A 72089-nucleotide genomic window follows, 5' to 3' on the forward strand; every position below is an offset into this window, starting at 1 on the left:
GGACTAGGTGGGTTCGGGAACCTAGGGAAAGCCTAGGATATGCTTCAGTGAGCCTAGCGGAGCGGTGTAGTGAGCTTTGGTGCTTTTACTGAGAAAGTGACTTAGAGGATTCAGAATGATTACTGAGGAAAGTATGGATAGGTGTGGAAGGTAGTATTGGGCCCATACTACTGAAAGCACAATATCCATACTCGAATCGGTGAAAAGTGTTGGAGAATCTAAGAAGCTTATGAGGAAAGGACCCTTGGTTATGTTTGATAATTAGAATGTTGTATTTCAGATTGGAGATGAGCTTTCAAGGAGATGGTACAGGTTCGGGTTCTGGATCAGGTGCAGACGCTGAGCCGATTAGCGAGCAGTTGCGAGAGTTCATTTTATCAGAGATTTCTCACTGTGTTTCAGAGATAGTGGATGAGCGCTTGGACGCATTTCGTACGGAGGTTATGGCTATCATTGGAGCTCACACACTGACTTTCCGCGAGTTCCGTGCTTGTGGAGCTCCTGCGTTTCATGGGGAGAGGGATCCCATTATCAGTAGGAGGTGGTTAACAGATATGGCTAACGCATTCAGGACGCGTTTTTGCCACGAGGAGGCAAAGGTCATATATGATTCCTACTTGTTGAAGGATCGAGCACGTGATTGTTGGGAAAAGGTCGGTAGTGAGTTGGGTGATGATGTGGTCGATGTTATGTCGTGGGATGACTTTTCGACCAGATTTCGAGCTGATTTTATACCAGCGATCGAGGTACAGCAGTTGGCGTGAGAGTTTCTGGATCTCCGCCAAACTACAGAGACTGTGGCAGAGATCACTGCCAAGTTTCGGGAGAGGGCGTTATTGGTACCACAGTATGTAGCAGACGAGGAAATGAAGAAAGTGAGGTATCATGACATGCTGCGGGATGACATCAGGAAATTCGTGAGTATTTCAGGGTGCGAGACCCTGAATGACATGATCTCTAGAGTCCGAGAACGGGAGATTGATTTGGAGCACATTGAGAAGAGGAGGGGCAGATCAGGTGCATACTTTGGAGGGTCCCGGGAAGAGACCCAAGACTTTTGACCAACATGCGATATGATAGCAGGACCAGAGTCAGTGTAGCACGTACGGGAAACTGCACAAGGGAGTTTGTCGTTCCAGGGGTGTAGGCTGCTACAAGTGTGATAGTGTTGGTCACGTCAGCAGGGATTACCCCCAGGGGGCGAACTGACTGTGTTTTCACTGTGATCAGGTGGGCCACAAGAAGGCCGATTGCCCGACGATGAGGGGAGGAGCAGGGAGTGCGTCTGTTCCAATTACTTTGAGGATTACTGATGGGCGAGAGGATAGGGCTTTGCAGTGACAGACGAGGGAGATCAGGATTCTAGCAGGCCATGTGGCAGGTATGTATCTTTTACTCAGTTCGGTCCTATCTGTACTTAGAGATTTTATTTTCCCGCATTGTTTGAGAGTAATGTAGCTATGGGTTATCCTTATGCTTGTATTTGGATTATATTTTCAAGAAACATCATATGCCAATTGCATACCGGGAATTATTAGTAGTTAGAGTAAGGTCATTTCCTTTCGCTGGTTCGGAAGCATTCACTATTATTTTGGTTACGGTCGAGATCAGTTTCGGGGCATTACATGACAGTCTGCGGTCAGGATTCAGCAGGGTGGTTATCCACCATCGTCAGGATTCGGTGAAGTACAGTCTTTGTGCTAGGGATAGTTTGTGGAAGCATCAAGAGAAGTAGTCTATCGCTAAAGAAGTTGCTCTGAGCATCGGCTAATTGGACTTTAAGGTTGATAGGGACATTAGGTTAAGCTTATGGGGTCATTGGTATTGGGATTTTAGAAGGCGTTCATCTAGTCTTCAGTAATTGTGCGATCTTTAGAGCGGGCTAGTAAATGATCACTAGCAAGACTGAGCGTTGGTAGTCAGTGTGTCTATCGGATAAAGAAGGAAGGAATGGGAATCCTCCAACGCTCGCGTGCCGTGAAGACTTAGTCGCATCTAAGTGGGGGAGAAACAGTCACGTTACAGGAGCAGGAGCGGTTTTGAAACTGGGATAAGTTTCGCATTCACATTAGGAAGAAAGGTGTCCCAAGCGGCTGTGTGGCGTGAGGATAGTGTAAGTTGGGAGTTCGGAAAACTTGCCAACATTGAGGTCGTGTTCTCATGATGATTGATAGCAGGTCTTAACAAATCAGGATGGGGATTTCAGTCAGGACATGAGTTCATCTCGGGATATTAGATCGTGCATGTATGCTCGATTATGGGTGTGTTCGGATTAGTAGCCAGTCAGCGAGGAAAGTGTTGTAAGACTGCGAGATAGCCATAGCATTCACTAGTAGCCAGTCAGCGTAGAAAGTGTTGTAAGACTGCGGGATAGTCGTATCATTCACTAGTAGCCAGTCAGCGTGGAAAGTGTTGTAAGACTGCGGGATAGCCGTAGCATTCACTAGTACCCAGTCAGCGTGGAAAGTGTTGTAAGACTGCGGGATAGCCGTAGCATTCACTAGTAGCGAGTCGGCGGGGGAAGTTTTGTAAGACTGTGGGATAGCCGCATCGTTCACCAGTGGCTAGATAGTATGAGAAGTGTGATAAGACTGCGGGGTGGCCCGTAGCATTAGTTAGCAGATAGTCTGTAAGACCCAGGGGGTGGCCCCCGGCTTGGAAAGAAAGACCATGTGGCGGCCCGTGGCATAACAACAAGACTATGTGCGGTACATATCACCTTATTTGATATATGATTGATATGTATGGCTCACAGTATGCATGGCAAGTATGGCGTAGTTGATATGTATGGTATGTGGTATTTGGGGAACTCACTAAGCTTCGTGCTTACGGTTTATAGTTTTTGTTTCAGGTACCTTCAGTTTACAGATAAGGAGCTCGGGACGATCGGAACGCATTCACCCATATTATTCCGCATTATGTGATCTTTGGGATTAGACTCTGATATTTGTTTTAAATGAAATGTTTTCAATGTTTGGGACAAAGTTATTAAGTGTTTTCTTATATTAAAAATGATATTTTTGGTCTTAAATTTTTGGATGTTACAGAGACACTGAGGAGGGAGAGACTTTTTGCGAAGTTCTCCAAGTGTGAGTTCTAGTTGCGCGAGGTGTAGTTCGTTGGGCATCTCGTCAACCAGAAGGATATTCTGGTCGATCCGGCCAAGATAGAGGTCGTGATGCAGTGGGAGATTCCGAGGTCTCCAACTGAGATTCAGAGTTTCCTGGGTCTAGCGGGTTATTACCGGAGATTTATTCAGGACTTCTCCAAGATTGCAGTTCCTTTGACCCAACTGACCAAGAAGTCGGTGGTTTTCCGCTGGGGGCCTGATCGTTAGGCGGCCTTCGAGACCCTCAGGCAGCGGTTATGCGAGGCACCAATTCTGACCTTACCAGAGGAAGTTGATGATTTCGTAGTTTACTGTGATGCTTCGATCATGTCCATGGTATCAGTTTTGATGCAACGGGGTCATGTGATAGCCTATGCATCGAGGCAGCTGAAGCCTCATGAGGCCAACTATCCGACGCACGATTTAGATGTGGGGGCTGTGGTTTTCGCCCTCAATATTTGGCGGCATTACCTCTATGGGTTCCGTTGTACCATTTACACGGACCACAAGAGTTTGAGGTACCTCATGGATCAGCCGAATCTGAACATGAGGCAGCGTAGGTGGTTGGATGTGGTGAAGGATTATGACTGTGAGATCCTGTACCACTCGGGAAAGGCCAATGTGGTGACCGATTCCCTGAGTCGCAAGGCGGTAGCGGCCCCGATTCGAGACATTTGTCTGAGGATGACAATGATTACTCCATTGTTGGAGCAGATTAGAGAGGCGCAGGTGGAGGGCCTGAAGGAAGAGCGCCAGCAGTGCGAGAGGATTGTGGGCCGTGTGGCCTCTTTTGATTATGATAGCCGAGGATTTTTGAACCTGCATGGGAGGGTCTGGGTTCTGTACTGGGGTGGAGTACGGCAGGTTCTGATGGATGAGGCCCATATGTCGAGGTTCTCCATCTATCATGGGGCGACGAAGATATACAGAGATCTTCGACCCGATTACTGGTGGCCCTGCATGAATCGGGATGTAGCGTGGTATGTGGAGAGGTGCTTGACCTGCAGGAAGGTGAAGGCTGAGCACCAGAGGCCTCACGGCAAGATGCAGCCGTTAGCCATCCCCGTGTGGAAGTGGGAGGACATTACTATGGATTTTATTACCAAGCTTCCCAGGACCACACGTGGAGTAGATTCGGTATGGGTCATCGTGGATCGGTTGACCAAGAGCGCTCATTTCATCCCGATCCAGGAGAGCATATCAGCCGAGAAGTTGGCTGAGATTTATGTGCGAGAGATAGTGGTGCGTCAAGGAGTGCCTGTCTCGGTGGTGTCGGATCGAGATGTCCATTTTACTTCCAGATTTTGGAAGCGGTTTCACGACGAGATGGGTACTTGTCTCCACTTCAGCACCGCTTTCCACCCCCAGACAAACGGTCAGAGCGAGAGAACGATTCAGACTCTCTACGACATGCTTCGTGCATGTGTTTTGGACTTCAGTGGCAGTTGGGATACGTATCTTCCGTTAGCGGAATTTCCATATAACAACAGTTACCATGCCAGTATAGACCGACCTCCCTTCAAGATGCTATACGGGAGGAAGTGTAGGACCCCAATCTATTGGGGCGAGGTCGGTCAGAGAGTCATGGGGATTACGGAGGTAGTACTTAAGACCACAGAGCGGATCCAGCAGGTCCGGAGCAGGCTTCAGTGTGCTCAGAGTCGGCAGAAGAGTTACGCCGACAAGCGGCGTTCAGACTTGGAGTTTTAGGTGGGCGATATGGTCCTCCTGAAGGTGTCACCTTGGAAAGGTGTAATCCGGTTCCGAAAGCGGGGCAAGCTGGGCCCGAGGTATATCGGCCCTTTTAGAGTCATTGCCCGGGTGGGCAAGGTAGCGTATCAATTGGATCTTCCCGCAGAGCTCAGCAAGATCCACAACACTTTCCATGTTTCCCAGCTACGGAAGTGCTTGGTGGATGACACGACAGTTGTGCCCTTAGAGGATATTCAGGTTGATGACAGCATGAATTACATTGAGAGACCGGTGGCGATTCTGGATCGCAAGACGAAGGAGCTGAGGAACAAGAGGGTTGAGCTAGTGAAGGTACAGTGGCAACACCGGAAGGGTTCGGAGTGGACATGGGGGCCCGAGGAGGACATGAGGGAGCACTATCCAGAGTTATTCGAGACAGCAGACTTCAAGGACGAAGTCTAAGACAAGTGGGAGAGAATTGTAACACACGGTTCATGGTATGCATTTAAGTTATTTATTTATTCATTTTAAGAGAGGGACTCGGCGAGTTGGTGGCCCTAACTCGCCGAGTAGAAGGTAGATTAGGAGCGGGGTTTAAGTTATCTACTCGATGAGTCAAGCCCTCGAATCGGTGAGTAGATCGGCCAGGATGAAACCCTAATTTCGGGGTTTTGCACCCTATTTAAGCATCATAATCCCCACCCATTAGCGTCATTTACAGCCTCCTTGTCCCAAACCCTAATCCACGAAACCCTAGAGCTTTCTTTGAGTCTGTGAGCCATTTTAAGTAATCTTTGTGCATTTTGAAGCTTGTGGAATAAGAAGAAGATAGAAGGCTCAAGAGGGAAGAAGTAGATCCAGGAACTACACTCCATTTGCTACATTTTTGGTAATAAAGTCTCTAACTTGATCATTCTTCTCTTAGATATATTTACTTCCATTTTATGAAGGTTTTGGTTCAAGAACCTTGGTCCTTGGGATTTGGATGTCCCATGTGACTTATATCTCAAATCTGGAATCTAGGAAGGATTCCATGGCATAAAGGTGCAAACTTGATGACCATGGAAGCCCCATGCAAGCTTGTAAGCATTTATATGGTCTTTTTAGCCCTAAAAGACCATGCATGGAAGGAAAGCCGTGGACTTTATGTGTCCTACAGATGTTCAAAGCCTAGATCTAGTATATTATTCCTTGGCTTAGGGTGTTATGGATTGTGGACCAAGATTTATGTTTTAGAGAAGTTAGGGTTTGGGTTAAACCCATTAAGAAGGACTAAGGGCGGGTAAAGTTGGAAACTTTACCCTTAAGAGTGTATTCCCAGTATGTAGATGAAGTTTGGAACATAGATCTGAAAGGTGGGATCTTAATCCATTAGGGTGGCTCAATCGGACAGGGGAACTCAGCGAGTCCAGGGAAAGACTCAACGAGTTGAAGGGGGTTGTCCCGATCTTTATGACAGGAAGAACTCGACGAGTCTGAGAAGGGACTCGACGAGTTGACTCGATTGACCACGAGTCTAAGCAGTACAGGGACTCGCCGAGTTGGGAGATAACTCGACGAGTTGGGTTGACTGGGAGTTGACCTTGACTTTGACCTTGACCAGGACGTTGACTTTGACCAGGGGTAAAATGGTCATTTTACCATAAGAAGGATTATCGGGTTTTGATTAAGGGTTATTATGAAATTGATAGTCAGGGAGTCGCCAGAGTAGCAGTCAGGGATTCCTCACTCGAGTTTTCAGCAGTCAGCCTTGCGAGGTGAGTTTCCTTCAGTAGAAAGGGGTCTACGGCACCAAGGTCGGCCCATAGTATGATATGTTAGTAGCTGAGTGTGAGCGAGGCTCGTATCTCATAGTAGTTGAGTGTGGGCGGGACCCGTATCTCATAGCTTAGTTTGATTATGGATATATGCATGATTGATAGATTTAGTTATACTTGTTGTCTGTGTGATACTTGTATGTATGTTTAGTAGCTGAGTGTGGGTGGGGCCCATATCTCATAGAAGCTGAGTGTGGGCGGGGCTCGTATCTTATAGTAGCCGAGTGTGGGCGGGGCCCGTATCTCGTAGTAGCTGAGTGTGGGAGGGGCCCGTATCTCAGAGTCAGCGGAGTGTGGGCGGGGCACATATCTCCCAGTTAGTGGAGTGTGGGCGGGGCATGTATCTCCAAGAGTGTGGGCGGGGCCCGTATCTTGTAGTAGCTGAGTGTCGGCGGGGCCTGTATCTCAGAGTCAGCGGAGTGTGGGCGGGTCCCATATCTCTTAGTTTCATGTTATATGTGTATGGTATGTGGTAGTTTGGGGAGACTCACTAAGCTTCGTGCTTACGGTTTTTAGTTTTGGTTTTAGGTACTTCTACTAGCAAGGGGAAGGGCTCGGGATGATCGCATGGCACACACCACAATTTTAGCCTGGGATTGTTTTAGAATCTGATATTTTTCTCATATGATTTTGATACAGTATTTGACATGATGTTTTGAGATACATGGTTCTTGATTTTCGAACGTCGATAGTCCACCCCAAACGGTCTGGTATCGACTGAAGCTGTACATCCTACATCAAAGAATTAAAAGCATCCCACTGAGTCTGCTCAATACCTCCCCTAGGACTCTGTCTGAGATAATCAGAATCCCATCCAAGTAACACTCTATCTTGAACCGACAGAGATCTATGAATGTCCAGAGCAAAAATCCGAAAAAAAGACACAGCCAGGGGAGCATCCCCCTTCCACACATCATGCCAAAAAGAAGTCACTATCCCATCACCAATCCTAATGGGGCAAAAAGACTGAATATCTAAACCACGATCTTTGAGCTGGACCAACATTCGAATAATTCCATTCCAAGGACCCATCATTCCTCTCCTAGGGGAAAGAGAGCTACAACCACCATCGGAACCGTAAAGAGCTTTGACGACCCTAACTCAGATCAAATCCGGATTATGAAAGAATCTCCAGCGCCATCTAAAAAGTAAATCTCGGTTGAAGGAGATCAAACTACCGATACCAAGACCCCCTCTTTTCTGTCAGCAAAAGCTCTATCCCAGCTAAACCAATGCATGCATCTCTCATCCAAATCCACATCCCAAAAAAACCTGGCTCGAAGAGACTCCAAGGTGTTGGCAACAGCGATTGGAACCATAAAGATAGACATCAGATAACTACCCAGACTTCCAAGAACATACTTGATCAAAGTAAGGCAACCTCCAAATGAAAGGCATTTCGCCTTCCAACCCGAAAGTTTAGAACGAAACCGATCTACAATAGGGGACCAAGCAGAAACCCGAGAGATATTCTGACCAACTGCAACTCCAAGATGAACAAAATGATAAGAATCCGGAGCACACCCAACCTTACGAGCCACCACCTCCACCTGAGGAAAAGGAACTCCAACTCCTATCAATTTGCTTTTTTTCAAATTGATTTTAAGACCGAAAGCTAAATAAAAACACCGCAAGATACGAATGATACATGTAGCATTTTCTAGATCCCATGAAGACATCAAGACAACTTCATCAACATAAAACAGGTGTGAGATATCAATCCCACTGATGGAAATGCCTTGAAACACATTAGCGATATGAGCTTTAAGAAAAGCTACATGAAGTCCCTCCATCACCAAAATGAACAAAAAAGGAGACATAATTACATCTCATAATTATTTAGAAAACAAACTAATGTATTATTAATAGAGATTCATAATTACATCTCATACATTGAATAATCATTTATAAATACTCTAAAATGACAAAAGTATTTTATTTCTTTTTTTTGGAATGGAAGCAAAATGTTATTAATGAATGGATAGCTAGAAACTAAGTAACAAATATATATATATATATATATATATATATATATATATATATATATATATATATATATATATATATATATATATATATACACACAAAGACACACAAAACAATCCTTCTTAAAAGCTAAAGAAAGGCTTGTAAGCTGAATCAACATGTGCAGGTGACATTTTACAAGTCTGCTAGAAATCTCTGATAAGAATACATGAAATACATAAAGAAACCTAACATGTTTTCTTGGAGTACAAGAAGCAAAACGAATATTTTGGTTTCTCTTTTAAAACCTGGAAAAAAAACTTACTGGAAAAATTGATCAACTTCCTTTTATCTTTGCATGTGATTTGTGAAGGATCGATAATCGACTAAAATCAAGCAATATAGAACAAGAATAATTAAAAATCAATTTTGATTAATAAACGCTCATAAATAGAGAATGCATCAAGCGTTATTTTACAATGAACCCTAACATAACTTATATAATAGGGTGAAACTATCTAGAATGTGAAATCCCTAAAAATCAGGGATATAAACAAAACTTTACAAATGCAATATAAGCTATACAAATAAAAGATCATATCACAAATATAACAGATCTGGAAAATGTAGAGCAAAACTTTTCTTCATGTTGTCGAGAAAAGCGTTGGTCAGCAACTGAGACGTCGACATTGATGTATCAGTGTGAAGTAGGTTTGACTCATTAGATTATAAAAATTCGACCTTACATTCTCCCCCAATATGATGATATTAAAACCTAATTCAGTAAGAAATCATGGTGAAAGACTTTCTCCACTTGTAATTATCACATGCAAGTACATCTTTTCTTTTGTTTAGCTCAAAGGAGACTAACCAGTGATAGCTATCTACTTCAGGTTTGCCTAAACACTCTAGTCTCAAATGAAACAAGTGGTCAGTGGGAGCCTTTGAAAGCTCATTAGATCTTTGGAAACACATATGGTCATCTCCATAAACATAAAACATCCCATGAAATGGTTCTTTGATGAAAAGAAGTTGAAGATGAACTACTCCCACTGGTAAGGAATTATTGATGTAGACGGATCCGAAAGGAAGAAGGAATTGAGCATGATTAGATATTCTTCTTCAAGTACCTAAGGCAACTGGAGCTGTTGATGAAGAAGTTTCACCTTGAAGGGGAACTAAATTAAGATTCTTGACTTTGTTGATTATCAAGGACAGGGCATGCTTCAGCTCTTGGGCATGAACACCCTTGTGGTTCTTGATGATATTTTGAATTTCCATCCAATCGATGAATCCATACTTGACCAAATCAAATGCAAGTATTTTCTCAAGGTATTAACCCTTGGAGTCTCTTCTAGTCTGATGTACTATTAGAAATTTCTACCCCTTAGGCTTAGTGAACCTGGCTTCTACAATTAGATCAAGAGAGAATCTCCCTGAAATCACATCAGCGTATTTAGAGTGATCAATATTGGTGAGAATATCTTCCAATTTCTCATTCTTTGCAACTTCCTCATAAAAGCGTTTGAACCTTTTTTATGTTGATTCATACTTCCTTTAGCAGTAACCAGATCATTAATGAAATTAAAATCATTCTCAAGAATAGTTCTGTTCTGCCGTGCATGATCATCTTCAGTAGCCAAGGCTTTTACTTCTTCTACTGTAAGACACCACTCCTTAACCTTTTCAGAAAGAAGGATAGTCTTTGGTCCTTTGACATGAGAAATTAAAGAAGATGCCTTAGACTTCCTTTTTCATCTGGTCAGAGTTTGATCATCTGTAGATTCGATGTCACTGTTTATGTGTTTCTCCACCTAACACCGAAATTCCCCATTAACGTTTGATCCATTTGAAGCGTTTCAGCATGGAGAACTCCAAGAAAGGTGACTTACCTATCTAGAGCAATACCAAACTGAGTAAGACTCATAGTCTGAGTACAAAGGCTGAGATAGCAGAGATGAGTCGAGTATCATATGCTTCCGCAGTTGGCTCGATCATGTATGATATGACTTGTACTCGTCCTGATGTGGCTTTTGCTTTGAGCATGGTCAGCAGATATCAAGGAAATACTGGTAAAGCTCACTGGACTGCAGTAAAGAACATTCTTAAGTACCTGCGAAGGACTAAGGACTGGGTCCTTACCCTTGGTGGGAGTGATGACTTAAGAGTGACAGGGTATTGTGACGCCGGTTTTCAGACCGACATAGATAATTTGCACTCTCAGTCGGGCTGGGTGTTTACCCTAAATGGAGGAGTAGTAACATGGAAGAATTCCAAGCAGGAGACTGTAGCTGATTCAATTTGTGAATCAGAGTACATAGCAGCGATCGAAGCATCTAAAGAGGCGATATGGTTGAAGAACTTCATCGGATACCTTGGAGTTGTACCATCCATAAAGGAGCCTATGGAGATTTTCTGCGATAATGAAGGGGTGTTTTCCTTAACCAAGGAACCGAGAGATCATGGTAGATCCATGCATATCAACAGAAAGTACATTTCATAAGACATCGAGTAGAAGAAGGACTCCTTGTAGTTAAGAGGGTATTGTCAGAGGATAACCCAACAGATCCCCTTATGAAGGGAGTGAGTAGGGTTAAGCATTTGCAGCATGCTAAGAGTATCGGGCTGAAGGACGATATTAGTTTTAGTGATTAGATAAATGTTTAGAAACTTGCAATAGCTAAAATGTAATTGACATTTGATGATTGAATAAAAGGAGTTTTATTTATAAGTAAAGTTACTATCTTGTGTCAATTGTTTACTATTGTTTCACCTTGCATGTTTTGACTTCCGGAATAATAAGATTATTCAAACTATCCGCGGTCGATCATACTTTGGAAGTAGGTTATGAGGTTAGACTGTCATGAGTTGGCTTGTAGATTGTCTAAGGTGTTAGACATAGAAAAAGTATGCTACAACGTTCATGAGTGCTCTTGAAATAAGATTTGAGTATTGGATTAAACCCACGCTCACATGAATCACTTCATGGAATTTATCATGAGTGATTGTGAGACGATAATATCATATAGTCTTCAAACCAAGATACATGAGTTGTTGACTACGAGTTGGTTGTGCATTGATGATATGAAAATGCATCAGTAATTTGATGTTATAAAACGTATCGGTGTGCATGATTTAACGAGTAGTTAGTACAAGCATATAAGTCAAAGTTTATCTGTTCCTTTTATCCTAAGAGGATTAAAAGCGATATCTTGGGCCCCTCAATGATTTTGTTTTGACTTATGTGTCGGGCCCGGAAAGGACTAAATTGATGTGTTCAATTATGTTCTATGTTAGACAAATCGGAAATCGGGAAACAAACTGCAGGACAATAAGTATGACTATGTTCCATGTATTTGTCCACATGATATCTTAAAGAACAGAGGAATATATGATCCCTTATCTAAAGGACGCGTCACTGACTAGGTCAGACTTCGACATCGGCTTTTCAGAGCTACGATTGCTAATCAGATTTTGAAGTTGCATTGGCAGTTATAGTTATTAGACTTATCCAAGTGGGAGACTGTTGGATTAGGTGTTTAAGCCCATAACTATAACCGGTATGTACTTGACCCGATAGTACCATGGTCCTTTTGGGTTGCCTTCACCAGTGCAATTTGACAAGATGGACTTTTTAGAAAGAGGTTATTTGTTATTTATTAATATATTATAAGTATAATATATTAATTGAGAAATCATATTATTTAATTAGTATTGGTCAAGAATTAATTTGGGATTAATTTAGTGATCAAAAGATACTGATTAAATATACGGGGACAGATTAAGTAAATCAATGATTCTTATAATGTGGGCTAATGATGCATGGTTGATTAGGATGGGCTAAAAGGTTTAACCCATGGAGCCTAAGAAATATGAAGGGTCATGGTGCATTAGGGTTTGCGTGGATGAAACCCTAGTCTTTGCCACACTATAAATACAATCCCTTAACCCCTAAATCGGTTGCCCATTCATTCTAAGAGAGTGATAATCGATTTTGGAGCTAACTAGCCTATTCTCTCAATCCTCCTCTTGAATTTGGTGTTTGAGACATATTAGAGGCATCACACTTGAGGTGCTAAAGCTTTCTAAGGCCAAGAACTACAATCTACATCAAGAGGTATTCATCTAATTTTGGTTTTAAGTTGTATATCCTAACCACTTGGGTTGTGGTGACTTGGTAAGGCATGTGGAAGATATGGTGGATAACCTATTGACCCATGTTCAAATCCTGGCACCACTCAGCGCTTGTGGCCATGGAGGTTCGCCTACAGTGACTCCAGGGCATGAGGCAAAGTCTCATGTTTGCAGCGGGGGATTAGTCTGTGCGCGAAAGCTGGCCCGGAAACCCTCGTTAGGGAAGTTCGCTTTCCAAAAAAAAAGTTGTATATCCTCTATTGTATGCTAGTTAGGATGTATGCTTTGGAAAAATGAAATTGCATGTATAATTATATAAAACTTAGATCCAAAGCATCTAGGGTTGCATGTGCACCATAGGAGTGTTATAGTGCTTAAAACCCAACACAAATATCATACAAACTAACCATGCAAATATACTAGGGTGCCATGGAAACCCTCCAAGGTCTTACACCAAATGTCATGGGAACCCCCACATGGTCTCAGTCTACTGCCACGGGAATCGCCTACGGTCTTCCATGAAAATGTCATACTAACATAACGCATAATCAATCGAAAATCCACATATCATAAAGTGGGCCGGCCTTGGTGCCTTAGACCCATTGGTATGGTGAGAAGACTCACCTCTCGAATGCTGAACTGACAAGATAAAATCCGATAAGTCCAATGCACACTCCTACTCAACTGCCTATAAGCATCATTGTGATTTACTTGTCACAATCCTGAAATACCATAAATACCCTCAAAGTCAACCCTGGTCAAAGTCAAGGTCAACGGTCCATGTTGACCTTAACTCGTCGAGTGCATCCATCAACTCGTCGAGTTACCTGAGTAACTCGTCAACTCGCCAAGTTACCTATGTAACTTATCGAGTTCCTTAATGTCCAGAAGACCGAAAACTCATGCAGACCAAAAACTCTAATCCTTCACTGCACCCATTTCGAATCTCGAAAACGGGTAAACCCTACCCGACTTGTCGAGTTGGCTAAGGGAATCGACGAGTTCCTTCAGTCCTTTTTGTGTTCAGTCCTTTCCAGTGGGATCCAAGGTCCCAAACTTCAGATCCAACTTTTCCTAGTGTAGTTACCATGTAAAGTTGCAAACTTTATGTGCATGCAAGACCTCACAAGGCTAAAACACCAAAACTAAGGTTCCTTCAAGGTTTTTGTGCATGGAAAGGGCCTAAGCTGGATAAAGTGAGCAACTTTATGCCATGGAGGACCTACAGATGTCCAGATCTGGAACCATATCCTTGTGACAAGTCCAAATCCGAGTATGACACATTTTTGGCACCAAAAGTGACCATTTGCTTCCAAGAAAAGAGATCTAAGCAACTAAAGGTCAAGTTAGTGACTTTATACCTCAATATGGTCGCCAATATAGAGTAGATCTCGGATCTACTGCTTCTCTCTTTGCTCTTTCTTCTTCAAGCTCCAAAATCTTCACAATCACACCAAAAATCACTCTCAAAAGCTCTCTTTCTCACTCAAGAAGGTGCAAGGCTCAAACTAGGGTTTCTCTGGGTTGAAAGAACGATGGAAGTGGCTGCAAATGAACCATAAGTTCTTTAAATAGGGTACAAACCCCTGAAAATTAGGGTTTCCCTTTACAGTGCCTACTCGTTGAGTCGGGGCCTTTTGACTCGTCGAGTAGATCCGAAGTCCCGCGTCCTCATAATGACCTCTATTCGACGAGTTGGAGCTCCCAAAATCGTTGAGTCCCAGCATAAAACCCTAAAACTTATAAAATTAAATAATACTTGGAACAGGTGTTACAAATCTCCCCCACTTGAACTATACTTCGTCCTCGAAGTCTGCTGACCCAAATAAGTTCGGGTAGTGATCCCGCATCTCTTCCTCTGGCTCCCATGTCCATTCGGAGCCCCGTCGGTGCTGTCATTGCACATTTACTAACTTTACCTCCTTGTTTCGAAGAACCTTGGTCTTCCTATCTAGAATCACAACTGGCCTCTCAATGTAGTTCAGACTCTCGTTCACCTGAATATCATCCAGAGAAACGACCGCGGCCTCGTCAGTGACACACTTCGAAGCTGTGACACATGGAAGGTGTTGTGAATCTAGCTAAGCTCATTCGGAAGATCCAAGCGATAGGCCACCTTGCCCACCCGGGCCGTAATCCTGAACGGTCCAATATATCGGGGCCCCATGCCTCTCTTCCGAAATCTGATGACTCCCTTCCATGGCGACACTTTTAGTAACACAAAGTACCCCACCTGTAACTCAAGATCTGATCGCCACCGGTCAGCGTAGCTTTTCTGACGGCTCTGTGCGACTCGTAGCCTGTCACGCACCTGCTGAATCAACTTTGTCGTCTTGAGCACCACCTCAGTGCTCCCCATGACCCGATGCCCTACCTCTCCTCAATAAACAGTGGTCCTACACCTCCAACCATACAACATCTCAAACGGTGGTCGGTCAATACTAGCATGATAACTATTATTGTATGAAAACTATACTAGCGGGAGGTATGTATCCCAACTCCCTCCAAATCCAACACACATGCCCAAAGCATATCCTCAAGTGTTTGGACCGTCCTCTCACTCTGGCCATCTGTCTGGGGGTGGTACGCCGTGCTAAAATGCAACCGAGTGCCCAGTTCGTAGTGGAACGTCTTCCAGAATCTAGATGTAAATCGAACATCTCTGTCAGAGATTAACGACACTGGCACCCCGTGTCTAGCCACCACCTCTCGCACATAAATATTCACCAATTTCCCAGCGGATATACTCTCAGATATCGGAATAAAGTGGGCACTCTTCGTCAACCTATCCACAATCACCCATATGGCGTCCACGCCCCTCGCTGTCCTTGGTAACTTCGTGATGAAGTCCATAGTGATCTCCTCCCACTTCCACATGGGAATGGGTAGCGGATGAACCTTGCCATGAGGCCGCTGATGCTCGACCTTGACCTTCCCGCAGGTCAAGCACCGCTCCATGAACGAAGCGATCTCCCACTTCATGCAGGGCCACCAATAGCTCAGTCTCAGATCTCTATACATTTTCATAGCCCCCGGATGTCTAGAGAACTTGGACTTGTGTGCCTCCTCCAATATCTTCTGTCTTGCTCCTCCAGCCACCGGTACCCACACCCGGGCACACTGTGTCAGAAGACCTCGGCTATCCCGAACAAACAAGGGATACTGACCCCGAATCTGCTCTATCTTCCAATTCTCTTTCTTCACACCCTCGACCTGAGCCTCCTTGATCATATCCAATAAAGGAGAGATCACCGTCATCCTCAACCAAACGTTCCCAATCGGGGAACCTGCCGCCTTTCGGCTCAAAGCATCGCCCACCATGTTGGCCTTCACTGGATGGTATAAGATCTCACAATCATAATCTTTCAGCACGTCCAACCACCTCCTCTGCCGCATGTTGAGGTTCTGCTGATCCATCAAATACTTCAAACTCTTATGATCAGTATAAATAGTGCACCGTACTCCATACATGTAGTGCCTCCAAATCTTGAGGGCAAACACTACTGCCCCTAACTCCAGGTCGTGAGTGGAATAATTCGCCTCTTGAGTCTTCAACTGCCTCGAAGCGTAAGCTATCACATGCCCCCTCTGCATCAGTACCGCGCCTAACCCTGAGATCGATGCATCAAAGTACACTACCAAGTCATCCAACCCCTCAGGTAGTACTAGAATCGGAGCCTCACATAACCTCTGTCTCAGGGTCTCCAAAGCCAACTGCTGATCCGTGCCCCATCGAAATGTCACATTCTTCTTGGTCAAGCGGGTCAAAGGCATAGCAATCTTGGAGAAATCCTGGATGAATCTCCGATAATAGCCCGCTAAACCCAAGAAGCTACGGATCTCAGATGCGTTCTTCGGTACTTCCCACCGCATCACTGCCTCAACCTTGGCTAGATCAACCGAAATTCCCTCCTGGTTGATGATGTGCCCCAAAAACTGCACCTCACGCAGCCAGAAATCACATTTTGAGAACTTGGCATACAACCTTTCCGTTCTCAATGTCTCCAATACCTCCTTCAGATGCTGATCATGCTGCTTCTTGGTCTTAGAATAGACCAGGATATCATCAATAAAAACTATCACCGACCGATCCAGCATCGGTCTACACACTCTGTTCATGAGATCCATGAATGCTGTTGGGGCATTGGTGAGCCCAAATGGCATCGACACAAACTCATAGTGCCCGTACTGAGTCCTGAAAGCTGTCTTCAGTATATCCTCATCCCGAATCCTCATCTGATGGTACCCCGACCGAATATCCATATTGGAAAACCAAGACACACCCTGCAGCTGATCGGACAAATCATCGATCCTCGGTAACGGATAACGGTTTTTCACCGTTAGTTCGTTCAGCTCTCGATAATCAATGCACATCCTGTGGGACCCGTCCTTCTTTTTCACAAACAAGATCGGAGCTCCTCATGGGGAACTGCTCGGATGGATAAACCCTCGGTCTAGCATCTCCTGAAGCTGCGTAGATAGCTCCTGCATCTCGGGTTGAGCTAGCCGGTACGGTGCCTTTGCTATCGGAGCGACAACCGACACTAAATCGATGCGAAACTCCACCTGCCTCTCCGGAGGCACTCCAGTTAACTCCTCGAGAAAGACATCCCGAAACTCCTGTACCACCGGTACATTGCGCAAATCTGTTGTGGTCTCAACCCTCGTATCTGAGATATATGCCAAAAATAACGTACAACCCTGATGCAGAAATCTCCTAGTCCTCGTAGCTGAACAGAGGGTTGGCCCCTACGAGGACCTCTCTCCATGAATAACCAGTTCTTCCCCACTTGGGGTTCGAACCCTCACCAACTGGCGCTCGCAATCGATCATGGCCCCATTGGCCCCCAACCATTCCATCCCGACAATCACCTTCAACCCTCGCAAAGGTATTGGGACTAGATCAACACGAAACCTCTCCCCAAGCACATTCAGGACACAGTCCCAATACACCCTCGCAACACTCACAGTGCGGTCGTCCGCAATCTCAACCTCAAGCGGGGAATCCAAAGTCCCCGGCGCATCCTGAAACTTCTTGCTAAGAGCAAGAGATACAAATGATCGGGTAGCTCCCGAATCGAACAAAACATGAGCAGACATACCATTGACCAAAAAGGTCCCTATACATAAGCACAATATATACATACGCAATGCAATAAATTTAGAACAGGTAGATAAAATACGTACCAGTCACACAGTCTGGCGTTGCCTGAGCCTCCTTGGTGGTCAATTCAAATGTGCGGCTCTTCACCGCTGGAGCATCCGCCTTAGCAGTGCGGCCATCAGTAATCCTCATTGTGGCGGGTGTAGATGCGGCCACTGCTCCTCCCCCTCCCTGCAACCTCGGAGAATCGGCCTTTTTATGGTCAGTCTCGTTGCAGTGGAAACAAATCAAGCCCTTCTTGGGGCAATCCTTGCTCACGTGCCCCTACTGACCACACATATAACATACCGGGCCCGTCCCCCGACAAACTCCACCATAAGATCTGCAACATTTGGCTCACCGGCCACGACCCTGCTTGCCCCTACTGGATGAATCTGAGTTCTTAGGCTTTTTAGCATGACCTACTGCTGTCTGTTCCTGCTCAGTCTTCCGCTTGGTGCGGAAGTCCAACTCCATTTCCCACTCACGGGCCTTCTCCACCATCTTATTCAGGGTTTTGCACCCTGTAAAGCTCACAAACTCCCGGATATCATCCCTCAACATGCAATGATACCTCTTCCTCCTCATATCCTCGTCTGTAGCATACTATGGGATCAACAATGCTTGTTCTCGAAACTTGGCGGTAATCTCCGCCATAGTCTCGGTGGTCTGCTGGAGCTCCTGAAACTCCCTCACCAACCGTTGCACCTCCTGAAACTCCCTCACCAACCGCTGCACCTCCTGAAACTCCCTCACCAACCACTGCACCTCCTAAAACTCCCTCACCAACCGCTGCACCTCAATAGCTGGTGAAAATCCAGATCAAATCGCCTGACAAACTCGGCCTAGGTCATCTCAGCCACACCGGCTGCTCCCACCTGGCTAGTCACCTTTCCCACCAGTCTCGGGCTCTATCTCTCAGCATACATGAAGCAAAACCCACCTTTGCCGCATCAGGGCAAGAACTCATGCGTTGGGCGTTCTCTATGTCCGCCACCCAGCATCGTCTAACAATGGGGTCCTTGACCCCGAAAAACATCGGCACCCCACACACCTTGAACTCCCAGAACGAGGGAGTTCGGGCCCCGAACTGGCCCACAACAATCTCGGCTCTGAATGCCCTGAGCCTCTCCTACATGATATCCATCATACCCTCCTTGACCGTCCCAAAAATTATTGGGGTAGCGTCAAGGATGTCCCTCGTCACCCTAGTTGCAATGAGCTCGCACAGCCTCTCATCAATGGGCTCGATACCGTCGCCCGACCCAGACCTGGTTCCTGATCCTGATCCCCCAGCTCCATGTCGTGTCACCACCATACTGAACTGCAATGTCATAAGTCATAATGATTAGGATATCCCATTAGGGGATCTTCCCACACCGGTCCTCCTTAGAGCTTCTAGATCTAACATTGGTTCGGGTACACGTCCTGTGCTTTCAGTAGTACGGGCCCAATACTAGCTTCCACACCTACCTGTACCTTCCCCAAGGCTCTACCTGATAACCACAATTCGTCCCATAACAACATATCCTACAAGCTACAAGATCACTGGAATCCTAGGTCATCCTAAGATTTTCTCTACCCATATCAATCTGACCAATCATAACAGGTTGCCTTTATGCATGAAAATTATACACAGAAAAGGATCAAATAGAGTTTCGAATAATAGATTCTACCCTAGGACCAGACAAGGAACATGAAATAAGGCCAAATCAATCATTCTAAGGCTATAAGCTCCTAACCGTATATAATTTTAAAAGCATACACATAGCAAGATCCATATGATTATCATAACTCAAATATCAATATAACATGGCTATCATATTGGGGAACTACTTACTTGGCTCGACCGATCACGCGCATTGCACTCTCCCCTTTTCCATTCGTAAAAGTTTTTAACTTTTATTTTTGAAAACAATTTTACCATTTCCTTAGTTTGAGTCCTGACGTACCCGAGAGTGTGCCCGAATCCCTCAAACCAAGGCTCTGATACCAACTTGTAACGACCGAATTTTCAAAACAAAATTTTTCATTTTTAAATAGCCAAAACATTTTCCATAAACCATAAAAGCGCAAATACAATTGTTTTCAAATTCATATCAATAACAATATTATTTCAAATCATTAGAGTGTCCCATAAAAACGCCTGAGAGAGAGTGTATGTCGCGCCATCAGACCATTCCCTTGCCCTTAGGCTTAGATTAACCTGGAACAAATCCACAAACTATAAGCTAATGCTTAGTGAGTCCCCCAAAGCATACCCCACACAATCCACATAATCACATAACCATATTAGCTAAAAAGCTACATAAACCACATAAGCCATGCATACAAACATATAAGGAATCCATAGAAACCCTCCAGGATCTTACACCTAGTGCCACTGGAACCCCCACGTGGTCTTAACTACCTGCTATGGGAACCCCCACATGGTCTTCCTGCCATGGGAACCCCCACATGGTCTTCACTACCAAGCAAATATCATACAAACTAAACAAGCAAATATACTAGGGTGCCATGGAAACCCTCCAAGGTCTTACACCAAATGCCATGGGAACCCCCACATATTCAATCGACAATCCACATATCATAAAATGGGCTGGCCTTGGTGCCTTAGACCCATTGGTATGGTGAAAAGACTCACCTCTCGAATGCTGAACTGACAAGGTAAAATCCGATAAGTCCAACGCACAGCTCCTACTCAGCTGCCTATAAGAATCATTGTGATTTACTTTGTCACAATCCTGAAATACCAAAAATACCCTCAAAGTCAACCCTGGTCAACCCTGGTCAAAGTCAAGGTCAACAGTCAAGGTCAACAGTCCATGTTGACCTCAACTCGTCGAGTGCATCCAACAACTCGTCGAGTTACCTGAGTAACTCGTCAACTCGCCGAGTTACCTATGTAACTCGTCGAGTTTCTTAATGTCCAGAAGACCGAAAACTCATGCAGACCAAAAACTCTAATCCTTCACTGCACTCATTCCGAATCTCGAAAACGGGTAAACCCTACTCGACTTGTCGAGTTGGCTAAGGGAATCGACGAGTTCCTTCAGTCCTTTCCAGTAGGATCCAAGGTCCCAAACATCAGATCCAACTTCTCCTAGTGTAGTTACCACGTAAAGTTGCAAACTTTACGTGCATACAAGACTTCACAAGGCTAAAACACCAAAACTAAGGTTCCTTCAAGGTTTTTGTGCATGGAAAGGGCCTAAGCTGGATAAAGTGAGCAACTTTATGCTATGGAGGACCTACAGATGTCCAGATCTGGAACCATATCCTTGTGACAAGTCCAAATCCGAGTATGACACCCTTTTGGCACCAAAAGTGACCATTTGCTTCCAAGAAAAGAGACTTAAGCAACTAAAGGTCAAGTTAGTGACTTTATACCTCAATATGGTCGCCAATACAGAGTAGATGTCGGATCTACTGCTTCTCTCTTTGCTCCTTCTTCTTCAAGCTCCAAAATCTTCACAATCACACCAAAAATCACTCTCAAAAGCTCTCTTTCTCACTCAAGAAGGTTCAAGGCTCAAACTAGGGTTTCTCTAGGCTGAAAGAACGATGGAAGTAGCTGCAAATGAGCCATAAGTTCTTTAAATAGGGTACAAACCCCTGAAAATTAGGGTTTCCCTTTACAGTGCCTACTTGTCACACCCCCAAACCAGAACGGCGGAAACGTTCAGGGGCGGAGGACGTCATGTACAATATCATAACAATGCAAAATAGTAAAACAAGCAACAACATCTATTGCATTAATAGAATAGTTAATACGTGTGTGTTCTTTATATAGTTGTAAGACACCAAAAAATATAACATCACAATAAAAGACGAGTCTTGAACATGCTCCGTCTTCTCAAAATCCGATCCAGTGTACCTATCTATTGGTTCCCTGAGAATACAAGTTATTTTGAAAGAGAGTATCAACATTTAAGTTGGTAAGTTCATAAGTGTTTTAGTGTCAAATGTTTGTTTCATGAAAATGTTTGTATTTGTTTAGTGAAATGTTTGAATACTTCCCAGAAAATCCTATATTTTCTTCTGAAATGAAAAGTAGTTTTCTACCCAAGACCAGACTGTTTTGTATGTTTGTTCTCTTGTACTAGTATAAAATATATGTTTGTACTCGAAATACTATAAAATGTATGTTTGTACTTGAAATAGTATAAAATGTATGTTTGTACTTGGAATAGTATAAAATGTATGTTTTCCATATTTGTAAACTATCTTTACTAGAAAAATAGTATGCATTTCTCATGTGAGAATATCATTGTATGAATGTAATGGAAAATGAAGGTTTATAGTAGAATTATGTAAAAATAAACTACTGATGCATTAACTACCTTGTAACCAAACTGGTTAATTAAGGTTAAAATTTGATAAAGTTATAACCATGCTTGATTGACTAGTATAAAACACGACGTTCTTCAGGCGTCGAAACTGATAATGACATTTGTCACCCGTGGACCTGCAGGTCCCACTGTAGCTAGCAACAAGGTGTGGTATGGTCAGTCCCATATAGATCTATACACAAACTCATGCTCTCCCTCCAGGAGACTCTGGTTACAAAATGTGACAAAGCAAGAATATTTCTATGCCATGAAATAGTATCTCACATTTTAGTTATCTTGTTCACGTATAGTATGTAAGTTCCTTTTTGTTCTTGCAAATGAATAGTATACTTTGTAATGAATAATAATAGTATGTATGTATTGTTTCATGTATTGTTCCTTTGTTTGCGGGTATTTAATGAAAGGACTCGACGAGTCCAAGTATGGACTCGCCGAGTAGGTGATGGGCAGAGAAAACCCTAAGTTCCGGGGTTGGAGCCTATTTAAATGAACTTATAACCTTGGATGCGCCTCATATCTCCTGTGAGAAACCCTAAATCACCATTGGAGCCTTGGGAGAGTTCTTATGATGAAATCAAGTAATTTGGTGGGTTTTGTGGAAGGAAAAGAGCATGACTCAAGCAAGGAACGAGATGGGGGCAGTGGATCTAGCATCTCTTCGCATGGGATTGTTGTAGGAGGTATGAATCTATACGCATTCTCGTGTATTTGGTAGTTTTCTCGAATCTAGGGTTTTCTTATTCCTTCTTTAGCTTGGATTCGAAGCTTATGAGGTCCCAAGGTGGAATAAGTCTTAGATCTGGACCTTAAGAGGTCCAGAGAGTCCCAACCATTCTGCTTTATGCTGTTCCATTGGAGATATGGATCTAGGTTGCCATTTTAAGAGCTATTTCTTCATAAAAGGGCATAAGAGTGTTGCATGAGCTTAAAGTTTGAACCTTTATGTGATATTTGGGTGTAAGAAGGTCAGATCTATAAGTTAGAGAAACAGATCTGACCTCAGAAGGTCATTTGAGTGATGCCATGGAGGGAACTCGCCGAGTCCATATGGGGACTCGACGAGTCGAGTCGGGTTGCCCCGCGATTCGTGACCAGTGGTAACCCGTCGAGTGAAAGGTTAACTCGACGAGTCGAGTGAGACCTTAGGAGGATTCAGAGGACAAGCATGGACTCGCCGAGTCACCTGAGTGCACTCGACGAGTTTGGTCAAAGTTGACCGTTGACTAGAGTTGACTTAAGTTGACCATGGGGTCTTGGTCAAGCTGATTCAAGAGAGGTCAGGGAGGGGTAGAATGGTCTTCTACCCATTATTAGAGATGAGAAAAAGAGAAAGTATTAATTAGAGATGTTTTCCTTATGTGTTAGGCGGAGGCTCGATCGAGGTTACCAAGCCAGAAGGTTTACTAGACATCATGGGAGGTGAGTCTTCTCACTATACTGTACCTGGAAGGGTACCTATGTGTGACTGGAAGGTCTTGTATGCTATGAGATGTATGTGCTATATGCGGTTATGTGATATGTATGTGCTATGTATGTTATGTATGGTAATGACCGGAAGGTCAAGATGATATGGACCGGAAGGTCAAGATGACATGGACCGGAAGGTCAGGAGGTTACGGACCGGAAGGTCGATACGGGTAGGAACGGAAGGTCTACCGGGATTCGGGACGGAAGTCCCGTGAGACACTTGGATCGGAAGATCCCACATAGTTATGGCCTGGAAAGGCGTATGTGTTGTATGTGGTATTTGGGGAACTCACTAAGCATTTATGCTTACAGTTGTTGTGTTATGTGTTTCAGGTACTAGCTAGGATCACGGGAAGGCGCCGGCATGGTCTGTACACACTGATGAAGATTTATGTACTTGAGATTCTGGGGTTGTTCATTGAGATATTATGTGATACAATGGGTTTTGTTATGAATGAATTATGTTTTAAAAATGAAAAATTGTTTAAAAAATTACGTTGTTACAAGTTGGTATCAGAGCCTTGGTTTGAGGGATTCGGATGCACCTTCGGGCGTATCTGAACTCAAACTGGGGATTTGAGTAAAAATTTTCAGAAAAGAAACAATTTTTCTAAAAGAGTAAAAGATTTTGAGAAAGGCAGAACGGAGCAGTGTGTATGATCAGCCAGCGCCCGAACGGTGATTTCCCAAAATACCCTTACATTATGTGTTATGAGATATGATATGATATGTTATGCATGCTAGAGTAGGCTAGGTATTCATATTAGGACTAGAGTGGCCTGATTTGTGATGCCTTAGCCTAGGAGATTACTGCTGCTATGAGATGCTTCGAGAGTGAGTAGGTAGCAGTGAGGAGCTTATGAGAAGTCTACCGAAGGGTAGCCTATGCTTAGCGAGATGTAGAGTACTTGTGGTCTGGGATCCTAGGAGGAGGACTTGGAATGAATGCTGATGCGGTGTGGAAGATAGTATTGGGCCCGTACTACTGAAAACACCGGATCAGTGCGCAGTCCAAGTAAGAATCCTTAGGGTACTAAGGAACAAGTAGGGCTGAGTTATCGAGTGTGAGTACACTCGAGTAAGTCTCTGATTTTTTTATGTTGTATTTCGGAGACATCATGGTTGGGACGTGCCACAGACCAGAGACCAGTGGCGTGAGTGACGAGGAGCTTCGTCAGATGATCCACGACGAAGGGGCTGCGGCTATCCGCACAGAGATACCGGGGATGTTTGGGTCTATCGAGACCACTTTGATTGAGACGTTCAATGAGAGATACGCAGCGGTTACTGAGGCTGCGACTGCTACAGCTACTGCAACTGTGGCTGCTGCTAGACCTCAGGGGGGGTGACTCGATGCTGTTCCGGGAGTTCAGCAACACGAAGCCACCGGAGTTTGATGGGACGCAGGATCCGATTGCTACGATGAGATGGATTTCTGATATCGAGGGATGCTTCTACACCTGTTCGTGTCCGGAGCATCTGAGGGTTCGGTTTGCACTGAACTAGTTTCGCTTGGGGGCGAAGGACTGGTGGAAGTTCGTGGCGGCGAACTTCACTCTTGTAAGAGACTTCGGAGGTGACCTGGGAGAGGTTCACCACCATGTTCAGAGACGAGTATGTTCCCCCTTTGGAGCGGGAACGGTTGGCACAGGAGTTCTTGTCCCTCAAGCAGGGGACGAAGTCCGTGACTGTGATTACACGGATGTTTTACGAGAGGACGTTGTTTTGCCCCGAGCACGTGTCGTCTGAGCAGGCACGCATGAGCCGGTATTTGAGCATTGAGAAGTGATGTCATGGTTCGAGTACCATGATAAGTAGCAGATTGAGAAGTGATGCCATGGGTCGAGTCCCATGAGTTGTAGCAGGACGAGAGTTGATGTCAGGGTTAGAGTGCCATGATTTGAGATGGATTGAGAAAAGAGAACGTGGTTCGAATACCATGATTCGTATAAGATTAAGAGGAGATAACATGGTACAGGTACCATGATGCATAGCAGATCGAGATGTGACCACACGGTTTGAGTATCATGACATGTGGCGGTTAGTGTTTCTGGTTTTTACCAGTTATTCCGTGGGGATTGTCTAGACTGAGATCGAGGTGAATGAGTGTGGGGCCAGAAGGCCATGATGAACAAGTTTTAGTGGAGTATCCCTTGAAAAGGGAAATCGAATGAGCTCTGAGGGATTGTGGGTGATATGCCAGTTGGAGTCACAAGACTCAGGGATGAGTAGGGATGATGCGTTATGGGAGAATACGGTCTGGGCTGGGCGACCGACCGATAGTGGAGAGGTCACTTTCTGTGACCCGAGTGGTGCTATATCTGTTTCATGTGGGAGACATAAGAGGTGTTGAGATTTTGGTTTTTGAGTTGGGGGTGAGCCCTGTGGGATTGCACGGATGGTGATCTTCAAACAGAGTATGTGGCAGTAGGTCTGACGCGAGGTAAAGATATAGCTTGAACAGGTCGTCAGTGGGGACTGAGATGGTCAAGGACCAGGAAACACCCTAACTGAGTATAGTAGGGCATGTGTTAGCTGCAACGTCGGACGATCAAGAGGAGTATATCAGGGCGGTAGCCCTTATTGTCTTTGATAGGTATTAAGAGTGGAAATATGGTTTCTGCTCTTATGATAAGTGACGTGATGGAACGTTGGTCGAGGAGTCGATGATAAGGAGTACGGTAGATCATTACTTCCAGACTAAGAGTCAGGGTTAATACCGGACGGTTGGGAGGTCCGGTGATGGAATGGTGTGAGATTCTGAATGACTAAAGGCAGTCATGGTAGGAAGTTCTGAGGATTTCATCTGAGTTTCGGGGCATTGGAGTTGCTCGATCTCTGTCAGGAGATCATCGAGCGTTGTGTAGCACCTTCCAGGAGTCGGTGCGATGTTAATGGTGGAAACAGTCTGTGGGATAGATTGCTGGTGCGCCGATTAGGGTTGGTTCGAACCCTAAGTGGGGGAGAACCGGGTATTTTATTGAGGGGATTAGATATTCGATCGAGAACGGTTAGAGATCTGGATACGGAGAGATCGGCAGTGCGAAATCATGAGCCCAGGGTTATTGGTGATTGAGACGAGGTGCAGAGCGAGATAATGAATTTGTTATGTTTGAAAAGGATGAGTGTCTCCACGGCAATTGGCCGTTGGTCGGAGACCTTGGGGTGAACGGAAATTCTTCGAGGTCAAAATGGTGAATTCGAGATGGTTGGCTCGTAGGGTGAGTTCGACGGTTGAGAAATTCTGGTTCAATAATGGGGCTGTTATTTAGCTTGGGAAGGGCAGAAGATTAGACAACCAATTTCAGGTTATGGATCAGGAAGATCAGTGGATGAGACGAGATGTTGTAAGGTTCTATGGTGGTGTATCGAGGTATCCGAATTTAATGCATTGGATTTCGGATAATTTTGAGTCATGAGTGGAGACGACAAGTGGTAGGTCAAACATCTACGATTCCAGTGGGAGTCCTTTCGGTTAATGACAGAAAGTGAGATTGTCCAAGAATATGGATTACAGCAGAGAAGGGTGTTTTATTGTGGCGATTGCCGCCATATATAGTGATGCATAATTTGGGTAAGTGCATGCACCTATATATGATTGGTCCGCGGAGGGTGTAAGTCAGTCAGAGGTTATGGTGATGCTACGGGAAGCCGTAGTACTCACTGGTCAGAGGTTGTGGTGATGCTACGGGAAGCCGTAGTACTCACTAGTCAGAGGTTGTTGTGATGCTACGGGAAGCCGTAGTACTCACTAGTCAGAGGTTGTTGTGATTCTACGGGAAGCCGTAGTACTCACTAGTCAGAGGTTGTGGTGATGCTACGGGAAGCCGTAGTACTCACTCGTCAGAGGTTGTTGTGATGCTACGGGAAGCCGTAGTACTCACTAGTCAGAGGTTGTGGTGATGCTATGGGAAGCCGTAGTACTCACTCGTCAGAGGTTGTTGTGATGCTACGGGAAGCCGTAGTACTCACTAGTCAGAGGTTGTTGTGATGCTACGGGAAGCCGTAGTACTCACTAATCAGAGGTTGTTGTGATGCTACGGGAAGCCGTAGTACTCACTAGTCAGAGGTTGTGGTGATGCTACGGGAAGCCGTAGTACTCACTAGTCAGAGGTTGTTGTGATGCTACAGGAAGCCGTAGTACTCACTAGTGAGAGGTTGTGGTGATACTGCGGGAAGCCGTAGTACTCACCAGTCAGTTAGAGGTTGTGGTGATATTGCGGGAAGCCGTAGTACTCACCAGTCAGTGAGAGGTTGATGTGGTGCTACGGGAAGATGTAGTACACACTAGCTAGCGAGAAGTTGTTATGAGAAAGTACTCTTTGATCAGAGCATGGCGCAGAAGAGTTTTAGGCATGGGGTGTCCCTAATTTATGAGTTTTTGGGAACCTGGTGGTCGGACCAGGGGCGAGATCGGGGTCTCCTCAATGTTAGGGGATCATTATGTTCTGAGTAAGGTGTGGTCATTGCAATCCGAAAGAATGGGATAAGTGAGGTATGCATGAGTTGCGGGAAATGAGTTCTGAGTTGAGTGCTTCGTTGGGACGAGTGGTTCCAACTCTGGGTCGGACCAAACTCCCGAGTTTGAGTTTGGCTCTGGTGGTGCATTGGATAGGCGAGATGAGGTTCTGGATTCTGAGGTGGGTTCCATGTTGAGGAGTAGTATTTGTCATCTGATGTCTTAGACCTGTGTGGGTCAGTACTCGGGTACAGGAGGCACCGCAAGTTGCTTAGAACTATGAGTAACAAATGACAGAGGTCGGGGTCGAGTCAATCTTCAGTTGGGAAGGTAGCATTCGCTTAGGGTTAAGCGGACTTCATTACTTGAGGGTCACATTGGGCCGATGTGGTTAGTAAAAAGGAAACCATGAAGACGGTTGGGATAATGCAACGGATGACCCTGGAGGTTCAACTATTAGGTCGAGATCAGACCTGGTACTCGGTGTTAAAAAGGGATACGAGGAATGGAGCTGAGGCTTTTGATTTTTTTGATGTCTGAGGACACTTCAGCGAGCACGATTATTCCTTAGGGTTTGAGGGTAGAGAGTTGATAATTCTTTGTTCGGTTGGGTTCCGATAGCAGTTCAGTGGATGATCCCTGTTGGGACGTGAACCCTCCCGTTTCTTCGGTCGTGATTCGGATGGTTGCTATGTTTGGTATGAGGGATCGGTAGCCGGTTGTTGGATTATGTCGGGAGAGAACCTGAAGGGTTGGGTTTCCTCCGGGATTGGGAATCCCTGTTGGGATCCAGGTGTCCAGAGAAGATGGAAGCTGTGTGGCATGAGATCCTATCGATGGTGCCATTTGGTTATTGGATTCGATCTGTATGTGGAGGAGCGATTTCGAGGGCGAAATCTAATTTAAGTGGAGGAGAATTGTAACATCCGGGATTTCGGGGATATCAGTTTTTGTTTCAATTTGGAGGATTTAAGAGGGACTCGACGAGTCGAGAGTCTGACTCACTGAGTCACGTCGAGTTGATTGCGGGTATTTGATGAAAGGACTCGACGAGTCCAAGTATGGACTCACCGAGTAGGTGATGGGCAGATAAAACCCTAAGTTCCGGGGTTGGAGCCTATTTAAAGGAACTTATGACCTTGGATGCGCCTCATATCTCCTGTGAGAAACCCTAAATCGCCATTGGAGCCTTGGGAGAGTTCTTATGATGAAATCAAGTAATTTGGTGGGTTTTGTGGAAGGAAAAGAGCATGACTCAAGCAAGGAACGTGATGGGGGCAGTGGATCTAGCATCTCTTCGCATGGGACTGCTGTAGGAGGTATGGATCTATACTCATTCTCGTGTATTTGGTGGTTTTCTTGAATCTAGGGTTTTCTTATTCCTTCTTTAGCTTGGATTCGAAGCTTATGAGGTCCCAAGGTGGAATAAGTCTTAGATCTGGACCTTAAGAGGTCCAGAGAGTCCCAACCATTCTACTTTATGCTGTTTCATTGGAGATATGGATCTAAGTTGCCATTTTATGAGCTATTTCTTCATATAAGGGCATAAGAGTGTTGCATGAGCTTAAAGTTTGAACCTTTATGCGATATTTGGGTGTAAGAAGGTCAGATCTATAAGTTAGAGAAACAGATCTGACCTCAGAAGGTCATTTGAGTGATGCCATGGAGGGAACTCGCTGAGTCCATATGGGGACTCGACGAGTCGAGTCGGGTTGCCCCGCGATTCGTGACCAGTGGTAACCCGTCGAGTGAAAGGTTAACTCGACGAGTCGAGTGAGACCTTAGGAGGATTCAGAGGACAAGCATGGACTCGCCGAGTCACCTGAGTGCACTCGACGAGTTTGGTCAAAGTTGACTGTTGACTAAAGTTGACTTCAGTTGACCATGGGGTCTTGTTCAAGCTGATTCAAGAGAGGTTAGGGAGGGGTAGAATGGTCTTCTACCCATTATTAAAGATGAGAACAAGAGAAAGTATTAATTAGAGATGTTTGCCTTATGTGTTAGGCGGAGGCTCGATCGAGATTATCAAGCCAGAAGGTTTACTAGACATCATGGGAGGTGAGTCTTCTCACTATACTGTACCTGGAAGGGTACCTATGTGTGACCGGAAGGTCTTGTATGCTATGAGATGTATGTGCTATATGCGGTTATTTGATATGTATGTGCTATGTATGTTATGTATGGTAAGGACCGGAAGGTCAAGATGATATGGACCGGAAGGTCAAGATGACATGGACCGGAAGGTCAGGAGGTTACGGACCGGAAGGTCGATACGGGTAGGACCGGAAGGTCTACCGGGATTCGGGACGGAAGTCCCCTGAGACACTTGGATCGGAAGATCCCACAGAGTTATGGTCTGGAAAGGCGTATGTGTTGTATGTTGTATTTGGGGAACTCACTAAGCATTTATGCTTACAATTGTTGTGTTATGTGTTTCAGGTACTAACGAGGATCGCGGGAAGGCGCCGGCATAGTCTGTACACACTGATGAAGATTTATGTACTTGAGATTCTGGGATTGTTCATTGAGATATTATGTGATACAATGGGTTTTGTTATGAATGAATTATGTTTTAAAAATGAAAAATTGTTTGAAAATTTACATTGTTACAAGTAATTTATAATGTTTTCTGTATGTAAACCTTTATATGAAAACCCTAGCTATCACCAGTAATGTATAATGTATTCTGTATGAAAACTCTGGCTGCCACCAGTATGTATAGTAGTTTTATTACTTAAAATAAAACTATGTATTCGTATTCCCTGGAATCCTCTAGTTGTAGTGTATGATAGTTCTATTATTGAAAATAAAACTATTTGAAGAATTGAAATCCCATAAACAAATGGTTAGTTTATACTGTTGCGAGTTTGGTATAACCATGCTTGATATGACCTAGTGACCTCTACGACGTTCTTCAGGCGTCAGATGTTATGACATTTGTCACCCCAGGCATGCCTACCTAACTGTAGCTAGCAGTTTAGGTGTGGGATTGTCAGTCCTGAATAGATCTATTCACAAATATCACGCTCTACCTCCAAGAGACTCTGGTTATACTGTAGTAGGATTTAGTTCCGCACCCCGAAGGGTACAACTGAAGTAGTGCCTCACAACCATGTATTAACTAGTTTACGTGTAGTGTTGCAGTGTTCTCTTGTACTCAAAATTGTATGTATACTTGTAGAGTAAGAATAATTATACTTAAATAATTATTTAGTATTGTACTCATGTTTCAGAAAGTAGTATTGTATGCCATAAACTATGTCTATTATAGTTTATATGTTTGTTAATGTATGGAATTGATAAACCGGGTGTTGTATCCCAAACTATACCTATTATAGTTTTCATGTATGTTATGTATTCGATTCTTGTATTGTACTGAAAACTTTGAAATTATGGTTGTATGTTGAAAACTTCCCTAATGCTCAGCATGTTACAAAAGGGAAAAAATATCTAAATATTTTATAAAATGTAGTGATATCTTGGTTGTATCAATTGCATAAGTTTTAATCCTGTTGAAATCCTTTATGTAAGAACACAAAATTTCTTTGTCTTTTGCTTGTATTCCCCCTGAAAATGTAAAAAAAGGTAAAAGTGTAGGGGTATGAACTCACTGTTGATTATGTGCACGTGCTCGACAGCAAAACCGGAAAGATGACCCTCGAGTTGGAGTACGCGGGAATTAACGGTTTCCTAATGATAATTAAACACATAATTGTATTTAAATTAGCGAATCCATTAATTAAAGTGTTAGAAAACACTTGCTTTTGGGATAGGAATGTTACCGAGACTTGTTTGAAGTGGAAGAAAGAGGGTTTTCAACTAAGGTTCCCGGCCCAAGGCTGTTTGCGGCCGTGAACTGGGTTTGCGGCCGTGAACTACGTTTGTGGCTGCAAACGGGTTTGCGGCTGTGAAATGGTTTGCAGCCTTTGAAGATATGAAGGTTGTTCTTGGTGAAAATATGAAGATTTGAAGGTTTGTTCTTGAGGATATGAATGTTCTTGGGAGGTTCTTAGGAGCAACTTGAGAGTGTTTTCGGGTGAAAAAGATGAGAAATGAAGAATCTCTCCGGGAAAATCCTTTATACCGGTTGGGTTTACGGCCGGAAATAGGTTCACGGCTGTAAACGGGTTTATAGCCCAGGGGTTTACGGCCCAGGGGTTTACCGCCCATGGGTTTACCGCCCATGTGTTTACAGCCGTAAACGTCCGACTGAACGAGTTTTGCTGATTTTTCGAGCATTTTTGGTTCCAAAAATTTATATAACCTCTAATTATATACTTTAGATTATTTTCTAACCCACAAGGACTTAACGGAATAAATAAAATTCAAAACTTTATTTAACGAAAATTGACTTTTGTCGACTAGAAAGTATCGGGTTGTCACATCATCCCCCCGTTAGAGGGAATTTCGTCCCAAAATTCTTTCTAAAATGAATACAATAATGGACTAGGGAAAGAGATGCCGATACTTCTGTTGCATCTGGTCTTCTAGCTCCCAAGTGAATTGGGGTCCCCGCTTGGCATTCCAACGAACCTTCACTATCGGGGTGCAACTTTATTTTGTTCGTTTGACTTCCCTATCCATGATTTCGACTGGCTCTTCAATGAAGTTATGACTCTCATTCATCTCGATTTCATCGAATGGAATTACAAGAGTCTCGTCGGATAGACACTTTTTAAGATTTGACATGTGGAAGACGTGATGAATGTTGCTAAGTTCTTGGGGTAACCGGAGTTTGTAAGCTACGGGACCGATCCTTGCGAGGATCTCGAATGGCCCAATGTACCTAGGATTTAGCTTTCCACACTTTCCGAAGCGTATCATGCCCTTCCAGAGTGAGACCTTCAACAAAACGCAGTCACCAACCTGGAATTCCAAGGGTTTTCGTCTTTTGTCGGCGTAGCTCTTTTGTCTATCTCTGGAAGCTTTTAGTCGTTCTCGGATTTGTACAATCTTTTCGGTGGTTTCTCGAATGATTTCAGGGCTAGTGAGAGTGCTATCAGGGAATTGACCTCTAGCTAGCTGCGTGTCACCCACCTCAGCCCAGCACAGAGGGGATCTGCACTTACGACCATAGAGGGTTTCGAATGGAGCAGCCTTGATACTAGTGTGATAGTTGTTATTGTAGGAAAACTCGACCAAGGGAAAATGGGTATCCCATTACTTGCCAAAGTCGATAACGCACACTCTCAACGTGTCTTCGAGGGTTTGAATGGTTCTCTCACTCTGCCCGTCCGTTGGAGGATGATAAGCTGTACTCATGTCCAACTTAGTTCCAAGAGCCTTCTGCAGTGACTGCCAAAATCTCGAGGTGAATCTGCTATGTCTATCCGAGATAATAGATATGGGCATACCGTGCAGTCGTACTATCTCTTGGATGTAGGTTCTAGTCAGTCTCTCCATTTTGTATGTTTCCTTGATTGGCAGGAAGTGGGCAGATTTGGTTAATCTATCGACGATTACCCAAATGGTGTCATGACCACCCGATGTCTTGGGCAACTTGGTTATAAAGTCCATTGTAATCCGCTCCCACATCCACTCAGGTATTTCGGGCTGTTGAAGTAAACCTGAGGGCTTTTGGTATTCTACCTTGACCTTGGCACAAGTTAGGCACTTGCCCACGTAGGTAGCAATCTCTGCTTTCATGTTTGGCCACCAATAGAGTTTCTTGAGATCCAGATACATCTTATCTGAACCGGGTGAACAGAGTATCGATTTTTGTGAGCTTCGTTCATGACAATCTCCCTGTAACCACCAAATTTTGGGGTCCAGATCCGGTTCATGAAATAACGAACTCCGTCTCCCTTGATCTCAAAGTTCTTCTCCACTCCCCTCAAGGCTTCATCTGTCCTGTTCTCTGGTATCAAGGCTTCCAGCTGAGCCTCTCTGATTTGGGCGGATAGATGGGAATGGATTGTCATTGTTAGTGCCTTCACCTTACGACATGAGTACTCTTTCGCGCTGAGGGCATCCGCTACCACATTGGCCTTGCCGGGATGATAGCGTATTTCGCACTCATAATCATTGAGTAGCTCTACCCATCGTCGTTGCCTCATGTTGAGCTCCTTCTGATCAAAGATATGTTGTAGGCTTTTGTGGTCGGTGAAGATAGTGCACTTGGTACCATACAGGTAATGTCTCCAGATTTTTAGGGCAAAGGCCACTACACCCAGTTCAAGATCGTGAGTAGTGTAGTTGACTTCGTGTGTCTTAAGTTGTCTCGAGGCATAGGCAATAACCTTTCCTCGCTGCATAAGTACATAGCCTAGCCCCTGATTGGATGCATCGCAGTAAACTACGAAGTCTTCTGTCCCTTCAGGAAGAGACAAGATAGGCGCGCTGCACAAGGCTTGCTTCAGAGTCTGGAACGCAGTGTCTTGTTTCTCCCCCCAACTAAAAGTCACACCCTTTGAGTCAGGGTAGTAAGCGGTTTAGAGATTCTGGAGAAGTTTTGAATGAATCTGCGATAGTAGCCCGAAAGTCCCAGAAATTGACGGATCTCTGTGGGCATTCTCGGTGCTGACCAATTCTCGATTGCCTTAAATTTGGAAGGGTCCACGTATATGCCTTCTTCGCTAACTGCGTGACCCAAGAAAGTTACCTTCCTAATCCAAAACTCACACCTAGAGAATTTCGCGTAAAGCTTTTCTGTTCTCAGTGTTTCTAGAACTTGTCTTAAGTGCTGGCTGTGTTCATCCTCGCTTCGTGAATAGATAAGTATATCGTCTATGAATACGATCACGAACTTGTCTAGGAAGGGGCGGCACACCCTATTCATCAGGTCCATGAATACGGCAGGTGCTTTGGTTAGACCAAAGGGCATCACTACAAACTCGTAGTGACCATATCGAGTTCGGAAAGTTGTCTTAGGAACATCACTCTCCTAGACTCGTAGCTGATGGTACCCCGATCGCAGGTGTATCTTTGAAAAGTAGCTAGCTCCTTGAAGTTGATCGAAGAGGTCGTCGATTCTGGGTAAAGGGTAGCGGTTCTTGATAGTGAGTTTGTTGAGCACACGATAGACTATGAACATCCGGAAAGATCCATCCTTTTTCTTAACGAACAAGACCGGTGCTCCCCAGGGTGAGAAGCTTGGTCTAATGAATCCCTTATTGAGCAGTTCATTAAGTTGGCTGGATAATTCCTGCATTTCCGCTGGAGCTAGACGATACGGAGATTTAGCTACAGAGGTAGCTCCGGGAATCAGGTCGATTCGGAACTCGACTTGGCGTTCGGGAGGAACTCCTGGAAGATCCTCGGGGAAGATATCGGGATAGTTACAGACTTCGGGGATGCTCTCGAGGTCTTTAACTTCTTGTTTTTCGTTGAAGACATGGGCTAAGAATGTGTGACACTCTTTTCGCAGGTATTTTTGGGCTTTAATGCACGAAATGATACGAAGGTTTGTACTGAGTTTGTCGCCATAGATAACGAGGGCTTCGCGAGATGGCAGATTGAGGCGAATGGCTTTTTCGTAACAAAGAATATCATCACGATTGGGGCTCAACCAATCCATGCCGATGATGACATCGAAGCTTTTTATGGAGATCAGCATAAGGTCGATTGGGAAGGAATAATTGTTTAGAGTGAGGGTGCATCCTACGAATACGTCGTTAGTACTCTCTTTCTTTCCGTTAGCCATCTCGACAGTGAATGTTTCGGTTAAAGGTTGGGATTTGTGGTTGAGTAAGTGTTTAAATGCATGACTAACAAAACTTCTCTCCGCACCACTATCAAAGAGAATACATGCATAAGAGTTGTCGAGGATGAACGTACCCGTAACTACGGTGGGATCAGTGACTGCCTCCTCCTGGCCCATTGCTATCACTTTCCCTGTTTTGCCAGCAGTCGTTGCTTTGGGGCAATTCCTCTTGAAGTGCCCGGTTTCACCACAACCGTAGGAGGCTTGGCCTACTCCAGCTCCAGGGGCCTGATTGGTTGGTTGGACTTGTGTTTTGCAAAAACAGGCTGTGTGCCCCTTTTTGCCACAATTGTTGCATTGCATGTCACGGCAGGGCCCGTGATGATGAAAGTTGCATTTATCGCACCTTGGGAGGGTTCCAGCATATCTACTGGCAGGTGCTTGAGCAGTACGAATAGTAGCAGCGTGGACTGCCACTACCTGTTGCTTCTTGGAGGGCTCTTGTGAAGGTTGGCCCTTGCGCTTGTTCCACAACTTTTTCCTTCCACCACTCTCTTTAGGTGGTTCGGGAGTGGCTGTTACGGGTTCATGACTATCCCCGTGATCTATCAAGGTCTGCGCCAGACACTTGGTGTTGTCGAATGTGAGAGGTTTAGCAGCCAAGACGTTCCCATGTGTTGGGGTGTCAATCCCCATATGTATCTCTCAACTTTCTTGCTTTCCAGGGTGACCATCCCGGGACACAGAAGAGCCAGGTCGCTGAACCTAGCAGTATACGCAGCGACGTCGGAACCTTTCATCTTTAGATGCCACAACTCATGTTCCAGCTTTTGCATCTCGCCTCGCGGGCAGTATTCAGCAAGCATCAGTTCCTTCAAACTCTCCCAACTCATGGCATTGGCTACCAGAAGAGTTAGGGATTTGACTCGGTTGTTCCACCAAGTTAGGGCTCTATTGGTGAAGGTGCATGCGGCAAATTTCACCTTGCTTTCCTTGGGGCACGCACAGATCTCGAAGATTGATTCGATTTTCTCGAACCAACGAGTTAGAGCAAGGACACCTCCATTGTTGTCGAAGGATTTAGGCTTCGCGTTCATGAAGTCCTTGTAGGAACACTCCCTCGGGTGTCCCTGTTTACCATCGAGGTTGAGGGGATGGGTACCACTACCCGATCCGCTAGTGCCACTAGAATTGATCTGTGACATAGCGGCAGCCACATCGGCTGTAATTGCTGCTTGAAACACAGCAGGGTCGAAGTGAGGAGGTGGCGGCGGTGGAGGATTGTTGTTCTTTCGGTTGGACTTCTTCTTCGGAGGCATCTTTTTCTAAAATAATTTATGAGAAAATGAATATAAGTCCTCTACAGTGGTTAGAAGTCAGGTGATATTGAACAGTGTATATCTTATCGTGACAGTTATAATGTTCTATCAAGAGATTTACAGAGGAAGTCTACTTAATACAAGTAAACAATCACCATGAAATTATAGCAACACTTGGAATGAATTATGTACGATGTGTTAGGCTCTAGTATCGTAATGCTACCAAATACTCCTATAGTATTTTAGTTTGTACGTTTTGTTCTGTTGATCTCTTTTGTATGAAGTTTGGTAAGTTTTAGACTTGTCGCAAATCACTCCCAAACACATGTTGGTCGTATCTCAAATAAATATAGTTGATCAGGCTATATTTATCGCAGATATGATTACATAACTGCCCAGGTTTGACCGCAACTTTTGTTTTGTTCTTCTTGTGATACTGTTTCTGGTATGTATGTATACTTATATACTTCTTATAAAATACTTAGATTTTAAATGTATACTTTTAGTTCAGAGTGCTTCGGCCTCATTGTGTTTATAGTTGTATATCTTGTAAGGTTTGATATACTTAGTTCACTATAAACAATGCTCTGATACCAATCTGTCACACCCCCAAACCGAGACGACGGAAACGTTCGAGGGTGGAGGACGTCATGTACAATATCACAACAATTGCATCATAGTAATAAAAGCAAACACAACCATTACATTGAATATATATAAGGTATTTACATTTTTTCGATACATAGTTTGTATACAACAAAAGTATAACAAAAGTGTAAAAGACGCGACTCTAAAAGCTCCGTCTTCTCAAAAACCTGCAAAGGTACCTATCTACCGGTTCCCTGAGAATACAAGCGGTTTTGAAAGAGTATCAGCATTTAAGCTGGTGAGTTCATAAGTATGTGTTTGTAATAAAAACCTGTCTGTGAATCTGTAAAATGTTCGCATGTTCTCAAGAAAATCCAATATTTTCTTTAGTAATAAAAAGTAATCTTAAACCCTAAGACCAAAATGTTTGTTCGTTATTGTATTCTGTAGTAGTATATGAAAATTTTAGTCTGTATGCCTGGTTACCACCAGTTGTATTGTTGTTGGTGCATGGAAATGCTCCACAAATAATGAGTGTTTATTAGGTTGTATTTTCCCTTTATTGTATTTATGATGTAAATACTCTCCCTCCTATATAAAGGGAGAGTTGGTCACTTATTACTTTAGCTAGCTCACTTTTTCTAAGTTAGTGATTACTTTTCTTACAATGTAATCCTAGAGAGAGAAGTAGTGGGTTCTCCCACCCAGGGAGCGTTTCTCTCCCACCATGTTCTTCATGCAATATTATGATTATTCTCTCTTGTTCTTAGTCTTTTCTTATGAACTCATAATATGTTCTTCGTGTTCATACTTCCAAAAACACAATTAATCTCGAGATATATTTCTTCCGCACTCACCGTTCGTTATAAAAATTGGGTCTCTACAATTGGTATCAGAGCCGTACCTTGAAGATATCACGATTATTTCAAGGGAACGACTCCCGTTCGGTGATTATCTTGTGATTTTTCCGTGTTTCTGCAAAAAAAAATTCGGGTTTCTTACCGGAATTTTTTTATGAAGTTCATTCTTAGTTCTATTTTCTGGGTGATTCTATCTTAGTAAAATAAATTGTTGCTGTTGCTGCTCGTTCTATTTATTGCTGGAAGAAGATGTTCTTAAAAGTTTATTATTTTTGTTGTTGAAGAAATGAAGAAATGGGAGAAGAAATTAATTTTGTGGTCTCCAAATTGTTGAAGAATTTGCTCCAGAAGTTCTTTTATTCTTGGATGAGAAGACACAATTAATGGGCTTATTTTCTTTGAAGTGATGCTCTTTTTTTTACCCAGCAGCTTGAAAATCTTCTTGAGGTATGAAGCTTTTATTCCTCTTTATTCTTGCTGTGAATCTTAATTTGAAGAAATATGGACGTAAGTTGTTGTTTGCATAAAGCACTTTGTCATTTTTACTCTTTTGGGTAAAGAGTATTCCACTATTTGCTCCCTCAAAAAGACAAAAACCATGTGACATTGTCCAATCCCATCGCCTTTTGTCCCTAAAAACCCCCTGCACACTCTTCTTTTTGCCTTCCCAAGACCCACTTTTGACTTAGAATGCTTTATAAAAAGATTCCCTCATTAAAATATGAATAAATGGCCTTTGCGGTACTATTTTTCATGGAAAAATAGCATTTTTTGTCACCTGTTCAGCCCTTTCCGGACCCCCGAACCGCAGCCAAAAACTGCCTACCGGAGTCCCCTGAGAAGCCTCTCAGCACCCCTTCTCAGCCCATATCCGAAGTCCTCTCAGGTTCCTATCCGCAGCCGAGAGACTGCAGTCATTTGCTTATTCCGGACCGAAGCCATCAGCAGCCTCGGACCGCAGCGGCCATCCGCAGTCTCGGACCGCAACGGTCTGACCGAAGTCGTTCGCCTGCTCACGCCTACCGCAGTCACGCCTTCCATGCGTCCGCACCCAAGTCAGTCCATCCGCAACCTAGCTCCATCCGAAGTCAGCTCCATGACCCGCAACACCCAGCAGACCTCAGATCCTCCTTCACCATCAGCAGTCATCTGCACCCAACCCTTCCCACCGCAACCACCTCCCACCCAAGCCACCCTTTCTCATCCGCAACCACCCTAGACCCGCAACCAGACCTCCGGTCCTCCCTCCTCCCAGACTTCGCCCCCTCTCCTCCTTCAGCCTCCTCCCTTCTCCACCCTCCTTCAACCCTTCTCCCCTCCCTCCTTCTTCCTTCTCCTTCATTCCCTCCTCCTCCCCCCTCCTTTCCACCTTTTTTTTCCTCCCCTCCCCTCCTTTTTCCTTCCCTTTTTTTTAAACCCCTTTTTTTTAACTTCATTATTTTTTTTATTCAGCCATTTTATTATTATTATTATTATTTTTTTAAATTATTTTTTTTAACGATAATTATTTTTTTTATTCAGTCGATTTTTTTTAACACAATTTTTTTAGCCATTTTTTTTATTAAAACCAATTTTTTTTTCACCAATTTTTTTTATTTAGCCAATTTTTTTATTAAAACCAATTTTTTTTTATAACACCAATTATTTTTTTTAACACCAATTTTTGCCACAACCGAACCTTGGATTGTCACATTGGTTCATTTCATGCCGGTTATTATTGGAAGAATACTCCTACCGCAGTCGGACTTCATATTATTTTTGTGATGCTTGCACCGCAATGGCGATTGATCAACAAAGTTGTTTCGCATTCTTCACATTATGGAATTTTAGGACTTGTCGCTCTTGATTTTTGGTTGACGAATCATGTATCTTGAGCATGTGGACTTTATTCTCTATTGAAGACCACTTCAAGTGTTCCGGCACCGCAGTTTGGATATTTGGATATATTTTTGGCACAACAGATTATTCTCAGCACAGCTTCAGCAACTATGTCACCCGCCTCCTCATGACCGCAAGAGTATCTCTTTTACTCTGTCTCGTTTCTTATCGAGACCCTTCATACATCTAGGGAGAGCTTCTCTATTAGCTCTTGGTATCCGACACTCTCCATCCGATGATTTGTTGATTTTTGATATCCGGTCATTGGTTATCAAAAATAGGGAGAGAATATCATCCGGATTTGGTTATTATGATTGTTTGAGTTTGGATTTTGAAGACTTCTGAAGACGATTATTTATTTAGTGATGCGATGTGGCACTTCTTTTTGGTCCTTACGGATCAAATTTTTGGCATTACTCGATGTGTTCTGATTCCGATTATTTATTATTCGGACTCTACCATAGGATGATTTTGTGTTCGCATCCGGTTCAGATCTTATGGTTTCACGAGTTTGGATTTGTGATATGTTGAAAACGAAGATTATTTTCGCAATGTGACGTGGCACTTATTTTTGGTCCTTGGATCAAATTTTCGGCATTGCTGGACCATGTTTTTGGACTCACATTATTTTTATCCGGACTTCATTTTATGGATGCTTTACATTTTTAGCAAGTTATTCTTTGAAGAATTTTGGTGTATTATGATTCGAGAACTCGAGATGTTTTTCAGACATTTGAAGCCGAAGTGTTTCTTTTATAGGATCTTCTACTTGCTCATGGTGACCTCCTTCTTCGGGTGATTATGACTGGTTTGAAGATTTGGATCTTATTTTTTCTGCTTCATTGGTTGTGCTTTGAAGCCGAAGACCTTCATTGTTAGAGATTCATGGCCAGTTTCAGACTTCACAGACACTTCAGAGTTTCAGAGACATTTCAGCACTTGATTTCATTTTATTACCACACTTGCTAGTCGGATTACTGTATTATAGCCTTATATCACTTATTGGGTCTCTCATCATTTGTAAGCATTTAGGGAGAGAATGTTGGTGCATGGCATGGAAATACTCCACAAATAATGAGTGTTTATTAGGTTGGATTTTCCCTTTATTGTATTTATGGTGTAAATACTCTCCCTCCTATATAAAGGGAGAGTTGGTCACTTATTACTTTAGCTAGCTCACTTTTTCTAAGTTAGTGATTACTTTTCTTACAATGTAATCCTAGAGAGAGAAGTGGTGGGTTCTCCCACCCAGGGAGAGTTTCTCTCCCACCATGTTCTTCATGCAATATTATGATTATTCTCTCTTGTTCTTAGTCTTTTCTTATGAACTCATAATATGTTCTTCGTGTTCATACTTCCAAAAACACGATTAATCTCGAGATATATTTCTTCCGCACTCACCGTTCGTTATAAAAATGGGTCTCTACAATTGTATACAGTATTCTGTACAAAAACCTTTGTATGAAAACCCTGGCTATCACCAGTAATGTATAATGTATTTTGTATGTAAACCTTTTTATGAGAACCCTGGTTATCACCAGTAATGTATAATGTATTATGTATGTAAACCTTTGTATGAAAACCCTGGCTATCACCAGTAATGTATAATGTATTCTGTATGAAAACCTTGGCTATCACCAGTAATGTATATGTATTTTGTATGAAAACCGTGGCTATCACCAGTAATGTATAATGTATTCTGTATGTAAACCTTTGTATGAAAACCCTGGCTATCACCAGTAATGTATAATGTATTCTGTATGAAAACTTTGGATGCCACCAGTATGTATAGTAGTTTTATTACTTAAAATAAAACTATGTATTTGTATTCCCTGGAATCCTCCAGTTGTAGTGTATGATAGTTCTATTATTGAAAATAAAACTATTTGAAGAATTGAAATCCCGTAAACAAATGGTTAGTTCATATTGTTGCGAGTTTGGTATAACCATGCTTGATATGACCTAGTGACCTCTACAACGTTCTTCATGCGTCGGATGTTATGACATTTGTCACCCCAGGCATGCCTGTCTAACTGTAGCTAGCAGTTTAGGTGTGGGATTGTCAGTCCCCGAATAGATCTATTCACAAATCTCATGCTCTCCCTCCAAGAGAATCTGGTAATAATGTTGTAGGATTTAGTGCTGGATAAGGTGTCTAAGTCCATAACTTTATTTGGTATATACTTGACCCGACCCGGCATGGTCCATTTGGGTTGCACTTCACCCGAACAATTTATATGGATAATCTTTTGAGAATAGTATAAGTTATGATTTATTAATATATTATAAGTTCTAATATATTATTTAATTAGTATTGATCTAGAATTAATTTAGAATTAATTTGGTGATCAAAAGTGTGACTAATTAAATATGGACTCTTGTATTTATATAATGTGGGCTAATGCTTATTTAGAATGGGCTAGGCCTGCATGGTAAGTCCATGGATAGTCCATGGAGCTTTAACCCATGGATCTCATGGAAATGAAAGGTCATGGGTATTAGGTTTTACATGGATGTAACCCTAATCCACCACACTACATAAAGGAGTCCTTGGCACTTGAAATGACACTAGTGTGTGTGTGAGCAAAGGTGGCTGATTTCTACAAGTGTTCATACTCTCTCTAAAGGTTTCAAAAGTTTGTGGTGATTTGTGACTTCCATTTGAGGCATCCACATTATTGGTGCTAGACTCTTAAACTCCAAGCAGTCAATCACTACTAAAAGGTATGTAATTCTACTGGTGTTTTATGATTCAAGTACCCCATAACATGCTAGTTAGGAAGTAAACCTTGGAAAAATTATTATTTGCATGTATCTTAGATCAAACATAGATCCAAGGTTTCTAGGGTTGCATGTACACCATATGAGTGTTAGAATGCTCAAAACCCTTCATTTAGTTCCGCACCCCGAAGGGTACAATTGAAGTAGTGCCTCACAACCCAGTATTAACTAGTTTACATGTAGTGTTGTAGTGTTCTGTTGTACTCGAAATTGTATGTATACTTGTAGAGTAAAAATAATTATACTTAAATAATTATTTAGTATTGTACTCTTGTTTCAGAAAGTAGTATTGTATGCCATAAACTATGTCTATTATAGTTTATATGTTTGTTAATGTATAAGCTATGGAATTGATAAACCATGTGTTGTATCCCAAACTATACCTATTATAGTTTGCGTGTATGTTATGTATTTGATTCTTGTATTGTACTAAAAACTTTGCAATTATGGTTGTATGTTGAAAACTTCCCTTATGCTCAACATGTTACAAAAGGGATAAAATATCTAAATATTTTATAAAATGTAGTGATCTCTTGGTTGTATCAATTGCATAAGTTTTAATCATGTTGAAATCCTTTATGTAAGAACACAAAATTTCTTTGTGTTTTGCTTGTATTCCCCCCCCCCCCCTGAAAATGTAAAAAAGCAGTAAAAGTGTAGGGGTATGAACTCACTGTTGATTAAGTGCACATGCTCGATGGCAAAACCGGAAAGATGACCCTCGAGTTGGAGTACGCGGGAATTAACGGTTTCCTAAGGATAATTAAACATATAATTGTATTTAAATTAGCGAATCCATTAATTAAAGTGTTAGAAAACACTTGCTTTTGGGATAGGAATGTTACCGAGACTTGTTTGAAGTGGAAAAAAGAGGGTTTTCAGCAAAGGTTCCCGGCCCAAGGCTGTTTGCGGTCGTGAACTGGGTTTGCGGCCGTGAACTACGTTTGCGAATGCAAACAGGTTTGCAGCTGCAAACGGGTTTGCGGCTGTGAACTGGTTTGCAGCCTTTGAAAAAGATGAGAAATGAAGAATCTCTCCGGGAAAAACCTTTATACGGTTGGGTTTACGGCTGGAAATGGGTTCATGGCTGTAAACGGGTTTACAACCCAGGGGTTTACGGCCCAGGGGTTTACCGCCCATAGGTTTACGGTCGTAAACGTCCGATTGAACGAGTTTTGCTGATTTTTCGAGCGTTTTTGGTTCCGAAAATTTATATAACCTCTAATTATATATTTTAGATTATTTTCTAACCCACAAGGACTTAACAGAATAAAAATAATTCGAAACTTTATTTAACAGAAATTGACTTTTGTCGACTAGAAAGTATCGGGTTGTCACAGATGACATGTCCAATTGGGAGACTATTGGAAAGTTTGTCCAAGGTCATTAACTATTGGTGATATTTCTAATAATAGCAGGGTCCTCTTGGGTTGCCCTCAAGACTCAAATTAAGTAGAATAAATAAAGGAGGAATTAGTTTATTAATTATTATGGTTTAATAATTAATTAGAAACTAATTGGAAAAACAATTTGGGAGTTATTTAACAGTTTAATTAATAGAAGGGTTTAATATCAATTAATCAATATTTGATTAATCAGAAATATTCCAGAACCCTATGAAGAAGGGTGGTGGTCGAAAATTCCCTTTGGATAAGGGAAATTTCGTTCATAGGGCTATCCCATCCCACATGGGCTTGAGGATAAAACCCTACGAGGTATCCATGGCTATAAATAGGGCCTTAGGGATTCATTCCTCCTTGCCCATTCTTGGCTTGATTTTTCGTCACTTCTTTCCCCCTCCTTGTGGAAGAACTCTCATTATAGTTCATCCCCTCCTAGTTATTTTTTATTCTACTCTTTTGATTTCATTGGGTGTGAACCAAGAGAGGGATTCTGGTTTGGGTCCTTATCATCCAAACAAGGTGGCACGCACGAGGAGTCAAGCGCGAAGAACTTTGGCTGCAAAAGAGGTATGTGATTCTTCTTTGTATTTTCGGTTTTCTTACGGTAGATGTAATAGTATGAAACCATAGATCCATAGGTTGCATGTACACTTAGCTATATCGTTGTTGCTTCGATTTTTCTATTACCTAGTTTATAGTGTATTTGATGCTTAGAAAACCTAACAAAATCTGTTATGTATAACTAGAGAAGAGAAAGTACAAGTATTGCAATGAAAGAAGATCAGGGTGCTACCCAAAAGGTTGAGTTTGACTCTCAAACTAAAGAAAGATTTGTTATCAATGAAGAACAACTCAGTGATGAACACTCTAGAGAAGATGAATCTCAAGAACAACTAGGGAAAGAAGATTCTAGAGATGATAAGGCTGAGAGGGAATATGATGAGTCAGAAACTATAGCAAGAAGAAGGAATAAAAGGAACATTCAAAAGCTTATTGGGTATGTTGGATGTGTCAATACTTGTGACTTAATTTCTATAGCATACGGACTAGATATTGGAGAAGATATTGATATAGACAAGTCTTGTTCATATAAAGAGACAGTAGCGATTAAAAAAAGGAACATACTAGTTATGGTTTTAGCTCGACATGGGAAATGTTTTATTGGGATTCTTGCATGGATTATGGTTTTAGCTCGACATGTATTATGTAATGTCCCAAAAATAATAAGTAAAAAAATCTTTTTTAAATCAACCAAAACCATCAACCATTCATTTCAAACCCTCAAAGTATGCCAATGTAGAAAATAGTTATCAGAATAGAATCCAATATCATAAAATGTAAAGCACCAGTGGATGTTGTGCGATCATGTCGGGCCCTTCCCCTTCGAAGCAGAAGTACCTAAAAACATTTTAAACATACATCGTAAGCACAAAGCTTAGTGAGTTCCCTAAAATAACACATACCATACATACATATCAACCTAAAATTGTAACAGGTCTATTTCATCCCTGAGTCCCTTCCGACTCTCTGAGTCTCTTCCGACTCCCTAAGTCCCTTCCGACTCCCTCAATATATTTCAACCGGTAAAAGTCTATTTCACCCCTACATCTAAGCAATGATCAACTATCATCCTACAACATAATCCAGTGGGCCGACATTGGTGCCTTCAAGCCACAAGTAAAGTGAAGAGACCCACCTGTCAGATAATGATCAACTCCTATCGTTCCTACTATCGAGAGTTTATATTATATACACCACATGTACAGGCATACAAGGTACACCCTTAGCTCACCTTCCAAAACTAGGGGTTTGACCAATATGTCAAAAGTCAATGGTCAAAGTTGATTCGCCACATCGTAGCCATCCTTGGCCATGTTGTGGCCTTCAAACGATAAAACAGACGCGATTTCCCCCAGTCGCCACGCCGTGGCAACCTAGGGTCACGCCGTCGGAACTGGGTTCAAAACATCTTAATGGGTTAAGCCAAATCCTCTGCTTCTAGAGGTGCCAAAGCTCAGATTTGGTCATTATTATATTCTAGATGGATAATTTTTCCAACTTTATCCCTTAATACACTCCAAGAGTTCTAGATCTCGAGTCTTAGGTCCAAAAAGGCAAAAACATGGCATGGGCTCAACCAAGAATCATTTAATCCCTTAAGTCTTTAACCCATTCACTCCAGAAGAGCTTATAACACTATAACCAACTTAAAGGTTGGTGCTTTTTAGACATGCTTGTCCAATGCATGTCTTGGACTCGTATTAGGTCAAAATGGGGATTATAACCAAAATCGTATACGTGGTTCAATCAATCAACAATACTTCAGATCCAAACGATGAATTATTCCAAATGATCCAGAGATTCATAAAGTTGCAACCTTTATGAAATATCACCATCCCAACTGACAAGATCTAGGAGAACATGGGACAAAACTCAAGATCTAGCAACCTATTATAAAAAAGGTGGAGCATTAAACACTTACAAGGGTCCATAATCGAGCTATGAAGATGGGGACTTGCTTGCTGATCCTTGGCTTACTCTTTCTTGCTTCTTCCTTCAAAATTTCCTAAAAGCACTCAGGAAAGCTTCAAAATTGGAGGAAAAGGAATTAGGGTTTCTTCAGAGCTTAAGAGGGCGGTGGAGGCTGAGGGTGAGTAAACCATAGCCTCCTCATTCCTTTAAATATGCTTGAAAACCCAGAAAAATAGGGTTTAAGGCCTCAGTGGCGGCCACATCGTGGCTTATACCTGCCACGTCGTGGCGAGTCAACAGAGACCCGCGACCAAAAATGCTTAGCCACGCCGTGACACCCCCCCTAAATCCAACTTTAATTTAAATAAAATGTACCTCTAAATTGGATGTTACATATTATACCAAAATTAATTAGTTGGGGTTGTGGGGCTCGTCAATACCTTTATGTGCATATAAGGATTATCAAAAACGGAGTTGAAACGAAGAAGTTATGGTTGCTTGAAGTTGGAGTGGATTTGGGAAAAAACTCATTGTCACAAGGTGATAGAAATGATGTCACGACGTGAGAGAGCCGCCATGAGGTGACAAACAGGCTATCACGAGGTGATCTCTGGGCAGCCCAAGCTCACAAAATTTTAGGTTTTTCTATGTATTTAACAGTGTTGCAGAAATCGGCCTTGGCGACTGATTAATCGCTTGGCGGCCTTGAACCGATTACGATTAGGGTGCTTGGCGGAAATTGATCAAAATCGGTCAAACTCAGGCTTGGCGGTCCTTGGCGGGTCTTGGCGGTCCTCGACGGTCATAGGCGGGAAATATTTAAAAAATTCAAAATTTTTAAAATTCAAATATTACACAAAAATTATAACTTTTCAAATTTTTAAGTTTTCAAATTTTAAAATAATATACTAAAACTTTCAAATTTTCATATTTTTAAAATTTTAAATTTTCAAATACTTAATTTTTAGGAAATATTAAATTTTTATATAATTTTATTTATAATTTAGGGTCCGCGGTTAATCGCCGATTAATCCCCGCCTAGTCCGATTAATCGCTTATCGCCAGTCGACTGCCGAGCTACCACCGAACGATTTTTACAACCTTGGTATTTAAAGGGTGGTTCCATGTTTTTTGGGGTATTTTTCCATCCTCCATCACATCTAAGGCCTCTTAAGAGAAATCCTAGCCTCCCTTTCACCACTTTGACCCTCCCTCCTCTCTCATCCATTATTGGAGTATTTTGGTGAATTTTGTTAGGAAGATCTTTCAAGATAAGAAGATCTCAGCTTCCATCTATCTTTTGGACCTTGGATATGATTCAAGTTTCCACCTTCATGCTTATAAGTTGATAGATCTAGATTCTAAGCTTTATTTGGTCAATTAAATGAAGATTGTGTTGTTGGATGTGATAAAGTTTGCAACTTTATCATTCCACCTAGTCACAAGAGTATTTTGGTATATGGATCTGATCTTTCATGATCTTGTGGGCACCATGCTTGAAGTTAAGATCTTATTTTGGTCATTTTGACCTAGCTTATGTTCAAGACATGCATGTCTAAAAATCAATGATTTTTATGGTGATTTGGGACGGAGAAGGCCTTTTGGAAAGTTTGAGTGCTCAGCTTGAAGGATTAAGAGCTTAAAGCATTAAGTTTTGTAGAGCGGTTCCTACAAGGTGATGGGTTGATTGTCACGATGTGGCGACGGATAACTTCACGACGGATAACCTACGATGTGATGAATGGATGACCACGACATGATGATCAATTGATCTTGACTTTGACCGTTGACCTTGAACTTTTAGTTTGACCATGGCTCACTTTTGGTCAATTTAAGAGTTTTAGGATGTAGACTGAGAGGGTACTTTCTTATTAATGTTAGGTGTCTCATAGTACCAGTATGTACTGTATTAGAGCTATTATGTTTAGCTTCTTTGTAACGCTCCAAATCAGGTACACATTTGGAACCCTTGAAAATGATTTAATTGGCAAAACTGGTCCCTCTCGTTGTAACATCCGGATTCCCAGGTATCTTATTTTAAGTATTTATCTTGAGTTTTAGGGAGGGACTCGGCGAGTAGGCGCTCAGACTCGCCGAGTAGGATCGCGAATTCTTGTCTGGATTAATGATCGGACTCGACGAGTCGATGCGTGGAGTCGGCGAGTCTGCGCTGTAAAGTGAAACCCTAAATCTCAGGGCCTGAGCCCTATTTAAAGGCCCTTATGGCCGTCATTTGCGGCCACTACTCCCATGTGAAAACCCTAGAGAGAAAAGAGAGCTTAGAGAGCATTTTGGAGGCTAATTCTTCATCCTTTGGTGTGATCTTGCAAGAAGGAGTGAGAAAATCCAAGCTAGATCGGTTGTGGAGCTTGGATCTGTGTTGTTCACATTGAGATTCACGTTTTGAGGTACAAGTTCCTTCCCATTTCGTGTATTTGATAGATTCCTTGAATCTAGGGTTTCCTTTGCATAATTTTGAGTTAGATTGTGAAGCATATGAGGTCCCTTTGGGTATAGATGATAGATCTGGACCTTGAGAGGTCCAAAAGGTCCCAAGCTTCCAGCTTTATGAGGTTTCATGTGAGCCTTGAGAGTAAAACCCCATTCTAAAGGTTATTTCTTCATTTTTGGTCTTATAAGCATTGCATGAACGTAAAGTTTGAACCTTTACGTGACTTTCGAGTGTTAGAAGGTTGGATCTACTGGTTGGTGAAGCAGATCTGACCTCAAAAGATCGTTTGAGTGTTTTCATGGGAGGAACTCACCGAGCCCATAAGGGACTCGACGAGTCGAGTCGGGTTGCCCCGCAATTCGCGACCTTTGATAACCCGTTGAGTGTAGGGTTGACTCAGCGAGCCGAGTGAGGACCAGGGGCGAAGAGGACATGCATGTACTCGCCGAGTCACACGAGTGCACTCGGCGAGTCTGGTCAAAGTTTGACCGTTGACTTTTGTTGACTTTTAGGGTTTGGTCAATGTTAGGGTCTTTGAGCCATGAGAGGGGTAAAATGGTCTTTTACCCTTCTGAGAGTACTAAGAGAAGGATTAGTCTAGCCTTGAGGGTTGTATTGATTAGAGTGCTTATTCCATGTGATTAGGCGGGGGCTAGACCAGATTTTACCGATCTAGAGATTTACCGAGTTACCCGAGGTGAGTCTTCTCACTATACTTTACCTAGAGTGGTAATTAGAGTTATGTGACAGAGTACCTTGTATGCTATTTATGTGATTGTGATAGACTGCATTATTTCTATGTGATTCATGTCGTGTATGTTCCAGAGTTTACAGAGTTAGAACCGAAAGGTTCACAGAGTTAGGACCAGAGGGTCCACAGAGTTAGGACCGGAGGGTCCACAGAGTTACAGCCTCGAGTGGCTAATATGTGTTACATGTGGTATTTTGGGGAACTCACTAAGCATTTATGCTTACAGTGTTGTGTTATGTGTTTCAGGTACCAGTGAGGATCGCGGGAAGGCGCCGACATGATCATTACACACATGAGGAGTTTTATACATTATGATCTTGGGGTTGTGTTTCTATGGATTGATATGTGATACAATGACATTTTTATAATATTTATGAATGAAAGTATGTTTTTGAACATGCGAAAAATTGTTTAAAATTTCGGTGTTACAAGTTGGTATCAGAGCCTTGGTTTGAGGGATTCGGATGCACCTTCGAGCGCATTTGAACTCAAACTGAGGATTTGAGGAATTTTTCGAAATAAAACAAAATTTTTCTAAAAGAGTAAAAAGATTTTGAAAAGAGCAGAGCAAAGCAGTGTGTACGATCAGCCAGCGCCCGAACGGTGATTTCCCAAAATACCCTTATATTATGTGTTATGAGATATGAGCTAATATGTTATGCATGCTAGAGTAGGCTAGGTATTCTTATTAGGACTAGAGTGGCCTGATTTGTGATGCCTTAGCCTAGGGGTTTTGCTGCTTGGAGATGCTTGAGAGTGAATAGATAGTAGCGAGGAGCTTATGAGAGATCTGCTAGAGAGTAGACTATGCATATTGAGAGTAGAGTACTTGGGATTTGGGATCCTAGGAGGAGGACTTGGGGTGAATACTGATGCGGTATGGACGGTAGTATTGGGCCCGTACTACCGCAGACACCGGATCAGTGCGCAGCCCAAGTAAGAATCCTTAGGGTACCATGGATCGAGTAGGAATGGGAAATCGAGTGTGTGCACACTCGAGTGAGTCTCTGATATTTTGTGTTGTATTTCAGAGAGACATCATGGTTGGGACACGCCACACACCTGAGAGCAGTGGTGTTAGTGATGAGGAGATCCGTGGGTTGATTCATGAGGAGGTGGCTACTGCCATCCGAGCCGAGATACCAAAGATGTTTGGGTCTATCAAGACCACCCTGATGCTGCTGTTGCTACAGCCACCGCAGCCGTCGCTGCTGCGAGGCCACAGGGGGGTGACTCGTTGCTGTACCGAGAGTTCAGCAACACGAAGCCACCAGAGTTTGACGGGACGCAGGATCCGATCGCTGCGATGAGATGGATTTCTGATATTGAGGGATGCTTCTATACGTGTTCTTTCCCGGAGCATCTGAGAGTTCGGTTCGCACTGAACCAGCTTCGCTTGGGAGCGAAGGACTGGTGGAAGTTTGTGACGGCGCACTACTCTTCTGCAGAGCTTGTCGCGGTGACCTGGGAGAGATTCACCGCTATGTTTCATGATGAGTACGTTCCCCCGGTGGAAAGGGAACATTTGGCCCAGGAGTTCTTAACCCTCAAGCAGGGTACCGAGTCTGTTACAGTGATCACCAGGATGTTCCATGAGAGGTCGATGTTCTGCCCTGAGCACGTGTCTTCCGAGCAGGCACGCATGAGTCGGTATTTGAGCATTTTGAGGAGAGACATCCGCGAGTTTGTGGTGAACTCGTCGTACCGGACATTTGCCGAGCTTCAGGCAAATGCCCGGAAGAGGGAGATTGACCTCGAGACTCAGGACAGGGAGGAGGTGGAGTCTTAAGGGAGGGATCGGCGACCGGCACAGTCCCAGCCGGCAGCCAAGCGGGCCAAGCCCGCCGATTCGAGATCAGGGAATTAAAAGAGCCGCACCTGTGGCAAGTACGGCAAGAGTCATGAGGGGGTTTGCAGAGCAGGGTCTTGCTACAAGTGTGGCAAGGAGGGGCACATGGCCAAGGATTGCCCCAAGGGGTTTGCAGTCTGTTTTCACTACAACCAGACCGGACACCGGAAGGCCGAGTGTCCGCAGTTGCGGGGGTGCACCCAGGGAGCATCACAGGGATCTGACCCTGCTGCCGTTCGAGCTGCAGAGAGTCGGCCAGTGAAGGTCGAGGCGCCAAAGGCTCGCGGGAGAGCCTTCTAGTTGACAACGGAGGAGGTCCGCGCAGCGCCAGATGTTGTGGCTGGTATGTGTTCTTTCATCTATTTATTTTGAGTTTATGGTGTTATGCTTATATTATGATATGCATAGGTACATTTGTTGTGAGTTCTGTACCTGCTTTGGTGTTATTTGACTCGGGTGCGAGTCGGTCTTTTGTGTCGTTAGCCTTTAGTCAGCACATCAGTATCTGTCGAGAGGCGTTGAGTCGACCTTTGCGAGTTTCCATAGCTGACGAGAGAGCGGTGTATGCCACTGATGTGATTCGAGGATGTGTACTCGAGATCTTCGGCGTTGAGTTTCCGATTGATTTGGTCCCGATTGCGATGGAAGATGTCTGTGTCATCGTGGGCATGGACTGGTTGAGCAGGTTTGGAGCGGTCATCGACTGCGAGCGACAGTTGGTGACCATACAAGACCCTAGTGGGGGAGTTCTTACGGTTTATGGCGAGGGTACCCGTTCTGGGTCAGCATTTTGTTCGGCTGCTAGAGCGAGGCAGAGCCTACAGCAGGGCTGTAGTGGGTTTGTGGCTTATATGGTGGATACGAGAGTAGATGCAGAGAGACCGAGGTCGGTCGATGAGGTCCTGATAGTGCGTGAGTTCCCAGATGTTTTCCCCGAGGAGTTTCCGGGTGTGCCTCCTGAGAGGCAGGTAGAGTTCCGTATCGATTTGGTTCCGGGGGCAGCGCCTATCGCCACCAGAGATGCAGGAGTTATCCTCACAGCTGCAGGAGCTGCTGGGGAAGGGGTTTATTCGGCCGAGTAGCTCGCCGTGGGGAGCGCCGATCCTTTTTGTCAAGAAAAAGGATGGTTCACACCGGATGTGAATTGATTACCGGCAGTTGAACAAGCTGACGGTCAAGAACCGTTACCCCTTACCGAGGATCGACGATTTGTTCGATCAGTTGCAGGGAGCGTCTTGGTTCTCCAAGATTGATCTGAGGTCTGGATATCATCAGATGAGAGTACGTGAGGAAGATATCCAGAAGACAACATTCAGGACTCGTTATGGGCATTACGAGTTCGTGGTGATGCCTTTCGGACTCACCAATGCACAAGCGGCGTTCATGGATCTCATGAACAGAGTGTGCAGGCCGATGCTGGGTCATTCAGTGATCGTGTTCATCGATGACATATTGGTGTATTCGAGATCCAGAGAGCAGCATGAGGAGCATTTGAGGGAGATCCTCGGAGTTCTGAGATCGGAGAGGCTTTACGCCAAATTCTCCAAGTGCGATTTCTGGTTACGAGAGGTCCAGTTCTTAGGACACCTCGTCAACCAGAATGGGATATTGGTCGATCCGGCCAAGATTGAGGCGGTGATGAGTTGGGAGGTGCCGAGATCCCCTTCAGAGATCAGGAGTTTTCTGGGGTTGGCCGGTTACTATCGGAGATTCATCAAGGATTTCTCCATGTTGAGAGAAAAACTTAGAGACACACTTGAACAAACGTTAGAAAAAGTAGTATTGCGGAATAGTTAATCTCGAAGGATCTAAAAGCTCAACAATAATATTAATAAGTTAGAGAGTTAGTTGCGGAAAAGTAAAGTAATAGAAATGACAGCAATAATTATATCAAGTATACACTTAAGTTGATTCATAACATGGAATGCATTCAAACCAAGTTAATAAGGAAGATCAAACTTAGTGATTAAGTCACAGAAGACTTGCTCCAGAGAGAGGTTATAATCAGTTATGTTCTAGTAAGAATTGAGAGTAAGAAGTGATGCGTAGATAGAGGGATAGAAAAGATAACTTCAGAGAAGTGTATTCAGAATAGATAGATGCGTGTAAGTGTGTTTGAATACAAAGAGAATGAGCTCTATTTATAGAGACTCACGGTGTACACTAGATTACCTCTCTAAGAGTAGCCATGCAAGGCATACTGGACAAAAGATAGTGTTACAATAAAAGACAAGTAAAGTAATCTAGTTAAGTGACTGCGGTAGGAAGAGACTCCGGTTGCGGTTGCTGATGAAGAAGTTGACTGCGGGTGCTGGATGGCTGCGGTAGCTGAAGAGGTTGCGGTAGCTGAAGTTTAAGAGGGTCACTTTTTATGATTCAATAATTTCCCCCTAAGTGACCTCTTTAACTTCTGATCAGTTATCAAGTTTGAGAAACTTGATCAGGATCCACCAAAACTTCCTGATGTTTTCCAGCCAGATGATTCTTCTTAAGATCTCGAACTTGACTTCTGCGGTAGTGTGCTTCGATCTTTCAACTGCGGTTCGGCAGATGTCAAGTTGCTTCTTGGTGAGGCGATGCATGGCAGTCATTGGAATGAAGTATTTGACATTATCGATCTTCCTTTTGAAAATGACTCCAAGTTCAGGAAAGTTGGTTGCACCTAAGGATCTTTCTTCATAACCTTCGGTAGGCATCGGTGCAGGATCGAGAGGTGGTAGATCAAACTTCTTGGCAATAGTGGGGTAGATGTCTGCGTCGATTTTGGCAAAATCGCAGACAGTTTCCTTCAAAAAGGTATTGGCCCTTTCAAGCGCAATCTTCATCTTCGGGTGCTTTTCTGACTTGTTCTGAAACACCTTAGCAATGACAAAGACTTCTTCCGGATTCATGCAAGGGAAGTCAGCTTGGGTGCGGACGTAGTCATGTTCTCTTCTGGTGAGGGTGTACTGGATGAAGTCAGCCTTCATGAACTTCCGAAGTTTGTAGTTCTTGACTGCGGATGGTCTATCGTTAGACCATATTTTCTCAATGGGAGAGGCATGCTTAGCATAGAAAAGACTAAGTCTCTCGAATTCCATTGGCAGTCTCTTGTGGTCTGGAAGGCTGCGGTCGAATGGTTCAAAAACTGTGAAGTACTTAGCATTTGGGGAGATTGGAACATCCCAGTAGCCATCGGAAGGAGGTTCAGCATATGTGAGGTGAGGTCTGTGATCTTCATCCAACAGTCTGCGGTGAGGATTGATCCAAGAGTTGATCGAGGATTCCTCCATGACCGTGTCAAAACCGCATTCTCTCCATATTAGCTCAGCCAGTTTGGCTGCCTTCCAATCTTTATTCCTTTGGGTGGTGGCAGGAGAGTTAGTTGAGCTTGGAGAGGACATATGCTCCACCAGATTTTTAAATTGAGCAAGGGTCTCTGGCTTGTTAGGAGTGTTCTCCTTTTGTGGTGAAGTATGAGGAGGTGGTGTATGGTGAGATGGTTGTGGTGAGGGTTGTGGTGTAGGAATTTTTTCTGTGATGATGGGGGGGCTCTGATGTTGAGAGATTGATTGATCGGAGTGATGGACTTCTTCTTCTTCACTTCCCCCTCTTGAGGAATACAACGGAGGAGCTTCCTCAAGCCATTGTTTAAGGCCATCAACCTTGGCATAGACTTCTTGAAATTGAGCTTTGAGGGCTTCTGCCAATTGTTGATTGTTGGGGATGGAGGGGTTGAAGAGCAGCCTGTGAATCTCTTTGGTGAGTTGAAGGATTTCAGGACCGTGGAAGTTGGAGGACAGGGATCGTTGCAGTCTGTTTATGGTGGCTTGAAGAACTGAGATAGTGGACTCATACGCAGTGTGAGTCTCATCTATCAGTTTTTGAGACTGAGTGGCTTGATCCGCAATGGCTACTTGGAGATCTTTCTTGATTGCGGTCACCTCAGAGATGAGGCGTTCTGCAGCAGCCATAAAGTCCTTGTGATCTGCTTTGCGGTTGTTGTCAAGGGACCGGATCCCCATTTCAACTTTGAGAGAAATTCTCTCAGCAGCCAAGCGCTCACGCGTTCCCAAGCGCTCTATTCGTTCGATCAGAGACTACGGCCCTGGGGTGTCTTCTGGTTGCGGTTGAGTTGGCTTGACCGCAGCTAAGATTTGATCGACTTTTCCTTGTAAGCTCAGAAACTTCTTTCTCGTGACCGCATTCTTCTTCTTTTTCTTCTTTTCTTTGGGTTTAGAAGTTGAATGGTGAGAGCCACTGGATTCCTCTTCTTCATCGAACATCATGAGGTCATCATCAGAAGGGCTGGGCTTATTTACCTCCTAATGTCATCATCATCAAGACCGAAGGTGGGAGCAGAACTGACCTTTATTGCGGTTCCTTCGTCTTGTGATTCATGAACTGTTGGAGTTGGAATTGGATTTGGAGTTGGAGTTACTCTGGAGGTACCTTCACCTTCACCAGTTGCTTGAGCTTTGAGGATTGTCTCAGCCATCTCGGTCATCCAGTCTTGAACTTTAAGAATGGTGGCTACGGTATTGGCATTATTTATTGCATCTGCCCAATACTTAGCCACTGACTGGATTTCTTGCTCCTTCTGTTGTTGTTGCTTGATCTGTTGCTCCTTGCGGGCTTGGAATGCCCTTCTGAAAGCGGCATATTTCTTTATTTCTGACTCGGTTACCGGAGTATAGCGTAACCATGAGTCGTTTGATTCATCTCCGTCAAATCCATGAAATCGCACCGAAGTGTCCTTTGGGTCCACGGATCCTTGCACGTTTGTGCTCACCGTGCCTAAACCACCTGCTGCGGATGTAAGCAGAGTAGGATTTCCTGTGCTTCCTTGGTCTCCTTGACCCGTGGTCAAGTTTGGCCTCGGCTCAGTTCTGGCATGGGCGGAAGAAGTGCCCTGCAGTTGGGAAGGTGTTTGTAGTGTATGGGTGACATTCAAAAGGATGGAGTGCAACTCCTCAGGGGAAAAGAAATGCAGTCGGGAAGCCCTGGAGACCTTAGGGCGTGCACCAGTGTCATCCTCTTGGGAGTGAACTGGGGGGGGGGGAGTCTCCACGATGTTGTGAATCAGACTCACTTTCTGAGTCTGATTGGAAAATGATGGTGGTGTTGAATGGGTCTGCGGCTACCCCAAGGACTACCGGAGCCTTTTGAGAGGCTTCAGTATCGGTTCGGTCACACATTTGGCCAGAGGTATCTGTTTTTCTTTTCTTAAGGATAGCAATTGGTTGCCTATCCTCATCAGAATCACTATCAGGTGTGGTTGCGGTGGGTTTGGTTTTCCGTTTCTTGGTGGGTGCGGTTCGTTTGGGAGCATCCTTCTTGGGAGTTCTTTGTTTCTTCTTAGTGGCCAATTGCTTTCTTCTTTGAGAAAGATTGGAGAGAGTAGTGGAAGAAGGGACTGCGGTACCTTCAGGGTTAATGATTGCGGATGGGTTCTGAAGAGGCGGGGTAGGAGGGTATTGGGCAATACCTTCCGTAGCCTCAATATGGTCTGAGACATCAACAGTCTCAAGACCCATAGTAGAAAGAATATGGGTGGGAAGTCTTCTAATTGGTCCAAAAAGAGATTGATCAGAAGATGGATTGTACCTTTTAAGATCCTTAGTGACAAAGAAATTGATGTCACTGCCCATGTCGATTCCTGCATCCGCATGAAGGTCTGAGATGCAGAGTGACCAGAACCTTGCAAAGGTGAGCTCGGTTGGGTTCTCCCTTGGGTTCTCCTTGGGAATGTATTATAGAAAGTCGTCCCATAGGATATGCCCGTAGTTTACATCGTGTCCTGTGAATATGCTGCATACCAACTCTAGAAGCTTCAGTCCCATATTGTCTGTGCCTCCGATTCTGTCGGATAGACTGCGGATGACGAAGTGGAAAACGAATTGCCACACCGCAGGCAATTGGTTTTTCTTGAATTCCCCAATCCCCTTAATCTTCTTCTGGTATCCCATTTGGTAAATAGCAGAAGTGACGTCTGTCATGGAGGGGGTGAAAATCTTGATGGAGGGATGAACAAGGAGATTTATGGCAGAAAGAAACTTTTCCTTGGACAGAATGACCAAAGAATCATTAACTAGGTTAAGATGAACTTATTGGGGGTTTTCAATTGGGCGATAAGCGGAGAATGCACATTTGAAAAGGGTTAAGATTGGGACAACATCTGTGAAAGCATCAAAGGGGCCAAACAGGGGGTGATTCTTCAGGAACTTGATCATCAGCTTGATCGGAGCATTGTAGGAGGGATGATCTTCGAACACCACTCTGAAGTTGCTTGACGCGATCGTGGGTGTGAGTTGTCGTGAAGCAGATTCTGAACCAGTGGGGTTCACTGATCCAGATGCCTTTGACTGTTTCTTGGAGACACCGGATTTCACCGTTGTTGAAGATTGAGAGAATGAGTAGAGAAACAGAGTTCTTGAAGGATTTGAGAGAAAAGGTTCAATGTTCAGAAAGCGTAAAGTGATTTTGGGGAAGAAGAAGGGTTTATATAGGTGGTGAATTGGAACGGTAACTGTTTTTTACCCTAGGTAAAAAGAAAGGATAAGGTAAATGGTCGTTTGGGGGGAATCTTTTGAATTGGCAAATAAATCTCAGCCACATAATTATGAAATGGTTTAAAAAAGTTTTTGAGATTTTACCAAAAAGGGATTTGCATTTAATGAAATGTCAGACGTGCATCAACACGTCAGGTGATAGAGTGGTGAGGGTAAAGGAAGTTGTAACGGATGGGACGTTCTGGGTAAGCGGAAAAGACAAATTAAGGATGTGATTATGGAAAAACGTTCTTTTTGTCATCATACCTAAAAATAGGTCTGACACAAGGTTTATTCAGAAAGAGAATGAGACATGTTAGGGTCGAAATGTTGTAATAGTCGAAGTTTGTATTTAGGGTCTTCGAACATTTTTGTAATGTATTTTACTAGGGCATAATATTCAAAGCTTCATGTTTAGTCCTTAGTATATTTTTTGTACGCTTTTCTCTTCTATAAATAGGAGTGGTTACTAGTGTCTTAGTAACGAAGTCTTTACAGAATATTCATTGTACTCTGGAAAATTTGCAAAAGCGTAATAGAGCCAAACAGATCATATTTATATCGGTGTTCAAATCTTTCAATTCTACTTTGAATTTACACTCTAATTCGTTCAATACTTGATTCATTGTCTCATCAATTGGTATCAGAGCAGGAACCATATCTCTGATCTGATTTTCACTTTGTTCAAAAGGTTTTTGAGTCAACTTTTTGATTCAAAAGTTTCCGCACTTTTTGAAAGTGAAAAATTGTTTAGATCTAAGTTTGTGATTCGATTATGCACTTAATTCATTGAATCGAGTGTTCTATGAGTGATTGTGATTTGAATCATACAGTTTGTTGTCAAATTCTCAAAGTTTCTTAAAAAATTCTCAAGGATCTATTCCGTACAACAATGGCGTCATTCAATCTGAATTCCATGACTTCATTTTCTCATCTTCTAGGATCATCCACCAAAATTCCTATGCTCATCCCTGAGTATTACGATCAGTGGGCTGATCGTATGCAAGATTATCTCAATGGATTGGATGAAGAACTGTGGAATTGCATTTCTGGCAATCTCAATCCACCATCGAATGTTAAACCAATTGGTTCTTCCTCTGGAAACTCTGAAGTTGAAAATCAATCTGATCGTCTGAAAAAGCTGGAGAAAAGGTGTGTAAGAGAGCTAAGAGGAGCTTTGCCTCCAGTTGTTTACAACTACGTGAGGAGTTGTACAACTGCAAATGAAATCTGGAACAATCTCAAGGAAAAATTTCAGGGAAGTGAGAAGACGAAAGTTAATTCTGTGAAGCAATGTTTAGTGGAGCTGAAGGACTTCAGACAGAAAGATGGTGAAACAATTGAAGTTTATTACAATCGTCTTAATGAATTGATATATCGATGCAATCGATATGGTATCACCAGATCAGCCATGGAATTCAATCTGATATTTGTTATGGGACTTCGAAAGGAATGGCGTAGTGTAAGCATGATGGTGAAGAATCAACAGAGCTTTGATACGTCAACATTGAATGACTTGTACAACCAACTTAAGACTCATGAAAGCGAAGTGAACGAAATAGCTGAAGAATCGAAGGCTGTGTTGGGAGGTCCACTAGCTTTGGTTTTGAAGATCTCTAAAAAAGATGCTGAGAAAGATGCTTCGGATGAAGATGAAGGGTTCATCATGAACTCAGATGATGAGGCAGTTGCCTTTTATTCAAACAATCGTGTGAAAAAGTTCTTCAAAAAGCCTTTCAATCCGAAGGCAAAGTCGTCTGAGACAAAAGGGAACTTTCTGAGTAAAAGTGCTGGGGAAGAGAAAAAGAAAGATGAGATGAAAGATTCGAAGCCTATTGAGGGAAAGTCTGAGAAGAAGCTAAAGGGAGATGCTGGGATTGATTGTCATTATTGCAATGGTGTTAATCACCTTGCTAATGACTGTATGCTTCGAAAGAAGGATGAGAGAAAGAATAAGGTCAAGGATGAGGCATACCATGCTGAAAAGTTGGAGGAGGTTCGTGCGAAAGCCAAGAATTTGTCTCTGGTTGCAAAGGGTGCGAATGAGGATGAAGATGGTACTTATCAAATCTGTTCATCTGGATCAGATGATGAGGAAATGCGAAATCCAACCCATGGAGATATGTTTGTAAAAATGGAGGAAGAATCAGAGGAGGAAACATACGAAGTGCATGGAAGATGCTTCGTATCAAAAGCTGCTGACAAATCACCAATGACCACAAAGGTACGAAACATTCTTGAATCTTTTAATATTCCAGTACATGCTTATAATTCTGAATTAGTATCTTTTGATGAAACTGTTACTTATTTTGATTCGATTGTGGTATCTGCTAGCAATGAGGCTAAGAAGCTGTCAATGCAATTGCTAGAGACACAGAAGAAATTAGATTCGAAAATCACTAAGATAGATTGTCTAGAACTTCAAATAACGAATATCTTGGTTGATAGGGACAATTTATCTAGTGATAATAAACTGTTGTTAGCACAAAGAAACATTTACTGTAATGCTGCTAAAAGATTATATGGGAAAATAACTGAACTTCATCATTCATGCGAAATCAGTAAAGAACAACATAGAAAATTGCTGCCATTTTTAGCTTAAGGTAGATAACATTTCGTATGACTGTGAAAAAGAAATAGCTGATTTTGACAAAGTTCTGAATGACAAGTATAGATATGGAATTGTCAAAGTTGATGAATGTCTTGATTCGAATGATTTAGTTAACATTGTAAATGATACTTTGACTAAATCTGAACAAATTCACATTTTGAAAAAGACTGAGAATTCATCATCTGATTCTCAATCTCATTTTGCTGATATTGAAGATAATTCTGACAATATTAGTGAAATCAGTGAACTTGAAGATGTTGATTGTTCTCAGTTGTCTATTGTTAATGTTGCTTCGAATTCTAAAGGGAAAGAAAAAGTTAAGGATTTGATAGTTGAGAAAGAAACTGATATTCCCTCAACTTCGAAAGTTAGTGAAATGAACTTCGTGGATCTCAAAGATTACCCAACTGATGATAGTGATGATGAAGATGTAGAGAAAGTTTCGAAAGAAAAGAAATCTTCAAAGAAAGAAGTAATTCCACGAATAGTTGTTGACCAAGTGTATGGTGATACACAAAAGTTCGAAAAAGTGATGAATGAAAAAGGTGAACATTATCTTGAAACAAACACAGTGGTTTTTCCAAATTTCAAATGCACAGATGATGTCATTTTTCCAAATCAAGTTTTCGTAACTACCGGAAATGTTGAGAATATCAAACCAGAGTTCAAGAAGATGGTTGAGGAGGATAATTCAAAAACAACTGAGGAAGGTTTTTTCACAAATCAAAACACAGTTGAAAACAACTTAACAAATAATTCATATATTTTTCAACGACAAAAACCACAAAAACAATGGGTTGAAAAATCAAAAGTTGAAAAAGAGAAAGTAATTCGTGTTGAAAAGGAAAATGAAAAAGTTGTCAAATTAAACTCTAAGGAATTTAAAGATCAAATTGACAAATTTTCGAAGGAAAACAACATTTCAAAAAGACAAGCACGAAAGAAAATATTTTGGCAAAATATTGAGTCTCAAAAGATGTCTGAATCACAATCCATCAAAAAGGTTTTCAACGTTAAAAATGATTCTTTTTCAAAAACTCAACAATCATCTCAATCAAATCAAACAAGGTCTGAAGTACATAAGCAAACAAAGATTTCGAAAGTTTCTGAAACTAACAAAACAAGAGATTTTTCAGAAAGATCCAATTCAAATCAAAAAGTTTTTCAACGTCAACATTTTAAATCAAAAATTGATACATCCTATGCTTACTCTTATGTTACCAAACCCAAACTTGATTTTGTACCTCAAAAGCCAAATTTTCCTAATTACACAAAGAAAGAAACTATGAGGACGTCACGGGAAAAAGGAATGACTTCAAGGAAGAACATTGATCATTGGCTTGACGGAAGAGGAAAAATGTATCAGTTAAATAAATATTCAAAAGAGCAAATTCATGAAGCATACGAAAAGTATGTCAATACTTCTTCGAATGGCAGCTCATCATCTAAGGATTCGAATATCTCAGTCAAAACATGGAGACTTGTCACAAAAGCGAAGACTGTTCAATCACAAACTCAAGATGCGAAGGGAAAAGTCAGTGAACATTCGAAACTATCAAACACTTATGTTTTAGTTCCTTTAGATGATGAAGTGAACTTAATTGATAGTCTCAAAACCAAAGTTTGTGATTGGGTTAAAAGTTCTTCATTTCATTCGAAATTGAAATCTAATTTCCAAGGACCCAAAAAGCCTTGGGTACCTAAAATTTTTCATTGATTGCAGGTATTGTGTGACGAGCAATATGATAACAAATGGTACATTGATAGTGGTTGCTCTCGTCACATGACTGGAAAGAAGGAGAATTTAAGAGATTTTCGAAGTCTCAAAAATGCTGGAGTAGTAAAGTTTGGGAACAATCAAAAGTGTCAAGTCATGGGATATTGAAAAATCACAAATGGACAATTCACAGTGAATCGTGTTGCATATGTTGAAGGTCTTCAACATAACTTGATTAGTGTTTCTCAACTTGTTGTGGGCACTGGCAATCAAGTTCTTTTCAACGAAGAAGGAAGTGTTATTTTGAATGTTAACACAAACGAAATATTACTGAAATCTAAAAGGAAAGGTGACATGTTCACTTTGGACATCAATCCAATTGTAGGCAAACCAGCAGTATGTCTTCTTTCGAAAGCTACATCTGATTTAAGCTGGTTATGGCATCGAAGACTTTCACATCTCAACTTTCGAAACATAAATAAACTTGTGGTACAAGATCTGGTAAGAGGTTTACCTGTACTTAAATTTGACAATGATTCTTTATGTGCAGCTTGTGAAGTTGGCAAGCAACATAAACAAGGTCATCCAATCACAATTGATTCGAAAATTGTTGCACCTCTTGAGTTGATACATATTGATTTGTGTGGTCCTTCGACTGTTTCAACTCTCAACAATAAACGGTACATTTTAGTTATTGTTGACGATTTTTCCAGATTTACGTGGGTTTATTTTCTCAGGCTCAAATCCGAAGTTGCACAAATTATGATTGACTTTATCAAAAAGATGGAAACCACGTTGAAGAAGACTGTTAGAAAAATCAAGAGTGATCATGGAACTGAATTTAAGAACAAAGTTCTTGATTCATTTTTGGTGGACAAAGGAATTTCGCATAATTTTTCATCTCCATATACACCACAACAAAATGGTGTTGTAGAACGAAGGAATCGCTCATTATGCGAAGCAGCAAGAACCATGTTGGCATATGCGAATTTACCTCAATATCTATGGGCTGAAGCTGTTTCAACTGCATGTTTTACTCAAAACAGATCGTTCATTCATCGTCGATTTAATATTACACCATACGAAATTCTGAATAGTCGTAAACCTAATGTGAAGTTTTTTCATGTTTTCGGATGTAGGTGTTTTATTATGAATCTCAAGGATCATCTTTCGAAGTTTCAAGCAAAAGCTGATGAAGGAATTTTTCTTGGATATTCGCACAATTCAGTGGCATATCGAGTGTTAAATAAGCGAACACGAAAAGTGGAAGAAACGTTCAATCTCACATTCGATGATTATTATGTTAAATCAAATGAGCATAGATTTACGAATCATCCAATTTTACAAGAAACACAAGTTGAAACTGAATCTATACAAATGGATGATATTGATTATGATTTGATTTTTGGAATTTCAGATCATGCAGTTGATGCTGAAGTTCATGCTCCTGATAATCACATACCAGAATTTTCAAAACTTACTGATGATTCACCATCGACTCCTCAAGAAGGCGAAACTATGAGTGATAGTCCACTGGAGGGGGAGCAATTGGATTCGAATACTTTAGATGATGAAGAGCATTCTTTCGAGGGGGAGAAAGAACAATTGAATGCTGAAATTGAGGGGGAGCATAATGTTGATGATGTTTGTTCGAATGCAGACTCAGAAAATGATGAAATATACGAAGATGCCCCTTTGGAATTTGATCCAGCATATCCACCCATGGAAAAATGGACAAGAGATCATCCAAAGGATCAAGTTATTGGGAATCCACAAGAGGGAGTTCTGACAAGAGCTCAAATTCGTGCAAAGAATGAGGTATTGAATACTCATCAAGAATTTTGCATGTTTAATGTTTTCATCTCTAAAATTGAACCAAAAACAATTAAGAATGCAATGGAACACTCAGATTGGGTTGTTGCAATTCAATCGGAGTTATCTGAATTCGAACGAAACAAGGTTTGGAGATTAATTCCTAAACCTGAAATTGTTTCGATTGTCGGGTTAAAATGGATTTTTAAAAATAAAACCGACAAAGATGGAAACATTATTCGAAATAAAGCCAGACTTGTTGTAAAAGGATATTCACAACAAGAAGGAATCGACTATGAAGAAACTTTTGCCCCTGTCGCAAGACTCGAGGCGGTTCGAATATTTTTGGCTTATGCAGCTCACAAAGACTTTGATGTTTATCAAATGGACGTGAAATGTGCATTTCTCAATGGAGAGCTTGAAGAAACAGTTTATGTGGAACAACCCCCAGGTTTTATTAACGAAGAATATCCTAATCATGTTTATATTTTAGATAAGGCAGTTTATGGTCTGAAACAAGCACCAAGAGCATGGTATGCAACACTTACATCATTTTTGAAACAATCTAAATTTAAACAAGGATCAGTTGATCCCACATTATTTCGAAAGAAAGTGGGGAATCATCTAATGCTTGTTCAAATTTATGTTGATGATATTATTTTTGGCTCGACTGACCCTGCTTTTTCTAGAGAATTCGAAGAATTGATGAAAAGCAAATTTGAAATGAGCATGATGGAATAAATCAATAATTTCCTTGGATTGAATATTCGTCAAAACAGAGAAGGGATTTTCATTAATCAGGAAAAATATACGAAAAATCTGTTAGAAAAGTTTGGATTGACGAATAGCACAAAGCTTCGTGTACCAATGACAACAGGCATAAAGCTAACACCATCGTTGGACAAACCTGATGTTGATATAACGTTGTATAGGAGCATGATTGGTTCATTACTTTATCTAACAGCAAGTAGACCTGATATCATGTTTTCTGTGTGTAATTGTGCTAGGTATCAGTCTAATCCACGCGAACCACATCTTACTGCAGTGAAGAATATTTTTCATTACCTTAAAGGCACAATTTCGTTAGGATTGTGGTATCCTTCAAAAACTGGATTCTTCTTTCAAGCATACTCAGATGCAGACTTGGGTGGTTGTAATCTTGATCGAAAAAGCACAAGTGGAGGATGTCAATTTCTTGATGGAAAATTAGTCAGCTGGCAGTCGAAAAAGCAAACGTGTGTGTCAATTTCCACAGCTGAAGCAGAATATGTGGCTGCTGCTGCTTGCACTTCGCAAATAATATGGATCCAAAGTCAATTGCGTGATTATGCAATTAATATGAAAAAGATTCCATTATATTGTGATTCTCAAAGTGCAATAAGAATTTGTCATAATCCTGTGCAGCATTCGAAGACTAAACACATAGCTGTTCGTTATCATTTCATTAAAGATCACGTGGAGGATGGAAACATTGAAGTACATTTCGTGAAAACAACTGACCAGTTAGCTGATATATTCACGAAAGCTTTGGATGAAAAATCTCTAATGCGAATAATAGAAGGTCTTGGAATGATTGATGGCAATTATGTTCCATGCGAAAAAGAAGAATGATAGGCGAAAAAGAATGAATCAGAGGCGCTGAATAAAAGATAACACAAAGTCATTCATCATTCAGAGGTTACTGTTCATGGTCAACGCTTCGACCGCTTCGAATTCGCATGATTGTCACTTATTTTCAGTGTTGAGTTAGTGGTTACTGTTCATAGTCAACGCTTCGACCGCTTCGAATTCGCATGATTGTCACTTATTTTCAGCGTTGAGTTAATGGTTACTGTTCATAGTCAACTCTTCGAACGCTTCGAATTCGTACATTTGTCACTCTTCAAGGAATGCCAAATATTCGTCTGTTTGCAACAAATTCAAAAAGATTTTCTTTTGTTTTGTTTTTAAATTTTCTAAAAATCAAAAATTCAAAAAGACTTTCTTTTGTTTTGTCCTTAAGTTTTCGAAAAATCAAAAATCCAAAAAGATTTTCGGGTGTTCGGTCTTTATTTAAAAAAAAAATTCAAAACAACAAAAATATTTTTATTTTTAGACTTTTGTTGCAGATTATGATGATGATTCAGAGGGGACAATGCATGCAGTTTTAGGGTTAGGTAAAAATTTTCGTATGAATTGATATGTTTCTCATTATTCGAATTAGTTAGGTTGTCCCTAGAAGCATGCTGTTGCATGTCGTCCAAAGCCTCCATGACTCAATGTGTGTGTACGAAAGCCTTAATGAAATATTTCGTACGAAAATTTCTTCCCAATAAGGCTTATATTCACATTAGTCTCTGAGCTACCTTACTCTTCTCACAATGAGTTAAGAGTTTCCTGTTTGGTCCAAAACATAACAGAGGTACTTTTCGTGTCTTACACCAATCTTTTTCATCCAAAACATTCTTACACGATCACACACAAAGACGTATATCCGAGAGGTCTCTGATCAAACCCATCGAGACTTAGATATATAAAAACTCTGTGTTTATGATCTGACATCATGAGTCCGTGATGGAAGTGAAACCCAAAAATCTTACAAATTAAGGAATTGACGGGGAACATTGTTCCAGATATATACGAAACCTTTGTTTCTGTACCAATGTTCGAAACTCCAAATCATATTCATTTCGAATGAGTGGTCTTGATCAAGCATTCGAAACCCACGATGTTTGTTACCCAACAAGATCCAGTATACAAATTTTTTATGAATATGATTTCCGTGTGAGTTTCATTCGAATGTCCTAGTCATGTTAAAATTTTTCAAAGCCGACTTGTCACTGACTACACTGGTCATACAAGTAATTTCTGTTACACTTTATCACCTTATGTTTAGGTTGACATGTAACGAAATTTTGAACCTACCCACGAAGCATTCTTAAAAGAAGCCCTTTGATACTTATCAAAAAGTATTCGTTTGTAATTCACGGGAACATACACAAGCTGTTGATCATCTCTCTTGATGATTAACGAAGCAACCTTTGCCCGGGGTTTAACTGCCTTCGTGTCAAATTAAATTTTTGACATCACAAAATTAAAAAAAAATTAAAAAAAAATTGTTGTTTCTTGTCTAAACTTTCTTTGGCACACTACACACACGAAATCCTTGAGGTTCTGAGTAATACCAACTCAGGCTGATGATTTCGAACATCTGGCAAATGACTTCGCTTTTTATCCCAAAAGTGAAAGAGCCTTGCCTCCATTCGAAGGGTTCTAACGGTTACAATTTTATTAAGGGGATAATGACAGGCTGTGTATACGTGACGTATGGTATTCTGCCCGGTTTTCTAGGTGATGTGACAGACACTTTTTGACGCATCGCTACCTTTCCGCTGTACAGGTCCGATTTTCAAGGTGCCACGTCGGATCTCATTAAATGCATCTCGCTTCAAATTCAAATCATTTAGGGTTACATATAAAAGGGGGTTCAAGAGTACTTTATACGTTTACGCGATCAAAACTCAAAACTTCCCAAATTCTCTGTTCTTCATCTTTTTCAAACCCTAACAATGGCGACTACTGCTCATGTCGATCCTTCTACTGAAGATACTTCTTCTGCACCAGTTATGAAGATTCAATCTACCAATTATTATGTGGATGGTGAACTTTCTCAATGTCCAGAAGAATTCAAGATGCTTATTGTTTCTTTAAAACACTATGTTTTATCCAAAGCAATGTTCAATTCCTTTTCTGTTCCGGTATCCTGGCTTTCTCAAGCAGGATCTACTGCCACATACAACAAAGCCTCTGATTCGATTACTTTTCACCTAATCAATGACAAAAAGGTTAGGCTTTCCAAGAAACTGTTTTGTCAGATTCTTGACATTCCAAATACACCTCCTTTTGTTGAATTTCAATTCTCCCAAATAATTCATATGTTTAATGAAATGGGATATCAGCCCCCATTGTCAAAGATAAGTGACTTTAAGAAGTCTGGTCTTCCAAAAGTATGGAATTTTTTGTTTGGGATATTTTTGCGTTGTTTAACCGGAAGAACAGTTGGATTAGATAAAGGAAGGATGGAGGTTTATGCTATGGTGGCTGGTTTATACTATGATCTTCCAGCAGACTACTCTACACAGCTATGGAAGGAATTCCAAAAAGGAGTAGAACATACAAATGTTGTTCATGGCATTTCGTGTGCTAGGTATCGGAGTCTAATTCTGCAACATTTTTACAACAAGGAAGGCATCTTGGTTTCAAATGAAGAAGAGAAGGTTACTTTTCAATCTTATCACTTTCCGAAGGAAGTTGTTGACAATGATGATGAATTTCCAAAAGTTGCTCGGATTCTAGACGCGATGCTTAAAAGGGTGGATCCTACGAATCCTGTTTTGATTGCATATCTGAAAACATTCGATTCTTCTATTCCTACGGGAATTTTGTTGCCACGCGACGAAAAGAAGACCAAAAAGTCGAAGAAAGCTGATCCTGCTTCACCTGAAAAGAAAACGAAGGGTTCAACATCCTCTAAATCTCCAAAGAAGAAGACAGAAAATGTTGCAGTGATAGTTGAAGCAACACAAGTGATTGAGCCAATAGTGGAAGAGACTCAAGAGAACGTGATTATTCCTTCGAAAACAGGGATGTTTCGAAGAATCAAGATGAAATCCACTCACAAACGAAAGTCACCATCACAGAAGTTGATTCGCAAGCCTCAAATTACTCACCAAGGAGTTTTAATTCGTGAGGTACATGTTCCTGTTTCTCCCGGATCCAAGAAAAGAGCAGCAGAAGATATGGCAAAACACTTGTCACAACCGAAAAAGAAGAAGACGAAGAAGACTCGAAAGATTGTTTTATCTACTGAGTCTACAGAAGAGGATGAACGAATACCAGAAACTCCCGAGTTCACTTCTATCATTACAAGTTCCATTCCTGAGAAGACTGTTATCATACCACCCGAAGTTTCGATTGCCAAGTCAATTTTTGAGGAGGTTCGAACTTCAGGCATCCCTGCACACGTATCTGATACGGATGCAAATGTAAACATGGGTGAAGGTGGTTCGAAAGATGCAGATCAAGGTCCAATTATCTCTACTCCTTTCGAATCATTGGTTTCTGTTACACCAACATCTACTATTCCTCTCACATCAACCACTGTTTCACCAACCTTTGAACATATCATCAATCAACCAATTACTTCCATTTTTTCCTCTCAATCCACTGATACACCCAAACCATCTTCACCCACTGAAACTGATAATGAAGGGTTTGGTGGAACATTCGAAGACCTAGAGTTTCATGATGAAGAAGAAGAATTTCCTGATCATATGTTAATGACAATGAAGCAATACAAAATTCTTAATCAAAAGTTGAACTCCATCATTCAATCCCAAGCTGATCTTGGCGGAGGTTCATCTATTTCAAGTTTGGAGGTTGATTCTATGCTCAAGATGTTTGAATCAAGAGTAATCAACAAAGTTTCTGGAATGATGAAAGCCTCAGAGTCTGTTATTTTAGAAAAGGTTGATTACACAGATCAGAATTCTGAGCTTCGTGTTAAAACTCTCAAATATGATTTTATGGGAGAAGTTAAAGATCTGCAAAGCATAACAAAAGAACGACATGTTCTTTTTGTTCAGGAAGTCAAGAAAGTGAGGGAGGATGTTAACTCCCAAATTCACGAACTTCGTGAAGACATGAAAAAGGAAATTCTATTTGTTCAACATGATTATGCGTCCTTGAATCAGAAGGTCGATATCATTTGTGATGCTATCACTCGATTTGTCAAGCTATACGAAGGTTTGAGTCCTCAAATAACTCAAATCTCCAAGTCTGAAAGTGAAAATTTTGAAGGTGTGATCAAGTTGTTAAAGGAGTTGAAGGAGATCTCAACGAAACCGGTTTCGTCACCGTTGATTACTCCAGAATTTTTATCCCAGAAGTTTGTGCAGTTCGAAGCCATACTTAACAAGCAACTTGCTCCACTATTTCGCATATCCAGTCTTCTTCCCACAACTACTGCCCCTCCTGTTTTCACAGGGGTGCAAGGGGGAGAAAGGAAGTCAACAGAAGAAGAAGCGAAAGTGGTGGGCAAGGTATTTTCATCTAGCATCCCTTCAACAAAACCAGTAATTGTGTCTGCTCAACCAGTGACCTCAACAATCGTAACAACATTACCAATTACAAGAACAATTTCGAAAGGAATTGTAATTGGTAAACCTTTGGAATCTGGTGGAAGTGGTTCGAAGCTAAAAGACGTAACTGAAAAATCTGCTTCGAAAGACAAAGGAAAATCAATTCTGGTTGAAAAATCTAAAGAAGAAAAGAAGGCTGAAGCTGAAGCTGAACTCGAGAAAATGAGGCTTATTCAAAGCATCATGACTCAGAGGGCTGGTGATCCGAAGGGCATGAATAAAGGTGATCCAGCAAAACATTACAACTATGAAACAATCGAAGCCTTGGTTGCCTTTAATCACATGTACTCATTTGATAAGAAGCCAAAACGGAGTTATGTGGTTACAAACACTGATGCATGCCAGTTGGATTTCCCTATAAATGAGATGATGTTCATCATGCCTCAGTTCAAAGCTGAAGGGAATTTCAAAGAAAAAGATGAAGGGACTCATATGAAAATTCGTTTTCATGCAGTACTTGGCAAAGCCCCTGAGGATGTTTGGTCACTGATCAAGATCAAGAAGGTGATAAGCATGAAAAAGGATGTGGTCTTTGAAAACATTGTTCAAAATGTTAAATATGTTGTGGCCAGGGCAAATGGAAAAACATGCGAATTCACTATTGCAGATTTTCCTCTAATGAACTTGTATGACCTTATACAAGTGGCATTGCTTCTTAAAGACAAATCCTTTTCTTTTCTGCAAAACACAGATCCAGAGGAATTCAAACTTGGAATTGCTCACATCAAAATCTTCATTGAGAATTATTATGAGTGCCTAGCACTGACTGATGTGGAGTTGGCTACTGCAAAGGGAATGGAAGTAAAAGTTCCAATGGCTCCTTCGTTGACTCAGACTGAGTTAAAGAAATATGCTGATGGAGAAATATGTTTAAAGCCATTTGGAATAGTTTTTGCTGGAAAGGATAAAGCTAGAAAAGCGAAGCGGTTTTTGTTCCAAGCTAGCGAAGTGGAGAGATATTCTACATCTCAATATACGAACTTGATTGTTCGTATGAACCACTACAAAAAGAACAATGAAGGAGACAAGAAGGAATTGAAGAAAATTATTTCTTGGTATACTGAGGTTCGAAGAGTTTTGCTGTACTCCATTACTCTACTTACAAAC

At 42.2% G+C, this 72089-nt stretch overlaps 1 protein-coding gene across 1 annotated transcript; it reads right to left on the bottom strand.

Annotated features, from left to right (window-relative positions):
* Positions 1 to 7787: 7787 nt before the first annotated feature.
* Positions 7788 to 37099, bottom strand: LOC145121284 (uncharacterized). Its single transcript, XM_079057059.1, has 2 exons — positions 36919 to 37099; positions 7788 to 8392 (listed from the first exon to the last, which is right to left on the bottom strand). The coding sequence occupies exons 1-2, from the start codon at positions 37097 to 37099 to the stop codon at positions 7788 to 7790; spliced, it is 786 nt and encodes a 261-aa protein (XP_078913185.1).
* Positions 37100 to 72089: the final 34990 nt, after the last annotated feature.

This window comes from Lactuca virosa, chromosome 6, assembly GCF_052849685.1.
Source record: "Lactuca virosa cultivar CGN04683 chromosome 6, Lactuca_virosa_CGN04683_v6, whole genome shotgun sequence".
NCBI lineage: Eukaryota > Viridiplantae > Streptophyta > Magnoliopsida > Asterales > Asteraceae > Lactuca > Lactuca virosa.

Excerpts from the sequence above, each read along its gene's own strand:
- LOC145121284 (XM_079057059.1), bottom strand. The coding sequence starts at position 37,099 with ATGCCTCCGAAGAAGAAGTCCAACCGAAAGAACAACAATCCTCCACCG. Across the intron at positions 8,393-36,918 it reads CCATCCCCTCAACCTCGATG|CTTTTCTTAAAGCTCATATC; the intron begins GTAAACAGGGAC and ends GACTTCATGTAG.